This window comes from Ziziphus jujuba, chromosome 10 (genome assembly GCF_031755915.1).
Source record: "Ziziphus jujuba cultivar Dongzao chromosome 10, ASM3175591v1".
Classification (NCBI taxonomy): Eukaryota; Viridiplantae; Streptophyta; class Magnoliopsida; order Rosales; family Rhamnaceae; genus Ziziphus; species Ziziphus jujuba.
In genome coordinates, this window is record NC_083388.1 from 20,049,276 (window position 1) to 20,121,364 (window position 72,089).

Below are 72,089 nucleotides of genomic sequence, written 5' to 3' on the forward strand. Positions count from 1 at the left end.
ACCAAAGAAAAAATAGCTCTAGATATTTTTCATTACAGAAAAACAAAAATCAACACTCTTTGCAACAATAATTCATCTATTTCCATCTAATTCTGCAGTAACCATACAGCCACATGCTAAGCCATATCTTGGCTACCTAATACACCATAACTGAAGTAAAAACATTAGGTTACAAACTGGAAAAATAGTTTCACAAACTAACATCTAACAAACTAAAAAAACATAAAAAAATCCAACTAAATGACAGCAGCAAAAATATCATTCTCAGTTAAGAAACTGAATGATGAATAAAAGATTTTATTATATTTTTGAATGATATTCAAAATGAGTACAACCTATGTATATATACAGCAGATGATTAACAGAAAAATATAAAATGATAATTTGAATTTAAAATACAAAATTCAAAACACCAGATACTATGGTTGATCAAATACTATAGTTAGGATTGTTAGGATCTTTTAGGAGCTGTATCATCCTTATCTGTAACATTCTCAACACTGCTTGACACTTTTGCTGAAAACATTAAGCTTTTCTCTTAATGTTCAACTCTGTCTTTAGGTAAAGCTTTTGTGAAAATATTAGCAAGCTGGACCTCTGAACTGCAATGAACCAGCTTCACTACTCCATTTCTTTCATCTCTCATGGCATGATACATAATTGGAATGTGTTTAATTATGCCATGCTAGACTAGGTTTTTCTGCAGCACAAATTGACAACCAAATAGTTATAGCTTTTTAATAAAACTCTTCTTTAAAACAAAATCAAAAAAAAAAAAAAAAAAATCTTCTATGAAAGGACACTCTATGGTTAAAATCAACTATATATGGATGCAACATTACAGAGATAAGATAATAATAATAATAATAATAACAACATTAATTCTTGGAATGCAAGATATTCAATATCCCTATTATGTGCGTAGTGTGTATATATATATAGTTGATCATTTGATTGATCTTGAAATTATCCATGAGTTGCATAATTAATTTTTTTAATTTAGATTTTACTTATTATTAAAAAAAAATAAAAAAATAAAAAAGATAGACGTTATTTTATTGCAGTGTTTCTATTGGTTTTTATTAGTTGAATAAAAAAAGATTAAAAATAGAAAAGCAAATGATAATTATCTTATTAAGTGGGATGACGGCTGATAATCAGGAATATATCAGCACTCTAACCCTAAACATATTACCATATTCTCTTGTGGCTTGGTATAATTATCATATTAAATTGGATGACGGCTGATAACCAGGAATATATCAATACTACGATATTCTCTTGTGGCCCGGTTCCTAATTGAACGATGAAGTTTCCTGCATTATTCATTATCGTTAATCAAATTGTTATCTTTTACTTTTTCTCAAAAAATATTAAAAACAAATACCATTCTCTTCCAGAGGAATTGTTGGCTGAAATCCTGCTAAGGTTACCTGTGAAATCCCTAGGGCGATTCAAGTGCGTATGCAAATCATGGTGCTCCATCATTAACAGCCCTTATTTCACTGCTCGACATACGTATACCACCAATCTTTATCTCCTCCTCTGTCCCTCCATTGTTCGTTTGGGAGAAATTCACAGGCTTTCTTACGACACACTCAGAGTAGTGGAGAAAACAAAATATCATCCTCAAATTGACCTTGAATTCGGAAAAATTGACATTCTCTCTAGCTGCAATGGTCTCATCTTGTTTTCTGCATTTTTTCAAAACAAGTGGGGTCTATGGAACCCCACAACTGGACAGACTAAGCTTCTTCCATTTTCATCAAGCGATCAAATAACTTGGTGCTCATTTGGGTTTGGGTTTGATACCGAAACTATGGATTACAAGGTGGTCATGGTTTACAAGCAACACAATGACACTAGATTGGTTACCATGTACAGCTTAAAAACTAACACTAGGACTAGTATAGCAACTTTTTCAGATGAGGGTTTAGAGTTGATATATGGTTGGCCTGGTCATTTCAGTAATAATGGAATGATTTCCTGGATAGCAATGTATAATGTGGATGGTAAAGCTAGGGATACCATTCTTTCCATAGACCTGCGCAGTGAGACCATAATAACTACACCCTGTCCTAGTAGTATTACTGTTTTGCATCATAGTCCTTTGGTTTATAAGGAGTCCTTGGCTCTCGTTGATGTCGAAGGTGAAAGAGGCTATGATATATGGGTATTGGGTAAATATGGTGTTGAGGAGTCATGGAAGAAGCTATTTACTGTTCAACATCTTCGAGCAATAGACCGGGTGTTGGGGTTTTGGAAGGATGCAGGTAAGGTTTTTGTTGAAAAGTATGATCTTGAAACGGATCTGCTTTTGCTTGACATTGCTACCCAAGAAACAACAAGTCTTCATATTTCTAAAAAATGTAATACTTTGTTAACCTACAGAGAGAGTCTAGTTTCACTTAATAGCTAGTACACATTAATTATTGATCTGCTTTTGTGCACAACTTACTGCAATTCTTGTAGCTATGGGATTAATTATCTTTTATATATGAATTGGTATCTTTTTTAACTGCAATATTGAAGTTGAATATTAGTTCGTGTCAAAAGGAATTGAAGCTATTATAATATAAAGTTCCTGTTTCAATGATATGAAGGTAATATATTATACATTGAGCCTTGATTTGTTTCATGTAAAGGAAATGGAAACTTAGAAAGTCTTCGTTATGCTATATATTATACATTGAGCCTTGTATTTGTTTCCTGTAAAGGAAATGGAAACTCAAAATAGTCTTCGTTACAATAGCATATTAATAAAAGAGAAAAGGCTGACTACCCAAATCATTAAAGCATTATATTTAGAGAGATCAAATCCCTATCAAATAGTTGCAAAGTTGATCTGTTTGCTAACTGCCAACTAATTTGAGCATTTGCCACATCTCAAAAAATTTGCTGATCCAAACTGCATTCTGCAGATGGCTTTACCAAGTAGCTTAGAAACAACAAATCCCAGTTCAAGAGAAGTGTGACATTCAAGCCCTGTTTTCAGCTTTCTAAAAAGCTTTCCCTCTCCTCTCCAACACCCACAAACAGAACATTTCACAGGGTTAGACCAAAATCAATCAAGAGGTGAAAATGCATGCAGTTCATGATTAATTGATTCTTTCCTAAAAATATCAAAACAGAGAGTGATCGAATTTGCTTTACGATGTTCTTCGTTTGATGTGCCTTTAATTGGAAATTGGGTAATGAGTTTTCATTGAGCTTACTTCTCTGTTGACAACCTATATCTTGTTTTGATTATGATGTGTAATGCTGTGGCTTTTTGGTCCATAATTCAATCTATAAGCCTCATTTTTTCTTTTTTTTCTTTTTTCCCCCTCTTAAATGACCAGATATTCAAACGATACTTTAAAATTGTATAAAAAGTTTTAAAAAACCAATGACCCCAATCATTTTTAACAATTTTTGAAAGCAAAAAATAAGGCCACCTTGTTATAATTAATAGTAAAAATAAAGGATAATTTCACTTAATACCCCTGTAGACAACCTCACAAACCCAACTTATACGATGTATGAAGTGGACACATTAACAGAGTAAAACACTTGAGTAAATCAAAGAAGATTTGCATGATGTTGGGAAAACATTACTATTTAATTTATTTACTTACTTGTGGGGCAGAATTGATTTTCATTCTGGCTATGTAATTAATAAATAACTAACCTTACAACGACATTGATTTGTCATGATATATTGTGTCATATGATCCCAACTCCTTGACTTATATTTTAGTTTTCTCTGTCTCTTCTTGACATAATTTAATTAAAAGCCCAATGCATATGGCCTATAACTGATAATACTAATTAAAAAAAAAAAATCTGACAAAATTAAAATAGAGCCAATCTGCAGAAACTGAAATGGAACAGAAAAATATAAGTCCAAATTTGGTTTATAATAATAGATAGAAATATTTTAAAAATACAGATTTATTTCTAAAATAAACTAAACTAAAAAATAATGAAAATCTGAGAAACTGCTAGAAAATCTTGTATTGGTTTATTTTCAAATACAAGAAGGAAAAGCAGCTTTGAGTTTACAATATTGCTAACTAGGTTCTAGTAGAAAGAGTTGGTTCATTACTGAAACAAAAGGAATCAATGGTAGAAGAATTGGAAGAGGCAGAAGAAGACACATTGGATCTAAAAAAACTTGTTGGAGCAAATTAGGTCTATGATACCATGAAAAAAGTCACAAAGATATAGAATAAGCTCACTTTTCTATAAGTAATTTTAATTTTTAGATTTAAAACGTGAAAAAAAAAAAAATAGATTGAGCCAGTTAATAATCATCATATCTGCACTATACAATTGTCAAAATAAACATTTGTATCCGTATCCACACCTTTCTATAGCGTGGATATCTACACCATAAAAAAAACTATCATATTTAATGTGGATACCATAGGTGATTCCCAGTGATGAGGTAGTCTAGCAATAATACCAAGAACAAATTATTTTTACAACTCTATTTACAACTGAAAAATATATGGCAAATAAGACATCATTTTTAGATGAAAATAAATAAATAAAATAAAAAAATAAATTTAAATAGAAGCAATTGATGTTCATCTTTAAAAAATAAATAAATAAATAAGGCAATTGATAATCATCTTTTTTTTTAATCAATTGATAATTATCTTATTAATTAGGAAAGTGCAACCGGGTGATTGAATCCAAGGACGAAAAGGAATATCATTAATACTCTAATTCTAAACACAACACAATATTATGTATGCTTAACCCCAAGAGATGTAACTCCGTAATATCAATACCATATTTTATTCTCTTTTTGGCACCCAGAGATGAAGCATGATGCATATGATTTCTCTCTTCCTAAGGAATTGCTGGTTGAAATCCTGTTAAAGTTGCCAGCTTTATCCCTTCTCCGATACATGTGTGTTTGCAAGTCATGGTGCTCCACCATTAACAACCTCTTTGCCCAAAACCTCTTGCGAAACCACACCAACAACCATAATGCCGCCAAACCATATCTCCTGTTGGACGTTGGCGCTGACCATAAAACTACTCTCACGCTTTCTTACGACACACTCGAAGCTCTCCGGATACCGTACCCTCCAATCGACCCTCAATTCCGACAAAAAACCAAAATCTTATGTTGTTGCAACGGTATCATCTTGTTTTCTGATCAATTTAAAACCAAGTGGGGCCTATGGAGCCTCACAACTGGACAGACACATCTTCTACCATCTTCCTCATCCCATCGCTTGGACAAGCATTATGGCCAAAGAGATTTTTTATTTCAAAACGTTGGTTTTGGTTTCGATACTAAGACTATGGATTACAAGGTGGTCATAATCTACAAGTTCTTCGATGATCTTCTTGGGTCACTTGTCGTCGAAATCTACAGCTTGAAAACAAACTCTTGGACAAGTATACCAACTCTTTTAGATGAGACAAGAATAGGACTCCCTCCGGAGAAACTTTATCAAATACATGGCAGGTGTGGTGTTTTCAGCAATGGAATGCTTTCTTGGAGAGCAAGCGACACAATGTATGCGAATGATATGGTATATGGTGAAGTTTGGCAAGGGATTATTTCGGTAGACCTGACCAGTGAGACTATAATAACAACACGCTTGCCTAGTAGTATTAGTCATTCTATGTATTCTTTGGTTAATTCTATGGTTTATAAGGAGTTCTTTTCTCTCGCGGCTTATAAATACCATCAAGGTAGTTACCACATATGGGTGTTGGAGGAATATGGTTTGAAGGACTCATGGAAGATGCTATTGAATATTCGACCTCTTGATCATCAATTTGGTCGTGTATTGGGATTTTGGAAGAATGATAAGGTATTGTTTGAAAAATTTAAGGATGCCCCAGGTTTTTTAGGATATAAACCATATGAAAAAGAGCTCTTTCTGCTTGATACTACCACCCGAAAAATGACTAGTCTGAAAATTTCTTTTGTTGATAAGGTGTTTAATTATCGATTCTAGTTCCACTTACTGCCATATATTAATTATTGGACTCTTATATATTTGACCATGTCAGATTTGATACATAACTTTTTGCTTAATTTTCTTGTATGATAATGACTTTCATATTTAGATAATGTTTGATTTGATACCTAAAAGTTTGTGCAAAATCACTCTCTCAACTCTTACATGTCAATTTGCTCTGTCTTCATGACATTTATTAAAAGCCTAATGCATATTGCTTATAATTAATTTAAAAATAAAAATCAAAATCAAAAACTAAATTAGAGCCATTCTGCAATACAGTGAAATTAAGAACAGAAAAATGCAAGTGAAACATTTGTCCAAGTAGTATACTGGTACAAAAACAATTAACTTGATTGTACCATAAACTTCACATGTGAAGAATCAAATATTAGGAAGAAAGGCTAAAAGCCTATAGACAAAAGCAATAAGAACTTGTTACTTATAACACATGAAACATTAAAAAAAAAATTAAATTGAGCCGTTTAATAAGTACCATGTTAACATGGAAGCCATGGGTGATTCGCCGGTGATGACTAGTAGTATAACAATAATGCCAAGAAGACATGTTTTACGTACCAACTCTTTTGACAACTAAAATATATATGCCAAATAAAAACAACATCATTTTTAGTTGAAGTTATATATACAAACAAAAAGCAATTGATAATTACCTTATTAAGTGGCACGGGGTGATTAAATCCCAGGAGGAAAAGGAATATCATTAATACTCTATACCTTAAGTACATCACAACGTTTTGTATACTTAATTCTCAAGACCTTGTTGTAGCTCCTTATGCATAACACTCTCTACTTGGCTGGTATAGATGGAGTGTCTTCCAAAGGAATTGGTGGGTGAAATCCTGTTAAAGGTTGCCGGCTATATCCCTTCAGCGGTGCAAGTGCGTGTGTAAGTCATGGTGCTCCACCATTAACAGCCCTCGTTTCATTGCCCAACACCTCTTCCAAAACGACACCAACAATAATAACACCAATCTATATCTCCTATGGATGTCAGCTCTGATCACAAAACTACTTGCACGCTTTCTTACGACACACTCAAAGCTGTCCGGACACCACCGTACCTCCACTCGACCCTAAATTCTGACAAATTGAAATTAAAATCACATGTTGTTGAAACGGCCTGATCTTGTTTTCTGATTAATTTAAAAACAAGTGTGGTCCATGGAACCTCGCAACTGGACAGACACATCTTCTACCATCTTCCTCATCCCATCTCTTGGATAAGCATTATGGCCAAAGAAATCTTTAATTTCTAAATGCTGGTTTTGGTTTTGATACCAAAACTATGGATTAAAAGGTGATCATAATCTACAAGTTGACAGACAGTCTAATTCCAGGGTCCCAGCTTGTCGTTGAAATCTACAGCTTAAAAACAACCTCTTGGCCAAGTAGACAAACTTTTTTAGATGAGACAAGAGTAGGAAATCCTTCAAGGAAATTTTATCATATATATGGTGGGAGACATGGTATTTTCAGCAACGGAATGCTTTCTTGGGAAGCAAGTGAATCAATATGTAGGAATGGGATGAAATATGGTGAAGCTTGGGAAGGGGGCATTTCGGTAGAACTGAGCAGTGAGACTATAATAAAGACATTCTTGCCTAGTAGTATTAGTCCTCGAATGTATGCTATGGTTTATCCTTTGGCTTATGAGAAGCCCTTTGCTCTAGTTTGTTATGCCTACTATGAAGAAGGTTAAAATATATGGGTATTGGGTGACTATGGTGTCAAGGAGTCATGGAATAAGCTATTCACTATTGGACCTCTTCGCTACATTGGTCCAGTATTGGGATTTTAGGAGGATGATAATGTGTTGTTTGAAGATTCTATGGATGTCCCAAAAAGACCATATGAAAAAGTGCTGTTTTTGTTTGATACTGCCAACCGATAAAGAACTGGTCTACAAATTTCCTTTGTTGACAAAGGTGTATAATTGTTGATTCTAGTTCCCACTTGCTATAGCACATATTAATTATTCATTCTAATATAGTGGATTATATCTTTGATATATAACTTTCTGCTTTTTTAGTAGCCACAACTTTTATATTTGTATTGAAAAGCTGGCTTGACATATATACCTAAACGTTTTAGCCAAATCACTCATAATTTTCTCAGTCTACATGACATCCATTTAATTAAAAGCATAATGCATATTACCTATAATTAATAAAATAAAAAATAAAAAAATAAATCCCTGAAAAAACTAAATTAGAGCCGTTACGCAAAACAGTGAAAGAACAGAAAATTGAAAGTGTAAATTTGGTCAAGTATTGTGTTACAATAATTAACTTGATTATGAATGGGAGGTAAAAGTAACAACAATCAGTGACTTCAGTACCATAAAGTGCAAAATATATGTAGCTCAAATAACATTAAAATAAAAATAATAATAATAATAAAGTTTTTTGGATTGCAAGAGCTTCAATTTTATATATATATATATATATATATATATCCCCTATTATGTACAGAGCAATGTTTGATGCACTGCTGGCTACTGGATGATGGGCATCTTGCTCATACATTATAGCCCACAAATTTGTTGAACCAAATGCAGTCGCTGAAGTTTGTTGAAACAACCAACCGACTTAATTCATTAGGAGGCCTCTGTCTTTGGGCCCCTAAACTCAGGCTTCTGGCTTTGGGTTTGTAACTTTGTTATTTGTGCCTCGGCCTCATAATTTTATTTTAATAAAATTTTTGTATGATATAAAATAATTATATATTACAATATATTATTTATTTATTTATGTTTGTAACATACAGTAATTGTAATTTTTTTAAAATTTAGTAGTGTCTCTATAGAAGGAATTAGTTCTAGTTTCTACCTATTCTTTCAGAACAAAAAATTATACGTTGTTTCATATGTGGTAAATATGTGTGGTATTCATCGATGTTGTTTCCTTTTCCTTTTTCTTTATTTTTTTATGGCAAAATCGATGTTGTAATTTAATTAATTTTTTAGTTCATAAAAGCCAAAAATAAAAAATAAAATGTATGTCAATACTCTAAATCTAAGCACATTAAAACGTATATATATATATATATATAAAGAGAGAGAGAGAGAGAGATGGATATATATATATATATATATATATGTAACTTTGGGTAAGGTAGTGAGGTTCTTGTAACTATACCTTTCAGCAATAATAGAATGCTTTCTTAGGTATGCTTTGCTACATAGCAAGATATAATGTGGATGGTGATAAAGCTAGGGATACCATTCTTTCCGTTGACCTTGACAAGTGACACCATAATAACCACACTGTGTCCTTGTATTATTGCTTCTCAGTATACTACTTCACCTTTGGTTTATAAGGGGTCATTTGCTCTCGTTAATGATGTTCTCCCTCATTTTGATACATGGGTATTGGGTGAATATGGTGTTAAGGAGTCATGGAACATGCTAGCTATGATCACTATTGGACCTGTTCAAAGAATTGGTCAAGTATTGGGGCTTTGGAAGGATTCAGGTAAGGTGTTTGTTGAAAAACTTTTACATGATAAATTTGAAAACGAGCCGCGCAATATCAAGCAAAAGAGCTCTTTTGCTAAACATTGCTACCCGACAAACAAGAAGTCTTCAAATTTATGGCAAATGTTAAAACATTGTTTACCGATAGGGAGAGTCTAGTCCCACTGGCTAGCACACATTAATTATATCTTTTCTACTTAAACTTTCCGCTTTTCTAGCAGTTATAGGAGTATCTTTTATGAATCAGTACATTTTTTCAGTGCAATATCGATGTCAAACACTAGTTCGTTCTCAAATGGAATTAAAGCATTATAATATATAGTTCCTGCTTGCTATGTAATGGTATTTATAATGTTTCATAATATATGAAGGTTAATTTGTTACATATAAAGGCACTGGAAACTTAAAAAAGGCTAACCACCCAAAAGATTAAAGAATTAGAGAGATTTCGTTCCTGTTTGTTGTTTGCTGAGCGATGGCCATTTGCCACACCTCAAATGGTTTGCTGATCCAAATTAACTGCATTTTGTAGATGGGTTTTCCAAGTATAGCTTAGAAACAACCAACAATCCCTAGTCCAAAATAAGTGTGACATTCAAGCCCACTAGTCCAACTTTCTAAAACCTTTCGCTCTCCTCTCCAACACCAACAAACATAACATTATACAGGATTAGGCTAGAATCAATTAAGAGGTGGATAATGCAGTTCATGATTAATTCTTACCAAAAACAAAAACCAAAAAAACAAAAAAAAAGATCAGACTACAGAGTGACTGGCTGTTCTTGTTTGATGGGCCTTTTCAAGATTTTTGGTTAATTGAGAATTGACCAGTGGGTTTTCATCGAGCTTACTTTGCTTTTGACAGCCTATTTCTTGTTTTTGACTATGATGTGTAATGCTGTGTCATTTTCTCTGTGTCTTATAGTTTATTAATACCTGCTGCCTTTTTGGTCCATGTTTCAGTCGATGGACAAGACTCAAAAAATATCCCACTTTTAAACCACATACTCCGTGACTGAAGATTGTTTCATCAAAACGATTTGGCCATATTATACTTTACATTTAGTCATTGAGCCACTTTATCTTCTAGTAGTCTGGTTCTGCCTATCTATTTATAACCAATTAAAGCGTTTCTCTTCTATGTTTTTTTCCCTCTTTAAAATGACTAGACATAATTCAAGCACTTCTATAGTATTGTAAAGAAAAGGCATACAATCAACCACCCCAATCATTTAGAAAAAATTTTGAAAGCAAAAATACACCTTTTTATTATCAATATAAAAAGAGAAGAAAATTGCTTTGATCTAAATAAATAAATAAATAAAGAGCCAAGGTTGGCTAGGAAGTGATGAAGCAGTTGAAGGGGTCGTTTTCTGAGCCACCAAGGAAGCACGTGTGGCAAATAATAAAAAGGGTCCCAAAACCCAACAAATGTTTTGGTGTTTGAGAGTCAACTTCTATGTTGTTACAAGACAAGGAATCATACATACATGTAGAGACTGGAGAAAGAGGTGTACATGTGCTCAAAGGTTGTGCCACGACTTCAATTTTTTTCCATTTTATCTTTATTTATTTATTTTTTTTAACAAATAAAGAAATTTTTTTATGATAAATACATATATTATATAAATATATTCCAACCACACCATATCGACAACACAAAAGTTGGGTAACTTAGAAAAGGGCTGGCTTGACACACATTTTGTCCTGTTGTCTTGGGCCCAACTCAAATGCCACCAATGTTGTTGGGGCCTCCTAAAGAGGTAGTTGTTGGACTTTGACAACTCAAAAGTGATTTTGCCTCTCTTTTGTCGTTTACTGCCTCATTTAATGCCGTTTTTGACATATCAGGTCTCTTAAGGAAATCTCATCAAAGGGGCTACAATTGGGGTGGATCAAATTTACTCCTCCTGCCCATTTGCATAAAAAGTGTAAACCCAATCCAATACTATTCAACAAAAAGTGTCTTTAACTCAAATTTTCTGTTTATCATCAACAAAAACAGCGTGAAGAAAAAAATATATATATTGCAGGCTAGCATTTGGAACAAAGAAAATGGAGGGGTACGGTCTTGGGTTGAGTTTGAAAATTATATCCTCTGAAATTTTCTATTGAATAAAGACCATGGAATGTGCTGCAAACAAAAATCTCCATTTTTGATGTGTTATTCATAGTTGGTGGATCATTTGTCTTGTGTGTGAAAAATGTCTTGCTAGTGGCTGCACCAAAAGGAGGCACACCATTGTCGGTGTTGGTAACGTGCATGTATAACTCGTTGATATATATCAATATTTTTTTTTCTCTTAAATTGAGAACTAATCTTATGTTTAGGATTTGGATTTGGTTAAGAAATTATTATTATTATTATTATTATTATTATTATTATTTGGATAACTTGGTTTAGGAAATTAAACTAGTAAAAGAAAATGAGATTCTCGTGTATTTCATGTGACATTTAACAAAAAAAATAAAAAAGTACATTTTCTAATGTTTTTTATACCATATGCAGAAACAGTAGAACGACAGGTTACAAAAAGTACAAAAACAGTTTTTAACCAAACAAATGGAACAAAATGTAATATTTTACTATTTGGTTATTGTTTTTTTCTTGTTAAGGATATGCTTATTATTATTATTATTATTATTATTATTATTATTATTATTATTATTATTTTATTATTTTTTTTGTTCAGTTCCGAGCATGGAAATTGATCTAGTCCTCTCCTCCATGTTTTTATTTTTACAAAGCAAAATATATGAATTATTCTTTGGTTTTAAACGAGATATATATAGCCCAGATGCTCTGCTCTAAAAATGACCTGACTTCACATGGAAAAAGCAAGCAACAGTTGAGCAGAAAACAACAAAAGAAAGAACAGTGCAGAAGGATATATAAACGGCTGGTTTTCAATTTGTTGTCTAATTATGATATGTAGCTTGGTTGGGAGTGTTTTTAATTTGCCACATCTCCTATGTGTCAGAATCAGGTACCACCCAGAAAACGACACATGGCGTGCCAAGTTGCAACGCCATACATGTCAGAATTTAATAGAAAGAAATAAATAAATATATAAATAAATAAAAGTGAAAGCATAGCTTCTCATGTTTGTGTCACCTCAAATTTTTTTTTTTTGGGGGTGAGAAAATGGAAAAAAAGGCCTTTTGTAAATTATTAGGGTTAAATGTCGGCAGCCACACATGCAATGTGCAACACCCATCATGGTGGTGGTTGCTAAGTGCTTTTGATTAATTTGAATTATTACTTACTTACATTGAACACTATTAAAATGAGATGGATTCAATTCTGAGCTAATTAAATCATAGTGAATTAAGCAACAAGGTTAATTTATGCAGCTAAATTTGATTCATTTTTTGGTGTTCTAGAATTGAAGATGGTGGTGGCATAGTTTTAAAGCAAGTTTCAAATTACAAGAAGACAAAGGCTAGAAATCAGAAAATTACTAAAGCTTAGAAAGACAATAGATTGTACAGCCTCTTGTTTGCCTGTGAATTGGAGAACATGTTAATTAATCATAAATTTGAGCATGGACCCTAACTTCTGCACCTAAATCTCAGTCATTTATGAAGTTAGGAAATAGAGATGGACTTTTCTTTTCTTTTTCTTTTTTCTTTTTTTCGCTGCAGAAAGAATAGATTAATTTAGTACTGTTCATTCATTGTACTCCGGAAAATCATTATCTTACCTCAGACTAATAAAGATTGTTAGGTGGGGTAGTCAAAAACAAAGAGACAAAATGGATTTTATAACACTGCTAAACATGGGTCTTTGTGTGCCTTATTATGGTGATTTTAGGGCCTATGATATCTTCCATGCGAGGCATTATTACTTCACCCATTGAATAGCCATTATTCATATACCCTGAAACAAAAAACTGCTTAAAAACAGAGTTCAAAGATTAGGTGCCCTGTTTGGAATAATGATGATGGTATAACTCAAACAAATCTATGGCCCCATTTAGTTGATTGTCTTCTGGGTGTTTCTCAATTTTTATGATAAACAAAAGGTTCAAGTTTTAATAAAGGCAAATTCTAGGACAAAACCCACTTTGGCGATAGACTAAAAATTGGACAACATGTTTTTGACCAGTAGTTTCTGTCTGTAAAACAATAGTGTCCAAGTGACTCAGTTTAGGTTGCTTTCCCTCTTTGTCTTGTCCTTTTTCATCTATGAACAATTACCTGAATTGTGGAAGGATATGATTTATACAACATTGTAAAAAAGAGGGTTGCACAGACTTATTTTAAAAGCTTTTTTTCCTCCTTTATAGTATTTGCCATAAGTACATAAAAAATTTATGGGTGCAATCTGGTAATTTAAATATGAAAAAGAAATTAAATAGAAAGAGGGGAAAAAAAGAAAAGAAAAGAAAAGAAAAAGATAGCTCCTTAAAGGAAAGCACATGGATGCACGTGAATGTGGGAATGTTTATAGAAATCAAATGAAAGCACACAAATAATGTGATTATTAGACATAGAATAAACTTCCAAAAACAATAAAATATAAAATAAAAAGCCAAAAATATGTGTGGTCCTTGATTCAACCAAGTTGACCAATTTGGCTCCAAGAACCCTTACGATAGGGATGCCACTCAGCATCTGCCGCATCACCATCCACAAATTGACAGCTGGCAATCCTGGTCAGCACACGTGTAAATCCTTAATTAGGACAAAGAAATACCCAAAAGTGACTTATTTTTCCTCCCCCACAGAAAAAAACACAAACACGAAGGGACAGTAGTGGTGGGGATGTGACTGAAACCAAAAATAAAAAATAAAAAATAAAAAATAAAAATAAAAATAAAAAGAAGAAAAAACAACCTTGTCTTAGACCATAATGTTTGTTCTTTAGAACAATGAGGCTGCAATTGTTGAAGGAGAGCATATCCCCCCCTCGTCCCCCACCTCAATTCTCAAAATGGCATGTGAAAGTTTCTTACAATTCACATGCTTGCCCTTTGTAAAGAGGTAAGAGGTGGGGTTTTTGGTGGTCAGTGCACTTGAAATTTGTAGGGTCACCAAGGCACATGATTTTAGGCTGTTTTCTTACAAACCCCACACCTTGGCTTATATATAGCTAAATTTTTTAGACTGTGGACCTGACTTTTCTTCTTCTTTTTTTCATCTTTCTTTTGCCATTTTCCAACCTCACCAATATCCAAAACAAAACTGCCACACCAACAGCACTCTCTCCTATATCACTTTCATTTCTTTTTTTTTTTTTTTTTTTTTTTTTTTCATCCGCTAATTTTGTAACATTACCAGAATGACCCAAAACCAATATGTAAGTTAGAACAGATCATGTTCATTGGTTTATTATTGTTGTCCATATTAATACCGCTTATTCTTGTTTGGTGCTTCCTAATATTACCAAAATTCCCCATGTGGGTGTTTTGGCAGAATTTGGATTATAAATGACATTGCTATTGAAACACAGTTATCCAGAGTTGGACACTCAAGGATGGTGATTTTGGCTTTTTTGTGCAGAAGAGATTGCATAGTAATTATAATTACTAGGAGATTTTATTATAATAATTAAAACATTTTTATTTTTTTCCCTGTTGTATGGGAAAAGATGAACATAGACTGTGACATCTATCGTCTCCTCATTGATCCTAAACAAAAGAGGCATTATTGAACCCCAAACAGTTATAAAGCAAATGATCGTTCAACTTCAATCCCTCATTTCTATAACATTCTCAGGAAACATTCCCAAATAAAATTTCTGCCTCAATTTCTATTATTATTATTTTTTATTATTTTTTTCGGGGGCAATTGAATTAGCAGCTAAGAAATCATAAACCCTTTGTTTTTTAAATTTTCATTCAACAAAAACGAAACTTAAAAAAAGAAAAAAAAAGGTGAAAAGAGAAGCCCACAACTCATAATCATTGGTTAATATTCGTTATTAATTATTATCAATGTGGCTGTTGCTTAACGCCAAGTTAATGATGGATTCCAATCTTAAAACACTTTCCCAAAAGAGAAATCCTCAAAATCATTGCTTGCCTTAATTATGCTTCTTTTTTTTCATATGTGTATATATATATATATATATATATCTATCATCCCCTGTACTTCACTTGAATCATACTATTTTTTCTTTTTCTTTTTTCCCCCAAAGTGAGAAATACACAAGTATCAAACCGAAATTAGTTATTCAAATAATGTTTTATTGCAGCTGCGTGAAACTTATGGATTATATAAAAATATATACATATATATATATATATATATATATATATATATATTTATGCAAATTATTGTATAAATCCATCATTAAAAAAAAAATCCAAATTTAAAATTATATTATATATTATATCAAAAAAATAACAGAGCCCGATACTTTCTGCAAGATTCTTGTTGATGGAAGATGGATCAGAACAGGTGGCATCTTCGATTCAATCAATTTAAATTAATTATATTTGGAGAATAAAAAACGAAATAAATAAATAAATAATAGGGATAGTGGAGCTGAAAAGAAGGAAAAAGGCGTGTATACAAATAAAATACATGAGTCTTAAAAAAAAAAAAAAAAAAATTAAAAACTTCATAAATAAAAATAAAAATATTTTCAAAAAAATAAAAATAATAAAGAGCCACCTGGCACAACGAAGCCCAGCTCCGGCGGTAGATTTTTTTTTTCTTTTTCTTTTTTTTTTTTTTTTTTTTGGGTGGTCAGCTCGAGGAGGAGGAGGAGGAGGAGTTTATTAGAGTGGAGTTTGGCGTGCCGGCGAGAAGCTCGGTGAGAGCGGTCATGGCGCGCACCTGCATCTCCAAAGCAGCTATGTAATCGCTGGCTTCTTCTAGAAGGTTCGGGAAAGAAAGTTTCCGGCAACCGGGAACCAACCGGCCGAGAACTTGGACTTTCTTCTGCATGGGCGGTAACTTCCTCACCTCCGTCTTCGGTAACCTGTTAGGCCTTGACACCTTGGCCTTCCTATGTTTCCTTTTATGGAGGTTTCTATTCAACCTGAGTCGACTGGCCAGAATCGCTCGGCTCCATCGGGTTGTACCTTTGGCCGCCAAGGCGAGAACTCGGTCGGCGGTGTCCCTCACGCGTCTAGTGCCGGAGAACTTCTCCGCTGGCGAAGAATTCGTACGAGCTTGGCGGAGAGCTTGGACAAGCTTGGAGGAGTAGATCAGCTGCTCGGTGTCGGATCTCCATCTGGCAGTTCGGGTTTCGGAATTAAGAGATGGACGTTGCTCCGTTGAGAGACCTTCGATTTTCCTTCTCTTTTTGCGGTTGGAATCTATGGAGGCATCTAGATTGGATTCCAAGTTTGAAATAAACGACGCCATGGAAAACAAAAGAAAGAAAGTTCTCTCTCTCTCTCTCTCTTTCTGGTAAATTTACAACCTCTTTGATCGAGTATTCTACTATAAACCTGCAAATAAATATGAATAATACGATTAGAAAACTAACATGAAAAAAAAAATTAAAAAAAAAAAAAAGAAGAAGAAGAAGATCAAAGAAAGTGAAAAGTTGGACTAAAGGTTTACCTTTGGAGCGATGGAGACGATGCGCACAAGCTGTTTGTGAAAAATTCTGAATGAGAATTTTGGATGAGGTGGAGGTGTTTGTTTTATTGCAGAAGAGAAAGAGAGCAGGGAAGAGAGAAGAAAAGATAGCAAGCAATTGGTTTGGGTGGGAATGAAAGGCGTGGTGTTTGGAGGAGACTTTATATAAATATTAAATAAAAATAAATAAAAAATATTAATATAAGGAGTTTTATAGAAATTATGGGATAATTAAAAAAAAAAAAATATATATATATATATATATATATATATATAAAAAGACCAAGTCACGGGGAACCACGCGTCCTTACCTTAATCACATTTATTGCCATTTTGTCCCCCCCTGCTTTTAAGTTTTATCCATCCTTTCTCTTCCTTCTTTTATTTTTATTTATTTACTTATTTATTTATTATTTCTATACTAATATGTAATTTATCATGTTAATATTTTAATTTTACTTTCATTTCAGTACTAATTCTGTCTATTTACTCAGAAGGTATAACTAAATAAATAAATAAATAAAAACAGCTATGTTACAAATGTAATATGTTTGATTTTGCATGACAGTTTATATGCTTTCCAAGTAAAATGTTAATTAATTTAAAAGCTTTTTCTTTTTTCATAATCATTAGAATCAACAAAAATTATAGAACAAAAATTAATTCGAATGTCTTTAAAAAAAAATTAAAAAAATAATTCAAATGAATTAATAGGGTAGTATTAATTCCAAAAATGGGGAGATAATGTGACATTTTGAGAAGGAATTTGCATAGCATTGAGGATTTGATGGAAAATGCAAAGCATTGAAGATGGAGATATCTATTACATTCTACATGATAAAAAATTTAAACCTTGATTGATTGGACAATCTTCCTAGGAGTGGACAACTTGTTCATTTATCTCCTTTTTATTTATTTATTTATTTATTTTTGTTATGTAGCTAGTTTGTATTTTGTCTTAATCTTTTTCAATGCAACCTACTTTTATATTATAAATGCATTAATGAGGCAGTTCGTTTGCGTGTGATTCTCAAATTTGGAAATTCATACCAGGAAGACTAACCAATATCTACCCACAAGAAAAATTAACAATGTTTTTTTTTTTTAATTCAAAAAAAATGTATATATTTGTTAAAAGAGAGTGCAATCTTGTGGATTAAGCGGTTTGATTTCATATAGCCCAATTTAAACCAAAAAGAAAATGAAATACTTACATTTATAAGATATATAAAATATTAATTAGGTCAATAAAAGCAGCTAAACTTTCATTTGGGTGCATCATAATTATTTATTTGAAGAGGCTAAAGAAATGTTCGGTGACTTAATTTTCTTTGAGATGTACGTCAACTGAGCAGGTGAAACATTTCCTCTGTCTTCTGCCACAAGATAAACAATAATAATAATAAACATTTCAAACGTGCCACAATATAGGGAAGTGAAACATTTACTCAATTTTTAGCTTTTTACCAAACATGCAGGTTAAAACAATAAATAGTAAAACATCACCCATCGAAACATTGAATCTTTAAGGATATGGTTCAATGAATTATAAATTTTTTATTTCATTTTATTTTATTTTTAATAAAGAAGCATTAAAAAGCTAAAATTGAAAGAAAAAAAAAATATATATATATATATATATATATATAAAATGTCATGTGTCTCACTGTCTTGTATTGCAAGGCCAGTATGTCATATTATATACCTACAATCTCACTTTTTTTTTTAAAAAAATTTTTTCCCCTTATCTTAGAGGTTTAGGGATTGTGGCCAATAATAAAGCACACTATTCTTCTCTTTTTATTTTTTTTAAATTTTTATTAATAATAAGGATTCAAAATGTTTAAACCATTCTTTATCAACTTTAATAGGGTTGATGCTGTGGAAGAGTAAGATTGGATAACATAATAAGTGGTGGCAAGAATTGATTGGTTAGGCAGTGGGTCCAATGGAATTTTGTAGTTTAGCGAAGCAATGATTAGTGGGTGATGCACCTAATAGAAATTTAAAGGGAAGGGCATGCATGTGGTTGTTTTCATGGCACTTTCTCTCATACAGAGAGAGAGAGAGAGAGATAGAGAGAGAGAGAGAGAGAGAGAGACAGAGAGAGGGGGGGGTCCTCTGTATTTTGTTTTCTTTATCAGAAGAGCCTTTGCTTTGGACTCCATCACCACCTTTTATCAAATGTGGCTAGGCTTCATACACATTGCATACCACGCCATTTATAGGTTTCTATCTATCATTTCTTACCCCCCCGAGCCTCGTTCTCGTGAATGGGATAAATAATTCAGCAAATCTGTCCTACATAGATTTCGTTTGCTCAGATCTACTGATATTAATTTTTTCATGATCTAACAGTAACTTCCTTAATTCTCATAACCATGCATAGCATTTATAAATATATATATACAGTTCAAATAAGCATATATTTAACTTTGAAAATTGAAAATAAGTGGGTTTCATCCTTTTAGAATTATTGAATTGTATGTTATATAAAATCCTTTAATTTAATAATTTTACATGATTCAACCAATTTATTTTTAACTTAAAAATTATATATATCCTCACTTTTAATACCATTATAAATTATTATACATATATTGGTTTTGTGGTTCTAAATTAGTGGAATAAAAGTTTATTTAAAAGAAGGCTGGTATGTGACAGTAGAAAGACTAAAACATTTGATTACATAATCTACAGTACTAGTCACAGGCCAAAAATGAAGATGGTCCTGATTTGATAAAATTGGGAAACTAATAATTGAAGGAACAGATCTACGAATGACATGCCAGAGTGTTTGCCTCCTTGCGTGAGACACGATTCAATGTTACCAAGTAAGATTCAAGGTCAGAATTTTAATTAAATAATACAAAATCATCCAGTACAAACCCCAAAGGCAAGGCTATAGTCTTTCACCCTCCCAAAAAGAAAAAAATATCTTTAGGGTCCAAACAATTGCAATTTGCATTATGGATTTGCTTATTTAAGATAATGACATGTCAAACTACGACTTTTTCAACAGTTATGTGTCAAAGTCAATAGTAGATTTTACACTGGCCGTGAAGTAATCCACATTTCTTTGTTGGTTCTAAATACTATTTCTTTTAATATTATATTAAAATATAAAAATATTACCCATAGAATAGAATTTACCTTTCTAAGTTTAGGATAATAATTGTAGCCTTGATATGAGTACTCAGAAATTTGGCTTCTCTGATTCACCAAACAAATAACCCTGTTGCATTCTTCCCAAATATTCTTTCTTATCCATTTCATTAACTACTCTCTAAAGAGAAGCCAATGGGGATTCAATTAGTGTTCCCACCAAAATAAAACATATATTAAAACATGAATTTGGAACCCCAAGATCTCACCAAAGAAAGGATTAACTTAAAACATGTGACTATATAAAGACAAAAAATCTTGATTACTTGTGCTAATTTGCTCCCTAACATGGGTTTCCAATTTTTAAGTATTAACATGTTCCTTTTTAACTATTATATTTGTCAACTAATCAACACTACTTTATGAATGCATGAATCAGACAAGCAAACTGTCTATTTGTTTCACATGTCACGGAGTAGGTTCTTTAAATTGTTAGGTTATTGACTCTCTAATGTGATATAGCACTGCTTGCAGACCTGAACCGAACTGAACCGGGCAATTATATACAACAAGAACCATGAACCGACCATGGTTCCAAAGTTCTACAAAGACCAAGCCACAAAATGACCAACAGATAAGGAACAAGTCAGAGCAGAACGCCACTTGCATAATGCAATGCATAAAATATTCAGACAACAATGCTGTTAGCAGATAAGCACGAGATTTGGTAGAACAAACGCGATTAGCGTTGCTATCTTCCAATATTATAATGCGTTTTCATTAAACAAATATATTCCTCTCATATAATATGATGTTTAGAGATCGTTTTCATATGATATATACATTTTTGTTAGGTATATAGGGAGCTAATACGCTGGTCTGCTTGATCGTATATATATATATATATAATTTTAATAACAATTACAAATAACTTACTACAGTGTAATCATTTTCTAATGAAAACAAGTGTGCACGAGTGCGTGCCTTGGTGAGCAATCTATCCCTTGCTTATACCATGAACAATGATGATAATGATTAATGCAAGCTTAATGATAAAAGCAATAGAAAGTAATATAAAAATTAAACATGCAGTCAAGGTTAGCACCTGGAAAGCAGTCAAAGGAGTGGCCAATAGCAAACAAAATGATTTGGGAATTTGACAAATCATTCAGTTGAAAAGCAATATCCATCTGGGTGTTGGATAACCTGCGGAGGCCTTGTTTATTCCAAAGAATAAGACTTACCTCGTAACAGTTTACAATTTGGTTTTATGGACAGATTTGATACTAACCCTATATACCATTAACTGCTTGGTAATTTGATTCTGGTAATGGTTTTTGACCTGCCAGACTGTGGGCCAATATTGCGTCCCAAAATCAGTGTACTAATTTCCTCTTCTTGTACAAGTTATATTGGATTCTTTGAATTTGTCAACATAAATTGAGAGGTAATTGAATTACTAAAGCTTCCCAGGAAATAAACCAAAATATTTGTTTCCAAAGACAACATAATATTCAATGGCTGTGTGTTTCCGACAACGTTATTCTTATTCCTCAAGGCCCACAAAAAATTTAAGATATTCAATTCCACAACATCAACAGGAGGGAAAAGAAGAAGTTCAGAAACAATGGTTTAGTTCCTCTAAAAGCTCTCAAATTTATTGAGCTTTAATAAAGAAAGGACTGATATTTTCATATTTTTCTCGTTGTAACCAACTGCTATTTAATTTCGTATAATATTTGCAAAATAAAAAAGTAAAAAGAAATAGCAAGAGATCTTACTATATACACTTGGTGTAAACGTTGTCATGAGGAAACTGGTAGTTGTAAGCTGATCGTTGAAGTCCTTGGCTTTACTAGATATGCAAGATTGATATCTGCTGGAGTTGATTCTGCAACTTCCTCTCGGAATGGTACTTCAAATAACAATGATTGATATAAACAGACCTCATCTTCCTTACAATAGTAGACCTGCAAAAACAATTCAAGTTGATATTATATACAAGTTAATTCACAATCTGAAAGCTTGTATCCTGGACGATCCAATTTATTAGAACAACAGCCAAAACAGTCATTGATTTAATTTTTCTTTTCTTGCAATTTTAGTTTTGGATGAGAGTTTCAAATTGCGAAAAGTTGAGCCATACCTTGCAATTTATTCTCCCCATTGAAGCTGAGGGGGAAGTTCTCCTAAAATGAACTACTGCAGATCCTTCTGGACTAAGATATCCATCCAAGGGATCAATGACTACTGCTTCTTCAGGCTCAGTCTCAACGCTAAATTTACTTCGAGCTTCCTGCATAGAATACATGGGTAATTAATAGGATTATACTGCCTGCATAGCTATATATGATCACGGTTAGGATAAAATAAACTATAGGAAAGGGATGAGGAACCTTTGAAAAATGATACTCTTCAGGTAATGATATTTTGATAGACAGGTTGCCCTCACTTGATGAGCTACCCTCAACAGTAATGGTTTGTGTGTCCGATGATAATCGCTTCCTAAGGCGTTTCATTGATCTTGACTTTTGTACAGGAGGCTGAACACCTTTCAGCTCTAGTGTAAGAAGTTCAGCTTCCTTCTTGTTTAAGTCTAGATATCTGATTACACTGTTGTTTGTATCAGCTATGAAAAGTCGGCCTGTAAAATAACGGCATAGACTGTCAAAATTAGGTTGTTGATAATTCAATAGGACAAAAAAAAAGCTCAGTTCATTTTTTTTTTTTTTTTTTTCTCATGGAAGAGATAAAATTAATTCATGTCATAGAAAAGTTTCTCCCATTGTAATATGCATCCAGAAAAACAAGCGTTGCACTTTTCAAAATTCTAATTTAATTTCAGTAATGCATCCCAATTAATGGCTGCTGAAAATTCTAGTGGCAAAAGTAGAAAAAGAAAGCATTACCATTTTCTGATTCAATGATTCCAGATGGCTCGGAAAGCTGCAAAAACATCATAGATGTATTAAGAGTGCATGTTAAGCTTCTGGTGAAGAGCAAATATACACTTATTCATCTTTAAAGAAAATGAAGCAGAAGGTTCAATTTCTAGTCTTTTTTATTTTAAAATTTTCATAGATTGTAAACGGGGGAAAAAAAATAAAAAGAAAAAAAAAAGAAAGATAAATTTTAACCCTATGTAATATGGTTGTATTTGGGCCCTTTTTTTTGTTAAAAAAGAGAATACGTGTTGAATTCTATAAAGGACAGGGCAAGATCTGATATATTTATATGGAAATTCTGGAAGCATAATTCACTATAAATGATGTTTCAGTTCTGCACCATCTCTATAAAACAAAAATTTCCATCAAAATCATTTTCCAACCTGAGCTGTTAGAGCTTTTCCATCCTTGAAACCCGCTCTCCCTATCCCTGCTAGTGTACTAACTTTCCTACTAGCTGGATCTAGCTTCTTGATCTGAAGTTTTAAAGGTAAAGAGAATGATTAAACAGGTAAACCTTACTGAGCCTAATAATAACAACAATAGTAGAAACATCATAGGAGGGACAGAATTAGCCAACAATCACTAACAGCTACTTCATATTCCCCTGGTGAAATTTGCTAAAACATTCAATCAATGTCTTTGAATGTAAATGCATTATATTAAAGGTGTTTCATTATCCATCTACCTTGTGGTTGTAACTATCTGCTATATATACTTCGCCATATTTTGTACATAAGACTCCCAATGGATGTTGAAGAAGTACTTCAGAGCCTATTCCATCATGGTCTCCAAACTGAAAAGAATTGATGTCTTATAAATATAGACATATATAAAGCAAAAATTTTTAATTGCAAAGGGGCAGTCCTTACATAATGGAAATGGTTTCTAAGATCAAACTAAAATTACCTTAAACAAATTGTCTGAGAAAACTGGATCACCACCAGCAAGCAATCTTGATCCTCCTGTTTTCAAATCAAGTGCTCGAATGGAGCTACTCTCACTATCAGCAACATAAATCTCCGTATTATCTACAAATTAACAATAATGGACAAAATCCATGTAAAACAACTGAACAATAATTAGTACTTGAAATTAATTCACCATGTCAAAGAATCACCACAGATTACCAGGAGACAATGAAATTCCAGAAGGTTGTGCAAATGATGTGGTAGTAGGGCTATCTCAATGGGGAAAGAAAAAAAAATATAAACATATTATATATCAGAATTTTGGAAATCATACTAGAAGAAACCAGACAAAAATTAATAGCATGAAAGACTTTCAATACTCTGTTGAGCATTTTCACAACATAATACCTTGTTCCATTCAAGTTTCTTTCATAACCATCACCACTAAATGCTCTGGTAATTCCATCTAATGTACTGTGCTCCCAGATTTGATGTTGACCAGCCATTGCAATGTAAACTTTCTCATTAAATGGCTCAAAGCAGACATCCCATGGAGAGTTCAGAAGCTGAAAGAAGAAGACTAGCAATTTCAAAAAATAAAAGAAGTTGATCATCCAAAAAAATTGGAAATAAGTGAATTATAATATGTTTATTAGAAGAAACTTGCCATACCTGATAACTTTAAAGGAAAAAAGGTTAACAAAATAAACACATCCAACTTGGTGAAGCACATAGCATATGGTAAAAAATGAAGGAAACATCTAGTTTGTGAACTACTGTGAATGATAATTTTAAATATATATAACTTGTAGCTTTCTGTCTTGCCTGAACACTTCCTTTTTCTCCTCCTTTGTAGTCAGAGCCTTTCGTTCCATTTCCAGCAAGAGTACACACTGTCTCATTAACAAAATCAATCTCCCTACATTAATGGAAACTATATTAGTGCAAATTGCAAAAGGACCTTGAACTTATAACAGTAATGTCATATCCAAATTCTAATGACCCTATTTACAACTCTGGTTTAGATAAATCCATAAGTCATTACTTTTATATGTCAAGCTTAAAAAAAAAAAAAATTAAGCAGCAACAAAATAATAATCCTTAAAAAGACATGTAGTGGTGTTTTAGAAAGCAATTTATTTATTTATTTTTTTCATTATTGTTATATTTTTTTTCAGCATAAGGTAGAAAGCTTATGTAAGCTTAAAATTTCAAGTTCATGCTTTGCATTTCTTTTCTTGGTATGCTTTTTTGCTTTTCTTTGGTATATCTATTGAACAACTCCTCAGAAATACACCATTCTCAGTGATGATTTTTTAAAGATTTTATAAAATGGAAAAATGATAATATAAAAAGCTTTGAATGGTTAAGCTTTCACTTTAATACAAAGGGTCAAAACAAAAGCAGCTAAAGTTGACATGAGGAGACAGTAAATGATTTTGAGAAAAAACATTGTGAAAATAAGGTCTCCTTACATGCATTGTTTTAACTATCTATTTTGCTATGAAACAAATGAGGTACCTTAAAGCATGGTTCTCAGTATCAGCAACATAAAGGAGATTCTTCTTTCTATTATAAGCTAGGCCCTGGAAATGCATATATAACCCCAAAATTATTGTGGAAACCTCCAATATTAAACATGCAAATCATGAGAGAAACAAACTTTATAATAGATGCGATTGGTAGATTTCTCCTATCCCATAAACAAGTAGCTGAACAAAGGAATTTTGTTCTTTTTATTATCACGTAGTTATCTCCTGTCTCAAACACCTATATAGTTGGTTCTGAGAAAATTTAATCTGTAAAGCTTAGAACAGATATATGTTCTACTGGGTCTCTGATATGGGAAATCTCTCTGATATGGGAAATCTTCTTTTGGTCTCAACCAAGACAACTATTTGAAGTCTATGCTTTTTCTGTAATTATAGATGGGGTTGAGCCAAAGTTACAAAGTAATTTGGATTTGGTGGATTATTCTGGTTGTTGTCGGAGGAAAATCAAACTGCTAGTCCTGTTTACGAGTGATTAATTGAGAACTAAGAAAGAGAGAACAAGAAAATGAGAACTGGAGCAGAACAGAGAGAACGATTGGGTAAGAGATTTTTTCTTTTCTACAACAATAATAATAATAATAAACAAATAAATAAATAAATAAACAAATTCTGAGCCATGGATGTAATCCAACGGCCAAGATAAATTGGTCCGCATAATAAGATTATCTGGATGTATGCAGGGGAGAACCATTGTATATGCATGATTTTTTACCTGAGGCCGATTAAAGGTAGCTTCATCAAAATTCCCATCACGTAAACCTTCTTCTCCTGTGCTTCCAATTTGGACAATGAAATTCCCATCTAGATCAGTCACCACCTGATGCCCATATGACCACATTCATAAAACTATATATTTAAGAGTTTCACATCACTTTCTGCAGTGTCTCAAAGCAGCACGACAAAAAATTTGCATGCACGGTGAATGAAGAAGAGAGAGAGAGAGAGAGAGAGAGAGAGAGAACCTACTATGCGATTATGGTTACTGTCTGAAATGAAGAGCCTGTTGTTAAGGACATCAATTGCCAGTTTTCCAGGAAACTTCAATGGAGATGTGAATAAGCGAGGATCATTATCTTTCTCTAAACTTAATGGGATTGGAGAATTGTTCAACATCTTCTTTCCTCCATAATATACAAGAGCTGCCTCCACTAAATTGTCAAGATCCTTCAACCATCGTAAAAACAAGGTCAGTGTAATATTATTCTTAGGCCTTCATTTTTTTAACTTAAGGTGGTTGTTTCCATTTGTCAGAGAAATCCAAGCTACAGTTTCTCACTCCAACACCGACTGTTTTAACACATTTCTAGGAAAAGTTAGGGCTAGTTTCAGTACCTTTCTACGACCTTCGCCGGCTAACTGTGCAAGCAGCTTACCATTAGGCCCAACAATAGCAAATGTTGGCCATGAATTCACACCTAGTTCCCTCCATAGTTGCATATCTCCATCATTGACAACCTAATTTGACAAAAATGGCATAAAGGAAAAAAAAGAAAAAAAAGAAATCCAAATGATATAGTTGTCATCAACTGTATTGAATGAAAGGAAAAAAGCTGACTTGATCCAGAGAATATATGGAAAAAGGCAAAAATTCAATCCAATTCAAGAATCAAGTAGCAAATAGGAAAAACATGTCCGGATATTCCACAGGCCCTGACTATATTTTTCAGGTGCATAGCTCTTACAGGTCCCATGTTACTTCACAAGCTGAATGAGTAACAGATTTCAAATTTACTAAAGAAAACAAACTACTGCAGCTCTAGAATACCCCAAACACAATTGAAGATTCCATTTTTGCTTATATCAGGTCTTTGAATTGAAAAGCTTACCGGGTGATTAATGCCATAGCGTAACACTGCATTGCGAATGGCTTCTAAATCTTTCTCATTATCAAACTTTGCAGAATGTACTCCCACCACAGTGAACTGCATATGCAAGAGATAACGTTCAAATCTCATACCGATGGGCCCATACTTTACAATTTTTCTAATCAACGCTTGAATTAGCCACGCAACCATTAAATGTATGGAAAAAGTACATGGTAAATCTCATTACACAACGAAAAATATAATTAATAGAAAGGTTGAATCATACTTCATAAACAACTATTAATCCCGAAAGCTTAATTTTGGATTGATGGTAACTTAATGCTCATAATAGAATATCAATTAATATGGTAAAAGCAAATGTCTTTATCATCAGTAATTTGAGATTGCTTAAAATTAAAGATATCTGAAATGAAGAAAAAGAACTTTACCGGCATATCTTTATACTTTTTCTCTAAAAACTCTAGATCTGGCAGCACATGCATACAGTTTATACAACAGTAGGTCCAAAAATCCAGCAAAACCACTTTTCCTTTCAAATCCTGCCAAAACATTTAATTAAGAAAAAGAACATATTGTGGTTTCGCCAAATAGATGTTTCAATCAGATAGAATTTACCTTACGAAACTTAAGGGGAGCCGTATTCAACCAGTCAAGTTTTGGTGGAAATTCTGGCACAGTAGGAGCAGTTCCCCTTGCACAGATAACGAAAATTCATTTAGAACAGATTACACAAATTTTCAAAGAAGTAATAACAACTAGAAATAAAGACAGAAACATGGAAGACAAAAATGAGTAAAGCAATAATGTAAATTACACATAAAAGCTGAGATGGAGAACCCTTCCTACCTTGTTTCTAAGTCAGATATATAGTTCACAAATTGTCGGATTCTTGCATTTCTTGATCCCCCTAGAACCAATAAAAGGCAGTAAGTTTTATGAATGTGTTTATGATCTTAGTAAACCAATAGGAGTAGAAAAAGAAAAGACAAAAAGGTTAACCAAAAAAGTGAAAACAAAAACGTGGCATAGGAAAAGAACATACAGAAATATAGGTTTATGGCATTATTACCTTCATTCTGTCCAAAAGATGGCTGGTTCACTCCAAACAATAGATTCCAAATAGCTTTAGGGGAAGCATATTGCATTGCCTGTGCAGGCATGGCAGTTGAATATATGCATCATGACACAAGAATGGCCAAAAAGAATATCAAAGATGCTGAAACTAAATATAAAATGAAACTGCATTTGTTGTCAAATATTCTTCTTGTCTAAGCCAGTTATACCTTCCAGTTTGAGATGGTGAAGAGAAGACAAGAAAAAGCAATTCCCAAACTGCCATATCTCAATATATTTCGCCGAGAACCCTGCAACCTGTCCATAAATTATTTCTACAGCCTCAAGTAAGATTGTCCAGAACAGTCTTTTTAAATAATTGGAAATTGGAACACAACATGGTAAATTTTTCATAGTAATAGATGAAACTGTCCATCTTTAAGATTGTCACTATGTGAAGTTATCTATGTAACGTTGCTGTAGTCAACTCCAACATTCCAGAAAACTGTTCGCCAAAAATTGCAAAGAGTGCATCTTACATCATTATGAGAGGGGCTTAAAAAACTTCACCAATAGGAACAAAGCTTTTTGGACAATCTAGCCTGCATAACCTAAATGTAGGCAGTCTACAGTAATACTAACTACATGCAGTTACCCAAAAATTTGCATACAAAGAAATGTTCTCATAGCAATTCAGTTTCTTAATTTCAGTTACAAAGCCAAGGTATTGCTATTCATAAGGTATAATTGGTTATAAATTATAATCTTGGTATGCTTTCTACTTTACAAAAAATGGGAACAGTGAGGGCAGGGTGGCATATACAATTATAACTAAAGGTCCATGGGTCAACAGGTTATAGGAAGCATGTGCTGATAGATGGTAACATGAATTCATTACATAGAATAGCGAGTAAGAGGTTATAGAAGACTTAGTTGCATTCTCAATAAAAATATCACCTTAATAAGATGTAGTACTTCTGAGAAGATTCAATTGGAATGTTACAAACTAACAAATATATGGCAGCTGTCTTACCCTCCAATTGGGAAGACCCCATCATTTGCAGCACCTACATTCTGGACTAACAAACTATCTGTACTTTGTTTGAGCGCTGCTGATGAATTTTGGGATAGAATCTTGGGTCCCTGCATCTTCACATCTGCAATGCCATGTCTTCATAAGACCTCATGTGCCAAAAAATATGTAATTTTACTTATTACCCTGTAACAAATTGCTTAGAAAATATTATTATAACTATTAAATGGATGCTTCTAACCCCACCATTTTATGCAGAGAACATGAAAACTACAAAATCATCAATTTATTAAAGTCAAAGGTTCACTTAGCAGCAGAGAAAGATGTCCAATACATAGGATGCCCATCACAAGAAAATAGGTCTTACATATATAGTCCTTAAAATATGGCACAAGTGTAGCTTCACCATTCTACATTATTAATGGTACAAAATGACATTTGCAGCATGTTCTCAGGACTACATACTATAGCCATCAGAGCCACCGCTGAGAATATCGTTAAGGGAAATATTTCCTATGTCATTCCGAATAAGTGATGGATCAGCAGTCCTTAAAGTCTCTTCTGATAAGGTAGTCTTGACAGCTATACATCTGCAAGAAGCAGAAACAGATTAGCATTTACCACATATGCGTATACCTAATTTACCAGGAATAGAAAAAAACTTTTATGCCACTGCACAGAAATGGTTGATGTTAAAAACAGATTAGTTGTTTTGTCTTGATATACAGAGTTGGGTTCAATTCTTAACCACTTAAACTTTCAGAATTAATGATAACTTAACATGGTAAAAAAGCACTAGTGTGCCACCTGTTTCGTGTCCCACAGTCAACAATACATGTAAAATATCCAATATTAACATTTTTACCTCATTCCCGCAGCTTTGGCAGCTTGCACCCCAGCTAGTGCATCTTCAATGACAATACACTGGACATATGTACGTTAAATTTATTTTAATAAGGTCAATAAATGGTCCTGGAAAAATATAAATTCACAATTGTGCTGTAGCTTGCTCTCAAAATATTTCAACTTCAAAGGACATACTGATAGACTGTGCTTGTAATGAAAAAGGAAGGGGATAAGAATTATTAAATAGATAAAATAATGTGTCTCCCAAAAACTCAAAATTAGAAATTCCTTGCCAACACTCACTTCGTTAGATGGTTTTGATGGAATTTATTCAAATGGAAAGAAAAGTAGATAACAATATCCAAACAATATGAATGATTAGTCTCTGGTAAAAACTAATAGAACCAGCCCCTTGCAAATTTTTTTTAAGACATTCACTATAGTGCTCTTAATTCTTGCCAAAATTTGCCAGTGATCAGTGCCATTTTCCACTCTCTCATTAATCAACAATAGTCTCTCAACAAGAAATAGAAAGCTATGGAGAATATGATACGCACCTCACTGACGGGCACATTCAAGATCTTTGATGCAGCTAAGAAAATGTCAGGAGCAGGTTTCAATTTTTCAAAAGCATCTGCTGACACAATAGCGTCAAACCTGATAAAAGAGGCTGGCAAAAGTGAATTAAGAATTGCTATTGCTATGCTACAAATATCATTCAAGACGTCAAGGAAAGTGCCAATCACCATATTTACATTTTCAAGTAGCTGTAATTTTCCATAAACAATTACATTTTTCCTTCTGAGATATTGCCAAATGTTATACTTTCATGCATCTCACTCCACTTCTATCCAAACAGGATTCAACTTGAAGTGAGATCTGAATAATTGTGCAGCAGTTCATCATATTTATCTTTAAGATTTCACAGAATGATGTGGTTGGAAACTGCATACGGTTGAAACTTTGATACTTCATCATATTGATACATGTTGTAAGGCATCTTGGCATGTTCATGACCATTGCGACCAAATGTAATAGTCATAAACATATAAATTGGAGATGCAATTATAATACAACTAATAAAGTTGAGAAGCACAGCATTACTAGTTTGGCTTACAGTGACAACGGCAAAGAAGCAGCAGCTAGATTTGCATCAACCTTGATACGATCAGCACTAGAGGCAACAGCAACTTTTAGGCCTTTGTTTTTGCACTGTCCAATAAAATGTCATGATAATATCATATTACTAAATGCTATAACAGTATCATCATCTTTATGGTTTATGGCCTTATGTACCTGAGTAATGAGTTCAAGGGCACCTGGGAATCCAATTCCAGAATTTGGTTTTGCATACTACAGGAAGTGCAAAATTTAGCGTTAGGTGCCAAAAAATATTGTCATAGGAACATGTCTCACTTCATTTATCGCGTAGTTTTCAATAACCTTATCCAAGTATATCTCGAAGAACCTCTTCTTTGCTGCCTCAGGATCGAATCCCTCCACGCCCTTAACAGAAGCAACGCCTCCTAAGAAGTTCGCTTCACCTAGTACATTGATGCAAAAGGGACAAAGGGTAAAAGGACAGAATTTTCATATTAAAAGTGCACACCTAATAAATTAAAGCATTTGGTTATTGGCATATTAATTACTTACACTAGAAAAAGTATATATATATATATATATATATATTAGGGCGGATAGCCCAAATTCCAAATCAGTTGTTTCTTACAATGCCCATTCATACTACTTATATGAGAGAAAAATAAATGTCATTTGAAACTTCCTACTTCAATAACACAATTCTTAAAAACAGCATAGGGTAATTTTAAAAGTAACTTGAAAATTCACTACCGCACCTCTCATTGTTTCACTTAGACTTAAGTAAATTCTATATTTGCTTAAAATTAAATAGATAACACTAAACAAGTAGTCCATCAATAACTTGGAGAAGGCCAAGCTAATGGTTCAAAGTTCAAGGTGATTCACCAGTTCCCATGAAAGGTACAAAGTCCTCCACCGTAACTTCGACCCCTAACTCTGCAAAAACATCGACAGCGGCTCTCCTAGAAGGCTCTTCACTATCGCAGAGCACTCCATCCATGTCAAAAAGCACAGCAGATACCTTCCCCCACTCACTCCCTGAAGATTTATCAACATTTTTCTCCTCAACTTTCAAAGAAGCTTTCACTACCATTTTCCGAGAAAAGACATAGCTTTTGGATCTCCATTGGAAGAGATGGCTCGGAGCTGAAATGGGTTTTGGTCCTTTTGATTTGGAATGGAAGGAGAAGAGCTTCACGGGCTGTGAGAGGGAAGGAGGAGGCGAGAGTAATTTCATGGCCATGAAGATGAGTGAAACTGATACTGTTGTGAGTGGCGGGGAGAGAGGGGCCTTGTTATACTCTATCAACAATGAGACGAAATTGACCCTTCATGCTTGTCAAATTTCCATGCAAGTGACCATTGGTTTCTTTGTCATTTTGGAATTGATTTGTACAGTAGAGGAATTTTATGGGTACTTTTGAAGGAAAATGAATTTGTATTTTAGTGGTGGAGAAACTGCTATGTTGGGCAATGCGTTTGAATAATTACTTAATTGTGGAATTTTGTTGCTGGGGCATTGGGCTGCTGGAGGTGCTGGATGGCTGTCCATTCTATGACCCAAATCACAATCTAAGAACCCAAGCTGTTCATTTTTAACAAAGCCCAAAAACCCCGTTTCAAAATTTCAACCATTAATTAGTTTTGGTACCTTGTTATTTAGGAACTCTAAAAATATGATTCTATTTTATTTATTGATAAGTATTAAAAGCACTATTTTATTATTATTCTTTTCTTAAGTTGAAGTTTACAGGAGATGGATCCATAATGGTTTTAAATGAAGATAGGTCTATAATGGTTCATATACTTTAATATCCTTTTTTTATGTGTGGATCTCAAGGGAGGTATCTATATTAGAATCTCAAATATGAAACTATGAGGTAGTTAATAGGAATAACATTTGACATCCGATTTATCGCTATGGTTTTCTTGAATTAATGAATGACATAATAACTATGTCATGCACCTCTCAGTTTTCTATTAACTTGAAATCGAGAATGAGTGAAACTTTGTGAAGAGCTTGCACTCCCTTGTTGAACCTTATAATGGCAAAATACTCAAAACCTACAAGGCATACCACCATTAAAACCTTTCCTCCCCATTATTGAAAAACAGAACCCGCTCATTTTTACTCTTATCGGCAATTTCTACTTTGCAGGCTGGCCACTTTGGAGAACATGAGCAAGCCAACCGCCTTCTCAATAGAGGCCAAGCATATTGCGATGCCTCCACTTCATTTCTGGCATTTCATAGTGTTCATATTCAAAGTTCGCCTTCTCACCATCATGATTAAACACGAACTTATCTTCTATTAATTATCTTCCTTGAATTCAATTCTCATTATCTCCATTGAACAGAGTTGGAAAACTAAGATAAGGTACGAAAAGAAAACAAGCTTTGCAATTAATTCGTTTGATCTTATAGTTGCCATTTGTAGAATTTTATTATTGTTTGTTTTAGCTACAGGTTAGGCTAATCATGAAGACAGTAGTTGTTTCTACTTGCTCTTTTCATGGCATTATCATGCATTCAAAGTGATGCCAAAACGTTCTTATTGGAGCAAGTGAAGAAAGAAAAGAGTGGGGTTGTGAATAATGCAGCAAATATTAGGCCAAAATATGAATCCGGGAATGCAGTAAGTAAATCGACAATGGTAACAAGCAAAGCAAATGGTGAGAATTCGAGCAACACTTCTGCTGACAAGAACAACGGCAAAGATGAGTAGAATTAAAGTTACGGAAATTATGGCAATCCTTCAGAATCAGACTTATCAACAGAATCTCACCATAGTTACACAAACGATTGCCCACCTAATAAAAACTTGCTGAGCACTTGTTCTATTGAGATAGATGGTTTGTATATATATATATATATATATATCGGATTGAAGAAAGGAGAAAATAAGAAATAAAATAAAGTATCAGAAATGAATGCATTAGGCAGTAGTACTATGATGTCGATTCCTGGATGCATAGCCAATATATTGGAGTTGAGTTTGTGTAATAGTATTGGAGATTATAAGGTGTATTATGTAAGTTGTGGGTTGGATGGCCTTTTGGCCCATTATAGTTGTTAACAATATCAGGTTAGGTCTTTAATTGTCAAGGTTAGGGCTGATGAGTTAGTATGAGTAATAGCACAAAACGATCACTTGAAAGAGAATTGAAGCACTTTTAAATAGTTAAAGTTGGTTTAGTGAATTGTGAGTTTTTTGGTACATTAGACTAAGTCCTCTCCAGTCTCCACTTGAACACCACACTGCCAATTAAAGCAGTAAAAAACTAATAATCTCAATAAATTGAAACACCTGCTTCATGAAAAGCTCTAGTTGTGTCTGTATGAGTGAAGAGAAAAAGAACTCAAGAAGTTAAGTTTTTATTTACTTTTGCTATAGTGGAAACTGCACATTGAATTAGTAATACTCTAGGATGAGAGAATTATGAGTTGATAAACAGCAAGATCTGAACAAGTACCAGAGTCAAAATTGCAACTTCCATTAGGATCACTTATACAAGACTACCTAATATCATGAGCTCTGTTTCATGTTTCATTGCCTTAGATCCGAAGTTCTATTACTGCCTACTGTTATACATGCTCTCCTTGTACTGACAATTTTTACATTTATAGTGTAAGAAAACTTTACCAGAAATCATTACATGAACATCTTCCATTTCTAAAACAATGATACCTCGCACGGTCTCTCACAATTATCTCCCGGTTGTATATTTGTGAAATGAGCTTGGTGGCAGAGTGGCAATCTTCACAGACCCTCAAGTTTTTCACAATTCGGATGGTGGTTCCTGGCTTTGTGTTAAGAAGCCCAAAAGCGATTGCAAGCTTTTCACTGTGGTACTGAATTGCAGTTTCTTTCTCCTCCTCTTCAATATCAAACAAAACTTGGGAGGTATTTGGTGAATAACCTTCCATCTGCAGTTTCTCTATGATTGTTTCCAACTTCAAATAGATCTCCTTCATCTGTGGATGTGATCCATCACCCATTTTGAATTCGTGAACTGTTCCATCTAAATCAATCATGCTGACTCCAGGAATTGTCTTTATCCCCCTTTCCTTCATCAATTTTCTTAACTCTGCAATATCATCCCATCTTCCCGCCTTCGCATAGATATTAGATAACAATGCATAACGGCCACTATTCTGGGGTTCTAGCTCAAGCAAAGTCCGTCCCACTTTTTCTCCCAGTTCAATATTTCCATGAATCCTGCAAGCACCTAAAAGTGCCCCCAAAACGGCTGCATTAGGTTTCATTGGCATTAAACTTATAAGCCCCTCTGCCTCTGCTAACAATCCTGCCCTCCCTAAGAGATCAACAGCACACCCGTAATGCTCCACCTCTGGCTCAACACCAAACACTTTCTTCATAGAGCTCAAAATCTTGAGTCCATTTTTGACAAAACCTGCATGAGCACAAGCATTTAGGACATTCACAAATGTAATTCCATTTGGTGTCAACTTATTCCTCTTCATCTTGGAGAAAAGCTCAATGGCGTCCTCTGCTCTCCCATGCATAGCAAGCCCACCAATCATAGCATTCCAAGTAAAAGTTTCTTTGTCACTTATATTCTCAAAAACCTGCCATGCCATGTCTAGCCGCCCACATTTGGCATACATATCCAACAAAGCAGTCCCTAATACGGCATCCAACTTCATAGAGTTCTTTTTAACATAAGCATGAATCCACCTCCCTTGATCAAGTGCACCCAAGTTGGCACAGGCAGCTAGCACACTAGACAGTAAAAATTTTCTTGGCCTAATTTTCTCTCTTTGCATATGATGGAAAATTTCCAAGGCCTCCTTGAAATACCCTCGTTTTACATAACCATCAATAATAGCACTCCAAGATATTTCATCCCTTTCATTCATCTCATCAAACACCTTCCTTGCATCCTCAATCATCCCACACTTAGCATAGCCACTTATCATCACATTCCAAGACCCAATTTTTCTACTTGGCATATGCTCAAACAACTCTTTAGCTGCTTCCACATCACCAAACTTAAAATACCCATCAATCATGGCATTCCAACAAACAACATCTGATTCCCCTGCCTCATCTAGCATCCGCCGAGCCTCCTCCAGGAGTCCAAAAGATGCATACATTTGAATTCCAGCACTCTTAATATGCCCATCTCCACTAAACCCATGTTTCACAACATGACCATGTACTTGGACACCTTCCTCTGCTGCTTGTTCTAGCGTGCAGGCCTTGAATAATGGAGGGTAAGTGAAATTATTAGGCCTGGCATTCATGGCCACCATTTGAGAATAAAAAAATATCGCCATAAATGGCTCGTTGTTCTCTAAACACCCTTTAATCAGTATATTCCATACAAAAACATTCGGGTTTGATACAAAATTGAAGACCTTCAGAGCAAAACCGAGGTTGCCGAATTGAGGATTTGTATAGCACTTGAGTAAGGTACCTGCTACATAATGGTCCTGGAAATGACCTGACCTTAGAATAACAGCATGGGCTTGCTTGAGATGTGGAAGGGAAGTGGTGCATTTTGTGTTCAAGAGGTCTAAGACTGTTTTCTGAGAGAGTTTGGAACTGGGCTTGGTCTCTGTGGAGAATTCTTTTGGTTTGAGATGATGAGGAAGATTTGTTGTGGTGGTGGTTGTTGTGCTCATCTTTCCTCTCCTCTTGCCATTCAGTTTTGGCCACGGGACATTTTGCAGAGTACATATGAAAGCGACAAAATATTTTGGTATTGTTTATTGTTGGCTAGCTTGCGGTCTTATATCAAAATAAGCCATTTGAAAAAATAATATAAAATAAAAGTACCAAATTCAATCCATTTTGATGGCAAGAAATGGTAATAATGAAAGCTTCCATGTTCCACGAGTAATCACGCAATTTTTTTTTTTTTAACCAAAAAAAAAGTACCTGACAAAATAATACCTCTCAAAATTAACTTTAAAAAGCCCACTTCGATACAAAAATTATCAAAATGTTGTCTTTTAAAAATTAAAAAACATTGTTCATTCCTTATGTGCTATAAGAGCTATTTTTTCATATCAAAATTACTATTAAGTTTTTATTTTTATTTTTTGATTTTATTAAAAATTAAAATTTAAAATTATATTTAAAAATTAAAGCAATGGTATAAGAGTACGATCTAAAGAGCTATGTTATAAACTTATAAACTGCTTGCTTAATCATATATATGTAACATGTAAAAATTAAAAAAAAAAAAAGAAAAGAAAAGAAAAGAAAATGTTAAACAAATAAAAAAAAAAAAGATGATCTTCATTATTATTTTGGTTACTGTTAGCCAAGATAACAAAAGCCCAAACAGAAATACAAACAATTAATAAAAGGCAAAGGCCAATATAAGAGCACCAGATTTCTCGGCCCAATACTCTAAGCAACCTCGGGAGACTATCCAGAAGAAACTGAGGAACTATCTGGAAGAAACTATGTACATAATTTTCTACGTGTATTTCTTATCCATATATATCCTTAGGCAACTTCCAGGAAGTTTCCCTTTATATATTTTATTATTTTATCAATTAACGGTCGGATACTAGGAGCTGATGTAATATGAATTATGTAATATAAATATATATATATCTTAAAAGGAATGAACAGTGAAGATAGAGACATCCATTCCTTCATTGCGGCGGAAAATATCTTTCTTCATTTGCAAGGTCATTTTCGAGGTTTTAGTTGAGAAGAAGTTTTCGTATATTTTGTAAGTTCCTTTCTTTTCAAACTCCTTTTTTTTTTTTTTGGGTTGGCTCGATTTTGTTGATAAGCACTTCCATTACTCTTATTACTTTTTGATTTGCATGTGTCTGTTAATGAAAGAGTTTGGCTTATCAAATTCACTGTTTTATATATGTATTTCGGCAAAATTGCTTTCTCTTTATTACTTATAATATACAGCTGTCTGAGCTAAGCTAGGTGTCAAGCTATAATGGGTTGTTAGAATTCAAGAGAAGGCTGCCCAATTGTTTAACGATGTAGAGAAGTGAGAGAATAAGAAGAAAAAACAGTGTGTTACAGAGAGGGGCTGAAAAATCTGGACACATAAGTGGGATATTTTCTCTAAGGGATTTTGAGAGGCTGTGAGGTTGGTGAGTGACTTGTAAGTACCTGGTAAGCGGAAATTTAAGACTCTTTGATAGAATATTAGATAATGGTGTCCAACCGGATTAGGTATAGCTGTGCATTATCCTATTAGCTATACTATTTATCTTTATCTACAGTGATATATTAGCTCACAAGAGTTTGTATCTATATGGTAACTTGTACAAGCTTTAGATAAGTCTCCCATCTCTTGTATATATTTCTGGAACTTGCACGTGAAATACAAGTCAATTACCTTTGGTTATTTCATTTATTTTTAATATTTTACATGATATCAGAGCCTTTCTAAAGCTCCAACGAGTTATTTCTTTTGATCCAATGGCCAACAACTCATCTTCCATTATGTCCTCTGTTGTCATTCCTGCTCGTGCTATTCCCAATTTTACAGATGTTAGCCTACCAAATTATAACTTTCATTTTCGTTTGGAACAACATAATTATCTTATTTGGAGATCACAGATGCTACCTGCCATCATCGGAGGTAACATGGAATCGTTCATTGATGGAAGCTTGCTTCCTCCACCAAGTACTATTATGGTCTCTTCCACCAGCAATGGACAAAGTGTGCAGACTCCGGCACCAAATCCTGACTTTTACAAATGGAGAAGACTAGACCAAGCCCTTCTTGGCTGGATACTATCTTCCATCTCGCCAGAAATTCACACACAGCTAACTAAGGCTTCAACAGCACTAATGTCGCTAACATCTCATCAACTTTGGTGTTCAATTGAACGTCTCTTTAGCAGCCAATCACGAGCAAAAATAATGCAATTGAAAGTCCAATTTCAAACAACCAAGAAAGAATCAATGTCCATGACAGAATACTTCACCAAACTAAAAAGCATAGCAAACTCGTTAATTATGGCTGGTTTTCATGTTTCTGATGAGGATTTTATTATGCAGTTATTAGCAGGATTGCCATTGGAGTATGATGCAATTGTAGCAAATATTAACTCCAACCGTATACCTCTTGATATTGAAGAGGTTTAGTCTCTCTTGGTGAATCAGGAAGTGCGCATTCTTCAAGCCAATTCTCCTGAGATTATGTTAGCTCAGGTTGCTGACAAACAGGGAAGAAAATTTGTTTCTGGCCGAAGCATTAATTATGGGAGAGCTACAGATACTACTCGTGGCTATGACTATAATACAAATATTGGGTCTTCAAGTATGAGAGGTAATAATCCTTCATGGGGTAGCGGCAGAGGACGTGGAAGAGGAGGTCAATATAATAATAATAATAGAATTTTTTGTCAAATATGCAAACTCCCAGGATATGGTGCAGATAGATGTTGGCATCGGTATGATGAAAGTTTTACTGCCCAAAATAATAACAAGGCTTTCTATGCCTCTCAATTCCTTGCAACCTACCCATTCCATGGTCACCCGTGGTAAGGTAGGCATCTTCAAACCAAAATATTATTCAGCAACTCTTCAACCTGCCTCATCGACTGTTGAGCCACCATCTGTTGAGTCTGCCCTCTTATGTCCTCAATGGAAGCATGCAATGGAACTTGAGTTTCAGACTTTACAAGACAAAAGAACCTGGATTCTAGTCCCCCTCACCCTATTCAAAGGTTAGTTGGTAATAAATGGGTCTTTAAACTAAAACGCAATCCTGATGGAACCATCCTTCATCATAAAGCCTGTTTAGTGGCCAAGGGGTTTCATCAAAAGCCGGGTCTTGATTTTTTCTGAGACCTATAGTCCTGTTATTAAACCTTCCACTGTCCGTGTTATTCTCTCCATTGCTGTTTCCCGGGATTGGCCAATACGTCAACTTGACGTTAATAATGCCTTCTTGAACGGTGTTTTAACGGAGGATGTCTACATGCCACAACCCATAGGGTTCATTGATCTGGTCACCCTCTTGCTGTTTGCAAACTTCAACGATCTCTGTATGGTCTTCGCCAAGCTCCACGTGCCTGGTATGATCGGTTAAAACATACTTTGACTACTTGGGGTTTCCACAATTCCAAGCTGGATTCTTCCCTTTTCTATTTCCACAACACTTTGGATGTGGTCTGGGTACTTGTCTACGTTGATGACATCCTTGTTACTGGTAATAATATTTTACTTCTTGATAAGTTCATCAAAAAGTTGCATGACACCTACTCCCTCAAGGATCTCGGCCCGTTGAATTTTTTTTTGGGTATCCAAGTTCATCGGAGCAAGCATGGTTTACATCTTTCCCAACATAGTTATATCAATGATTTGCTTAGTCGGGTCCCGATGATGAATTGTAAGGTCAGTCCATCCCCTGCTAGTACTTCTACTCAACTGGTTGCCTCAATTGGTACTGCTTTTTCTGACTTTTTTTTTATATCGGAGTACAATTGGTGCCTTACAATATTTACCGTTACAAGGCCTGAAATCTCCTTCATTGTTAACAAACTTAGCCAATTCATGCATGCTCCTACGGATGTCCACTGGTCTGCCTGTAAGAGAATCCTCCGGTATCTACAAGGCACAAAACATATGGGATTATGGATTTGACCCTCTGCTGGTCTTTCTCTCACTGGTTTTGCTGATGCCGATTGGGCGTCCAATCTTGATGATCGCAAATCAATTAGTGGCTATTGTATCTTTCTTGGCACTACAATTGTCTCTTGGTCTTCCCAGAAGCAGAATGTCGTCGCTCGCTCTAGCACAGAATCAGAGTATCGCGCTCTTGCTCGTGCTGCAGCTGAAATTTCATGGCTCCAACAATTATTGAAGAAGTTATAAATATCATCCTCCGCTACCCCTGTTCTTTGGTGCGACAATATGGGTGCCGGGTCCTTAGCTGCTAATCCCGTATTCCATAGTCGCATGAAGCATATTGAAATAGATGTCCATTTCGTTCGAGATCAAGTAAAACGACAGCAATTGGACGTGTGTTATATTCCTACTCTTGAGCAAATTGCTGACATCTTCACCAAGGTCCTGTCCATTGCTCGGTTCCACCTTCTCCGAGACAAGCTCAATGTTGTCTCTCCCCCATTTCGCTTGAGGGGGGATGATAGAATATTAGATAATGGTGTCCAATCGGGTTAGGTGTAGTTGTGCATTATCCTATTAGCTGTACTATTTATCTTTATCTACAGTGATATATTAGCTCACAAGAGTTTGTATCTATCTGGTAACTTGTACAGGCTTTAGATAAGTCTCCCATCTCTTGTATATATTTCTGGAACTTGCACGTGAAATACAAGTCAATCACCTTTGGTTATTTCATTTATTTTTAATATTTTACACTCTTCAACAGTGATTGTAGGAGTGGTTTTACATTCTGAACCACTTTAAAAACTGTTTTTTTATGGTTCTTTCCTTCTATCTTTGTTTATGAGGATGAGCTAGCTAGTTGTGTTTTGAAAGGTTGTTTCATTTTTGTCCATGAGAATGCGATTATTAGTGTGTTTGATTTCAGGGGCTCTAAAATCAATATAAAGCCATGTCTAAATCCGACGCCAAGGAGGACACGACGAATGAAATCCCAGCAGACATGACGAGTAAAATCCTAGCAAGGCTTCCGGTGGTTGCTCTGCTGCGATTCAAGTGCGTCAGTCAAGCATGGTTAGCCCTTATCACTAGCACTTCCTTCGTTGCCAAACACCTCAAGGCAAGCAGCTCAAATAGAACCCCAAATCTGCTCGTCAGAAATAAAAACAACTACCATATTCTTTATCCTGGAGCATTCGAAAAACTGCGAGTTGTTTTGTACACCATACCCCATATTTAGTCTGTTAGGTGGCCAAGCATAGTGGGTTCTTGTGATGGTCTTGTTTGCAATTATGAAGATGGCGTTGGGATCATTTGGAATCCTGCAACTAGGGAGACAAAAGTCATGCCACCTTGCTCTGTACAAGGAAGTGAAACTCAGGCAGTAGGGTTTGGTTTTGATTGCATTGAAAATGATTAGAAGGTCTGTGTCATTCACCTATTTAAGACTGATGATGCCGGTCTTTATAATGATACTGAGGGTGAGCTTGAGAAAGAGAGTGAGGCTGAGGCCCAGGCTGTGGCTGAGATTGAGGCTAGTGATACTGAGGGTGAGGTTGAGACTGGGAGTGAAGCTGAGGCTGAGATGAGGCTGGTGATACTGAGGGTGAGCTTGAGAATGAGAGTGAGGCTGAGGCCCAGGCTGTGGCTGAGATTGAGGCTAGTGATACTGAGGGTGAGGTTGAGACTGGGAGTGAAGCTGAGGCTGAGATGAGGCTAGTGATACTGAGGGTGAGGTTGAGATTGGGAGTGAAGCTGAGGCTGAGATTGAGGCTGGTGATACTGAGGGTGAGGTTGAGACTGGGAGTGAAGCTGAGGCTGAGGCTGAGACTGAAACTCAAGCGAATGATAATGCTAATGCTGATGCTGATGCTGCTGATGATATTGACGATGATCCTGCTGCTGATAAGAATTATGATTCTAATTCTGATTCTGACGTTAAGTGGTTAAAGATTGAGGTCTATAGCCTCAGATTGGATTCTTGGAAATTGGTTACTGGATATAAAATGAAGAAGAAGAGATTGTTCTATATAGCGGATAAAGTTGGCATGCACAACAATGGAGTTATTTCATGGGTAGCATATGGTCAAAGAAATGATCCGAAGTGGAAATATAGTGATTCTGTGTAGCACTGAAAGAGGAAATGATTTCATTTGATATCAACAAGGAGGTGATCACAAGGACACACTTGCCGACTGATATTGCTATTCATAAGGATCTTGAAATTAATAATTATGTGGGGGTTAAAGATGGAGACCTTGCGGTTCTTAATGCTGTTAAGCCCGAAGACGATGAGGATGAAATTAGTTTGTTTGTATTGTTTAGTCTTTGGAAGTTGCCTGAAATCGGTAACAAAGACTCATGGGAACATTCTTTGGCAATAACCAGACCATTGGAATGGTTTTCACCTACATGGGTAATTTGGAATGGCTGTTTGGTGTTCTGGAATTATAAAAATATGCAAGATGAGCAAAATCATCAAACTCTGAGCTTCTTTGATATTGGTCTAACTGAAACTCTCTGCCTCTTGATATTTCATTAGAAATTGAACTTTGCAAAGCAGATGCAGAATTGGAAATCGCATCCACGTTTTACTTCCTTATATTCCTACTTATTGGATTTTGGCTTGTATTAATTCATACTTAACTACCTTATATTAGTAAGTATTCCTTATATTCATACTTTTCTGTCTTTAGAATATTATATTAAATCAGCCTTTATTTTGTAAACATCGACATGTTGAAACCAATAAAGCCACCCATTTTTTTAAAATTATTTAATATATGGACGTTTATAAACGTCCCTTCCCTTGCCGCTAAAAAATTGAAGAACAACAAACAAGATTGGTGGTCCACGTGATTCAGTCATTAAAAAACCAAGTAAAAACACTAGAAAACTTTTCAATCTTTTCAATGCAGTGATTCAGTCATTAAAAAACGAAGTAACAACACTAGAAACCTTTTCGATCTTCGCAATGCACGTTAGCACCATTAATTTCTGTTTCCGTAATGCATGGTCCTTTGTAGGATTATTAGTTTAAGAGCATATATGTGTATGTGCGTGTATGTGAATATAACATCAAAATAATATATGAACATATCAGAAAATATATGAAGATACTCATTCCATTTACCCAAAAAAAAAAAAATTAAGATAATACATTAAAAATATAACATCAAAATAAAAATCAAACATACAATAAACGTTTTTCTATCAGTAAACATATAACAAAAATTAAAAAAAATAAAAAAAATTTTGACTCATATGGTTCGGTACAAGTAAAGGAGTGAGAAATAATGGTAAGCATCTTAAAAAAAAATTTAATCTATTTCTTTCTAGTCTATTTACATTTGCCTATTCTTAGTTAATTCTAAGGTATGCATTGGTCGGTTTCAGTCGGTTTTGTCGTTTTTTTATATTGAAAAAATTTTAGTTGATCGGTTGGTTAATGGACCAAAAATCATTTTTCAGCATTGAAAACCCATTGATTTTCATTTAGTTCGATGATTTTGGACTGTTATATTATGGGCCTTAAATTAGGATTTTTTCAGCAGTTTTGTAGTAGGCTAGAACTTCTTCATGCCTTAATGAAGCCAATTTTAAAACTGCAATCAGATAGAAGACTTAACAAATCATACAAGAGCCGCATTCTGGGTAGAATTCAATCATTTCAGATGCTTTGTTAATAAGATTCCCAATGATTATTATTATTCTTCATTGTAAAACAACTATGAGTTTTATTCCACTTAAAAAAAAAAAAAAAAAAAAAGAAAGGTGGAAGTGTTTTTTTTATTTTTATTTTTATTTTTATTTTTTTTTATAAAATAGTGTTATACTTAAAAAAGAAAAACCACAAAGTCTAAAGCCAACATACAAGAACTGGTCTTTCCAAATCTAAAATTTCTCATAATTCATAACAACTCTTTCAGATGCTTCGCCCCAAAAAAAATCTTAATTCCAATTACTTTTTTAATGTAAAACAAATTAATAGAAAAAATCACAAAAATCTAAATCATTCATATTAAAGATGACTCATTTTAAAATAATTTGCCCAATTCTGAAGAATTTTGATAAAAGAATGAGACAAGCAAGCATCAACAAATTTTTCAAGAAAGTTAGATGAGAAGACTGAGAGAGAGAGAGATGGAGAGAGAGGGAAAGAGAAAATGGTGATGTGAGAGTTCTTGCAGATCTTAAAGGAGATAATGGAGTAGAGCTGGAAGACACTTTCGATGTGGTTTGGGTTGTACACGTTAGTGATTGAGGGTTTAGAACTGCACGTTTGCCTGAAGAAATCACTATACTTGCCGCGATAGAGAGGGAGACAAGACCACAAGATGTATTATAATTGGTCTAAACAATGTTATCGATTTTATTAAAATTGTAAAAATATATATTGAAACGAAATATAAATTATAAGATAATTTAAAAATTTTGAATCGGAATAATATACTGTAAAATGTAACATATCGAGTCGAATCGCAAATATTATTCAATAATTTGTATTATTTATAAGATTAATATATTTAATATTGAATTAAATCTATTCATACAAATAATAATAACAATATAATAAATTATAATAATATCAATATATCATTCATCAATTTAAATATAATTAATTATTAATTCTAAATTTAACATCTAAATTTTAAAATAGTAGCTACATTCATAAAATAAATTTGTAATAAATATTATTTTTTGAAAATAAAAAAATAGAAAAATCTAATTAATTATAAGTAATAAATTATAAATAATGTTAATATTCATATTCAAAGGAATTGGTATCATCATCATTCATCATATCATCTTTACTTTCTATGTGATGGTCTTGTGTTTCCTCATCATCACTATTATTTTCTTCAATATTAACTATTTGTTTTCTCTTGTCTTTATTGATAAGATCTTTTAGATCTACAAATAAGTAAATATATATGTTATTATGTTAGTGAATATTTTCCAAAAAATAATATGCAATTATCTTTTTTCTTTTTTTGCTATTTTCTTCTTTTTCAAGTTGAAACAATGCATTGGCATTCATCCAAGTTGTATTATCAGGCAAGATTGAATTTTCTTTTTCAATAATCTACTCATTATCAGATTCTAAGTCTGATAAGCAAATAAGATCATAGGATTCACCGTCTAACACTCTCTTTTTATGTTTTGCTTCTAATAGAATATTGTATAAAAACAAATGCACTTAATATTTATTGTTCTAAATGATTTCTTCTCTTTGAGTGCACCTATTTAAAAAACAATAATAATATTTAAACTACATCATATATAATATTTATTAATATTTAAAAAATAAAATACTATATTTGATCAAACGTACTTTAATTTTTTTCACATCTAGTGGCATTACAAGTCAAAGTAAGAATTCTAATGGCAAGATTTTGAAGTTTTTTACAATTTTCACCAAATGACTCTCATCATGAAGCTATAAAATTGAGAACAAATAAATTTAATATGTAATTTAATTTATATAATCTAAATTTAATATTTTAGCTGGTTGCTTTTTATTTCTCATTTGAATAGCCATATCCATACCAAATATATTTTCTGCATTTTGAAATTGCTCCAGCTGTTTATCAATTGTATCCTTAAGTTTGGTTTTGGATACATTCTTTGTATTGTCTCATAAAGGCCAACTTTTACTTTATAATTCACATCAAATTTATGAGAATATTGAAATCTATACTTTAATTTGAATATGGTAATTAACTAAAGTAGAAGAATAATTAAATATAATTAATTAAGTTATAAACTAGACTAATATATAAAAAAAAAAATCACTAAATAATAAATAAAATAAAGTTGTACCGTACCTTGAATTAAAAAAATAGACTACTGCATGAAAGGGTCTATAAAGACGTAATACCCATCTTTCATCAATAATATACCAAATAAACTCATAATGCTGTTGAACTTTGTTGAAATTAACTTTAATTTGTTCTTTTGCAACGTCCATTGCTTTATAGATATAACCCATGGCAGGTTTTAAATCTCCATCAACAAGTCTCAATACTTTTACTAATAGAAGTAAACATTTCAAATAATAATTAAATGATGTCCAAATTTTTTTCTCACCAAGAACAATATTCGTAACCATTGCACCATTTGATTTTTTAGAATAATTGCTTCTCTGCCATTCTTCATAACCAAACATTGCTTTCAGTCCAATTTTATTCTTTTCCAAACTTTTCAAAGTCAAATAACAAGTAACAAAATGAGTCAAAGCAGCTCTAATTAATTTTCTTCCTTTTGTATGGTTTCTTATTAGATTCAAAACCCAAGAGTACCTATAGATATACATTGTAACCTTTCTTGCCTTAAATATTATATCACTATGTATGGATAAGTTTCAATATCAGTTAGAATCAAATCTAGAAAATGTGTTGCACAAGGAGATCAAAATATATATATATATATATATATTTTTTTTAGCAATGAAAAATTCTCTAGCTTTTACATATACTACAGCACTATCTATCACTAATTGCACTATATTATTTTCACCAATTTCATTTATTACGGATCGATAAGCTCAAATAAACTTTGGGCAGTTTTAAATATACCTGATGTATCAATCTTTTCAGAAACATGGTCCCTTGTGGATATTAACTAAAAAATTAGTAATAGATATATTTTTTCCATTTGTCCAAGCATATGATATAAGTGTGCATCTTTTTTATTTTTTTATTTTTTATTTTTTTCGTTCAGCTCCATATTTTTCTAATTGTACCTTGTTAATTGTTTCTATTTCTTTTTTTACATATTTAATTTTGATTCCATAATAAGATGGAGGTTTCAAATTTGGACCAAATGAAAATATTGAATCCAACATAGCTGTAAAATAAGAACTTTTTATTAAATTAAAAGAGAGAGCATTTACATAAAAAAAAAAAAAATCTACAAATATCTTAACAAACACTATCTCTATCTTCTTTTTTTCAACAAAGTATTTAAGGTGATAGTTGTTGATTTTTTACCACCTTTAATGAAAGCATCCATCATCAATTTTTTTTTTACCATGTTTCTCTTCCACATATCAAAAAAGTCATCTCCATCTTCTTTTTTGTTTTTTTATTTTTATTTTTATTTTTGTTCTCTTGTTTCTATTTATTGATTGCTTGAAAAAATCATAAATATCGTTAGAAATTTTCATGCATGGGACAACATCTTTTCATGATTTTTGATTTAAAAAATACCTTTCAATAATAATTTCTACAATCTATACACTTCAATCTTCATTTATCATCCTTTCCTTCCTCTACTTTTTCACAATGATCCTAAATTGGATAACTGTTTTTTACTTTATTTTTATTTACCATGTTTCCTCAAGCAAAGAGAAAAAAAAAAAAAAAAGATAAAATATATTTGCCTACCGAAATATTGAAGGAGACAAAATCTGATAATGGTGTCATCACTTTATTGCTACTTAGATGGAATAGGTTTACATTGTTAAATTATTGTTATATATATATAGTTACATTACACACCACTTCTTATTTTGTTATTTATTTAAAATATTAAAAAGATATATATTTTTTTTCTTTTTTGAATTTGTACGTGGACCTTGGAGATAATATATCACAAATTTACAATATCACATCTTAATAAATAATAAAAAAATAAAAACTTTTATTCACTTGCACGTGGGTGTCCATCTTATCACTTTAATGTTTCATCTCTTTAACCAATGAAAATTAAAAAGAAAATAAATAAAATAATAATAAATCTTCTTCGTTATCATCTTCAACTCTCTGTCTTTTTCTTGTCTTCTTCTCTTGCATCGTCTTCTTTTCTAATCTCTATTTTCATCATCAATCATTATTTTTTTTTTCTTTTCCATCTTTTCCGCTTATTCAGATCATCTATCATCATAACCTGTTACAAATATAATATGTGAATAGTATATGAATATATGTAAATACATATAGATAATTTAATATAAAATAAATAAAATTAAATATAAAATAATTAAAATATTATAAAATCTGTAAATCTTTAAAATTGATTTATTTTCTAGAAAGGTAGATCGAAATCTGTATGATACCACAGTATCCTTAAAATATTTTACGCCCATCGATGCAGAAGTTTTGTAGCGAATATCTTTCGGATACAATGGCTGCAAAAGCTTTCAGATTTAGCACCTCTGAAGCTTTTCTCTCTCGTTCAACTCCAAAAAAAATCCTTTTTTTTTTCTTATTTTCTGTAAAAAACTGTAAAAACGTTATCAAAGAACGTGTAAGTAACCAACTCTAAACAACAAAAAATTGTAAACCCTTCAAACTCTCAACTACCACGTTCAAAAATCTTTTTATTTTATTCAAAAATAATGTTTTTTCAAAACAAAAACAAATAAAAGCTTAAAACCTTTTGAGGCCCAAATCATTCACATATACATGGGCCCAAACTCTAACATAATCTTCTTCTCCACTTCTCAAATAGATTTTTTTTCTAAATTATTTTGCAATTAGTGATTAAAATCAATTGAAGAACGAGAAGTTTGAAATCGGTGAATCAGCAATTTGATTGAATCGTGAGATTCAACTACAAATCGATTCAATCAAATAATTTGTATCGTTTAATATCTATCACGATACGAATCGAACGATTCGTATTTTGAATCGTCCATTTTTAACAACATTGGATCTAAGAAGAGATCAGAGAAGAAAGATTGAGTTGAGAAATTATGGATGATAGATCGAGAGTTATGCGATTGATATCTAACTGAAAGGGATGAGACAAATACCAAAAACCACTTAATAGACATGCATATTTGGTCGGTTTTGGTGACCAAAGGTTTTTGAACCATGAAAACCACCATTGGCTGAATCTCCTACATCGGCACTAGTTAATCGACTGTTCAAGCATTGGTTATTGACAACTGTCCGTTAGGCAAATTAGTTAGGGCGGTTTTTGCGGTTGTGTCAATTTTCTGCACAGCCCTTGTAAATTCCTCTTACCTTTCTAATTCAACATGTCACACTTTATCTTGAACACCCGTTGTCCATTAACCATTATTTCCTTTTTATCAATTAAACCAAAACCATTTTATTCTAATATTGCAATCACTTCCTAAAATTCTGTTAGTGGTATTAGAGTCTAGTTCTTTCATAAATTGGGTATAGTTACTTTGATACACTATAGTTGATAACATTTTCCACTTAACTATTCCTATTCTAATCTTCCATGGCGAAAACTAGAATGTTTGGCCTGTTAAAATGATCACTTATTTCAAATCTCAAAAATTATGGTATATTGTCAGTGTAAGATACGGTATTCCTCATTATCATATTAAATACTATTCAAATTTAAAAGCTCAAAGAGAATCAACAAAACAAATCTGTACATTCTTTGCTTTGCAGCAAGCCATGGAGAATGAAAATTTTCCAAGAATTATATACACAACAATTGCTAAGGAGGGATAAGATAAGTTGTAGGAGGAGTTTAAAGGCAAATATAAGGTATGTGCCATAAGACGAAAGACGTTAAGGAGAAACTTTGAAAATTTAAAAATCTAAGGCAATGAAATTGCCAAATATTACTATACAAGAATAAAATAAATAGTTAATCAAATGGGAGCCTATGGGGAAAATATGTCTGAGAAAAAAGTAGTGAACAAATATTTGATAAGTTGCACAAAAAAATATAATGCAATTATTATCAGTAATAACAATATAATTAATGGGTTCCTAGAAGCATTTGAAAATAGATTGAGTAGATGAACCGAAAATCATTTAAAGAATGCCTTTTGGTTTAAAATAAACATGTAGTCCCAAAAATCTATGGATAGTTTAAAGAAGTTTCAAGAAAATTCTAGAAATAAGGAAAATAAAGATAAAAAAAAAAGTAAATATCTTTTTTGTGGTATTTGCAAAGAAAGTAATTTGGTAAAATACTATTGGTTTAAAAAAAAATCAGAGTGTAAAATCTACAGTAAATCTGGACACATAGTAAAAGATAATCACTCAATGAAGACTCATCAAGAAAACTTCATTGATAATAAGGATATAGAAAATCATCTTTTCTATATCACACCAAGAGAAGATAAAAAAATTCATGGTAATTAGATAGAGGTTGTAGTAAACCACATGCCAAAAGGCGAAAATATTTTCTGTAGCTTAAATAAAACTCAAACAGGATAGGCAATGGAGAATACATAAAGGCTACTGAAAAAGACATAGTTACTATAAAGACAAAAAAGGGTATATGATATATAAATAATATACTGTTAGACCGTTCAATAAATCAAAACCTATTTAGCGTAGGGCAAATGATGGAAAAGTGATACTCTCTTTGCTTTGAGGGAGATTCTTGTACAATCTATTACAAGACAAATAAAATGATGGCGATAGTTAAAATCAAGATGAGAGGAATAGATATTTTCTAATAGAATGAAGATATGCCAATGAAATAGCTATGAATGCACAAGCAGACAACTAGTGGATTTGGTTGAAGAACATGATGCATGATTTACTAACCATAAAGGAAATTAACAGTACCTGTGAAGCATGTCTCTTAAAAAAAAACAAGAAAAATAACATTGATAATCATTTCCAACAGGTAAAGCATGAAGAGTAAAGAAGCTGATAGAGCTAATCCACTCCGATTGTTGCGGATTGATGCGAACCTCGTCACTAGACCAAAACATTTGCTTCATCCTTTTTATTGACAACTACACTCGAATGACTTGGGTTTAATTTCTTCGGAAAAAAAAAATTATAAGTACTCGAGGTTTTCAAAAAGTTTAAAAATTTAGTCGAAAAACAAAGTGGCTATTAAATAAGAACTATTCGGAGCAATTGTGGAAAAGAATACAGTTCCAAGGAATTCAACAAATTCTACTAATATGTACGTGTGGAGCACCAACTTATTGTCGGATATGCTTCTGAACAAAATGGAGTATTAAAAAAAAAAAAAAAAAAAAAGATCATCATGGAGATGGCCCAAACTATGCAATGGCCTTCCTAAAACCTTCTGGGCAAAGGCAATCTATATAGTTGTGTATTTACTCAATAGATGTCCAACAAAAGCAATACGAGATAAGATGCCTATTACAGCCTGAAGTGGATGAAAATCATTTGCAAAACATCTCAAAGCCTTTGGCTGCATTTTAAAAGAGAAACAAATCGGATGAGAAAAAATGAATCTTTTTTAGATACAGTGCTTAATCAAAAGGGTATTGGATTTACAGAATGAAGACAGAAAAGATTACTATTAATCAGACAGAATTTGACGGTGGTCTTTTGTACAATTGGAAAGCAGAAGAAAAAGTTGAAAGAAAGACTGTAGGTGCCAGCAATATAACAATAAAGAGAGGAGGAGATTGATCAAATTCAAGTATCTCCATATTAAATTCAAGAGGCTCCAACTTGCAAACTCGCATGACAATTCATTGCCAGAATCAATACAAGGAGAACTCGACCAGTGGTAGAAATCTATGAATCATGCAACTTAGCTATAGTAGAGCTTGGAAGTTTCAAAGCAAGAAGTTTAGGTTAAAGTTATGGAAGAAATAAAAATGATCGAGAATAACGAAACATGGGAGTTGATTAGAAGGGGTAGGGGTACTATCAATATATTTGAGAAATGTTTATTTTGGGGACCTGGATTAGAGATAAAGATTGGTGATATTGTTGGTGTCGTTTTGCTGGAGAAAGTGTTGGAATTTGAAATTAGGGCTATTGATGATGGACCACCATGACATACACATGCACTTGAATCGCACAAGGGAAATGACCGAAACCTTAACAGGATTTCACTAACCAATTCCACTAGAAGAAGAAACTGATCATCATCATGCTTCTTCATCTCTCTATTCTCTATTCTTTGCTGGCCAAGAAAAGATAATGCCGTTAAGTTGCGATAATGCGTTTAGGGTTAGAGTATTGATATTCCTAACTATCACACATCCATCACCAATAAGATAATTATGATCAATTGCTTATTATTATTATTATTATATTAATTTAAATTTCTTTTTAGAAACCTTTCTTAGTTTTCTTTTTTTTTTTTTTTTGAGAAAGAAAATTTTCTTAACTAAAAAGTTGTCTAATTTATGAATGTTAAAATTGAGAGAAAAATTGATTTCTGAGATTTAGTTTTCTAGTATTTAATTTTCTGATAATTAATTTTTCTCTTGATCTATTTGGTGAGGAATAGGAAAATTGGAATTTATAAATAATTAAATTTAATATTGTATAATAAATTAAGGACAAAATATATATTTTAAAAAAAATTTAAAATTATTTTCTTTGAAATTTTTAAAATGATACTTATATATAGATGGAAAAATTTTTTCCACATATTTTTTTATATTGGTGGGAATATAATTTCTTGAATCCATACTTTTTCACTTTATAATAAATATCAAAATAAAAAAAAATTATCACTTTCCAAAAAAAATTAGATTCTCATTAATTTTACTTTCATCCAAACATACCGTAAGAATAAACAACATACTTTAATAAATAGTACTTCTTAAAACAACATATATTTTTGTTCCGTAAGAATAGCCAAATGTCCTAAAACTATAATTTATTCACTAATTAAAGTCATTACTCATTACTTAATTATAAATATAAAAAAATTAATATTAATTATTGTATATATGTTACGAATATAAATGAATAAAATAATTATAAATTAATTTACTGCTTCCCTTTAATTCCAGTACGTGAGCAAATCATGGTCCTCTCTTATAAGTAGCCCCCTTCCATTGACAAACAATACCTCCAGGTATATATGCGACGCCATCAACTGTCCTATATAATCTGCTTGTCAATACCAAAACCTAGGTTTTATAAGTGGCTTGATATAGTGGTCTTACAGCTTAATTTCCTGGAGCACTTCAATGCTATGTAATTATGTTGCAGAAGTAGTTCGATTATGTTACTTTTAATTGGTTGTCAATCAATGCGATGAATTTCTATATTTAAGCTTTAGGTAGGAAGTGCATTTAATGACTTCAGACATATACAATTCATGTTTATTTATATAAGAAACTTTAACATAATGCAGTTTATATATGCGTTTACATAATATAACATGTTACGCTGCCTAAATAAGAAATTGATTAAAAAGTTAAGCATTATGGAATTCAGAAAGTAAATATACTACTATTTCCAGCATATTTATATAGTTATCCTGGGTACCGTAACAGTTTTCATAGCATAGCTATTTTAGAGTTGACGCAAAAACTTCCCACTTGAACAAACACGTTACCATCCTCCCAAGTTTCAATATTCGATCAATTTTTTTGAAGAGGTCCAATTGAATAGCATATATCTTCCTTGACATCATATTCACTCAAAACCCATATTTTGAAACTCTATTTTATTTCTTTGGTTTATCTCACCCAATAACCAAAGTTTAATAATTGTTGCTAAAACATATGGCAACAAAAATAAATTGTCGCTAAAAAAAAAAATTACAACAACAAAAAAATGCCGTGGAAAATAATAAAACCAATAATAACCGTATTTTTGTTTTTCAAAAATTTTTTTATTTTATTTTATCTCTCCAATGACATCATCATGCTGATGTCAGGGCCACAAACGGGCTAGCCAGAGCTCAGGCCCGTCTACCTACAGTCCATCACCTGGGCTAGCCTGGTATACGGCTGAACTCCCAGCTCAGACGCTCAAGCTCAATTTACAAGGACCCAGCCCGCCAGACAAGCGCCCAGGCCGAGCACCTCTTTGAGCCTATCTTACCTACGAGCACGGCACCCAAACTTACAGGGAGCGCTTCTTCCTTCTTCAGTCCTTTTTTTTTTTTTTTTTTTTTTTTTTTTTTTTTTTTTTAAATAAGAAAATTTAGGGAAAAACTTTGCTAGTTCACGGGTTTTAGACCAATAAAACAGTGAAAAAATCCAGGTTCTGGTAAAATTGAAATTTAACCAATAATAATAAAAAAAAAACACTAAATTCAATCAAGTCCAGGCCGCAAAAGAAATACAAAACAAAGATTTGTGAACATAGGTTTACAAACCTAGGTCTATATTTTCCATAAACAAATTTCTGAAATCAATCGGCCTCAATTGGAGTTCACACAGTTTGAAACCAAACAATATATATATAGATACACATATATATATATATATATATATATATATATATATATATATATATATATATATATATATATATATTGTATAAAAACAAGCTTCGTTCACCCTAAAACCAAATTTTTGGCAAAATAAAATTGAAGACCAAGATGATCAACTAAAAAATAGATTAAACAAATAATGATGCAACAAATGTTAGCCCAAAAAAAAAAATATATAAAACCATGATGCTCAGGATAACATGAATTGAGTCCAATACCTGTACGCCTTACGAAATTAAGTATATCTTAAAATTGTTAGAAAAGTCATGTACAAATATAATACATAAAATTAAGTAAGGATAGCGGCATTACAAATAAAATATAAATTTACAAAAAGGTTAGAACTCTAATATACAAAATATATTATATAAAAAAATGGTCTAGACAATAATATAGCCAACTTAAATATTAATAAAAAATATTAAAATAAAAAACAATAACAACAAAAATCTGGACGTGAGATTAAACTTTGAGTCTGAGGCCTGTGTTTAACAAAGTTTCCTTATTTGTCCCTCCTTGAATGCTAGTGAATACGATATATTTATTTTTTAGGATATGGCAGACTAACAAAAGATTCAAATATTATACTTTTAAGTTTCTCTAAGCGAATTTAAAGTTGTTTGAACTCCACTAGAGATTCCTCAATTCTTCTAAAAATATTTTAGAAGTATATGAGAAAAAAGTTTAAAAACTTCGTCTTTTGCTCTCCTTTTGTTGTGCCTCAAGTCCACTTTTACATTGAAAGGGGTTAGGCTATTTATACGCTTTAACCGAGCATAGGATGAAATTCGGTATTTAGTATGGTTTTTAAACTATTTAACAGCATTCATCATTAAATTTACATAATTTAATTGATCGTTGCAAATATTGTATCGTTTGGTTTTCAAACTTATAAAATCAATAAAAAAACTTATATTATTGAATTCACCCTTTTCTTTGTACAAATCCATTTCAGGGACTAGTAGAATTTGTTGGATGTCTTTTTTCTTTTTTTCTTTTTGTGTGGTAATTTCATGCATGGCTTGTTGGCTGGATAATTTTTTCCATCCTAATTTAAAGCCGCCATGTGGAGGAGATATATGGTCTCCTTTGTGTCTGATTATGACAATAATGATTTAGGGGTTATTTGGAAGCCTACAGTTAGGGAGGGTTTGTTTGATATAGTTTATGTAAAAAGAGTTTTAGATTACAGAGCTTCTTACAATAGAATTTATGTAAGAAAAGCTTTAATTGAAAGCTAAAGAGTATTTGGTAGAGCTTACAGAAAATGAGCTTTTATTAAAAAGAATATATATTTAATGCTTTTTTGAACTTCCTGTACAAGATGATCAAAGTAGAGTTTTTTCAAAAAAGTTTAAAATTTTGGCTTCTTCATCTTTGCTTAAAAAATCTTTTGCTTCTTTTCTTTTTCTTTTGTTTTTTGGTTAATGAGGACTGATTACTAACTTAAAATTACACATATGTTTTTTTAAGCAAAGCAGATTATGACAATTAATAAATGTATTTTGTTATAAGATAAACCATACCAAACAGAGTCTAAAGACAAAGATCTTGTCACCTTCCTTATTACAGAAAAGTGAGATTAAAGCAGCTGGATTTGGTTTTGATGCCAACCAAACAATATGAAGGCAAGGAATTCTTCATTTCACTTATTAGTTCATGTAATGCATGATAGTTTCCTCATTAATTAAGCATCACTTGGGTTTTGTCCTTTGGAATGTCTTCCACTTGAATGCTAGAAATACCATAACATATAGTATACTTGACACTATGTGGTTACCAAACAAAAATGAACCATACATCATATTAGCTTTTCCTTTGGAATTAACTATTATTCGACTTTAAGATCCATTGCCCTATATTAAAAAGACGAAGATATTCCTATAGATTAGCTTCTAGAAAAGCAGTAACCTATGCATATAAAAGCTTTTAAGTGGAAGACTCTCTTTATAGGTGAAAACCTCTGCATAAGTTCCTTAAAAAATTTGAAGGCTTGCTATGTAGTTTGGGAGGCACCTCTTTTTGAGTTCGCTGTGTTATGTTGTTTAATTTCCTGGACTATATACCTCAATGTTAGTGATATGTTTTAGCATGGTGATTCGTGAAGTAATTTGATTATGTTACGTTTAATTGGCGTTGCCATTCAATGCAATGTGAGTTTCTATAATTAAGGAATTTAGCTAGGGAGTTCATTTAAAAAATGCATGTCACATTTAAAGGTAACATTTAGCTAGAATTTGTTACATTTAAAAGATACATATTTAATGAAAAGTTAAAATTTAAATAGAGTAGACATAATGCAATTATAGATGTTTATATAATAAACGAAGTACACTTTAATTTAGAGATCGTTTATGCACTTCAAAGTAAAGGACCAAGAGGAGAACTATACGTATATATATATACATATATAGTTTATGCGCATGCAGTATGTATATGCGTTAACTTAAGCATGCTTCCATGAACAGGACTGACTGTTTTAATCTGACTAGTGCCCTTTGGCATCGTAAACAAAAACCTTAAGTTAATGTCAAATACACAATCCAGGAAGTTATCTATATATGTTAGCCAATAAATTTGCTGCATCAATAAATATCAGCTTGAATATTAGGGACATGAATAATATTTCCAGCTAAAATGCTAGTGTGATAAATGCGAATGTCTCCCTTCTTTTAAACATTATTCCCCTCCATGTAATGAGGTTTCAAAGTAGTCATCTTTAGAGTGTACGTTTGCATTTAATTTAGTGGATTAGAATTCTGGATCTTTGTCAATGGAAATCTGGTAACTATGACAATGTGAGTTTTTTCTTCTTGTTGTTTTATAAGATGTATGTGTTTATTTAGCTTCTGAAGCTATAATGCTTTAAATTTTAACCACTTTCTTATTTAGGCAACAAAACAAGATATAATTTTTGGCAACATATTAAGTGAAGAGTTGCTCAAATTTGGATATCAATCTCTTGCAATCTAAGAATTTTTTATTTTTTATTTTTCCATGTCTCTGATGCTTTAATGTTTTGGATCGTCAGCTTTTTTTCCTTTAATTTGCTATCATAATAAAAGACATTTTAAGTTGCTTGTGATTCCCTGATCACAAAAAACATACACAAATTGAGAATAACAGCAATGTATTACACAAATTGAGAATAACAGCAATGTATTATTATTCCTCTCTGGAAATTAATATACAAAAAAATATTTTCTTAACCACTCTTAAACACTCTCTTAACCTTCTCTAAAATTTTAAGATACTTCTCAGGAGAGCCTGAACACTTATTTATAGGCTTATATATTTCCTATTTTATAAACTAATAATTTGTTCACCGAGTAAATTTAATCAAGTAAAACCTGTGGAAGATTGGGCTTGGAAAAGGCTGGACTTTACAAGGTTTCCGAATACCATAACATAGAAAACATGAATGAAATATACATACATTGTAATCACATTAAGAGGGAGTTTAAACTTCATATTGAATATAAAAAAAAAAAAAAAAATACCATAACATAGAAAAACATGCACGATATAAACATTGCAATAGCTTTTCCTTTGAAGCAAATTATTGTTGACTTAATTTCCATTGTCCCATATGAAAGAAACCGTTATTTAAAAAATGTACATACAAAAATACTACTAAGATACTCCTATAGCTACTAGAAAAGAAGCAGGTCAATAAATAACGTGTCCTAACTTTTAAGTGAAACTAAAGTCTCCCTATAGGTAAACATCTTTGTATAAGTTCCTTTAAAAATTTGAAGACGCTGGGTAGGATTCAGAACGTCAAACAAAAGCAGCCTTTTTACATATGTAGCTTTATGGGTTTGAGGCGAAAACTTCGTCCCACAATATGTTTGAACAAGCACCTTACCATCTTCCCAAAATCCCAATACTTGACTAATTCTTCTTGGAAGAGTTCCAATAGTGAATAGCTTCTTCCATGACTCCTTAACACCATATTCACCCAATACCCATATTTCAAAAGTCCTATTTTCTGACCGGCTAACGACAGGATAATTGACCAGAGCCAAGGACTCCTTATAAAGGAAAGGATAATTAGACCTATTGTCAGGATAACGATGAAGATGAGGACGACTAATACTACTAGGCAGGAGCGTAGTTATTATGGTCTCTCTGCTCAGGTCTAGCGAAATAATCTTATCATAAACATCCCCATCCTCCTTATGCATTGCTTTCCAGGAAAGCATTCCATTAACGCCATTGCTGAAAACAGCACGCCCATCATAATAAGCATATGTCTGAAAATCCTTGCGTGAATGAGTTGCTATTGTTGTCCAAGAGTTTGTTTTTAAGCTGTACATCTCAACCACAACCACCACCTCATCAATGCCTTTGTACTTGTGATTGTGAATGAAAACCACCTTGTAATCCATAGTTTTCGTGTCAAACCCGAACCCCAAATTTTGAAAGGTAATTTTCTTCTTCAACTTCTTCAAGGCTTGGGCTCGGGATTGGGCTCGATATTGGGCTAGGGATTGAGCTTGGGATGAGGAAAGTGGGAGAAGCTTGCTCTCTCCTGTGGTGGGGTTCCATAGGAACAAGATGAAATTGGGTTTTTTAAAATAAGAAAAAAGGAAGAGACCATTGCAAGTATATTCAATGTGAAAATATCGTCCCGATCTAGGGTGCTTTAATGATGGATCAGGGTAGAGTGTCTGCACAGCTTCAAAGGTGTCGTACGAAAACCTCAGAACAGTTTTTCTCATTAAAGGGTCAGTGACAGAGTTAATGGGGGTATCCAAGATGAGATAAAGATTGCTGGTATTATCATCCTTGGTATGGTTTTGGTGTTGGAAGTTGAAACAGGTGCTACTAATGATGGAGCACCATAACTTACATACGCACTTGCATCGCCCTAGGGATTTCACCGGCAGCCTTAACAGGATTTTATTCACCAATTCCACTGGCAGGTACAGATTTCTATTCTCCATTCTCTCTTCTCTATTCTCTATTCTCTGCCGCCCATACGAAGTTACAATCTCTCACAGCTCCGCTCCAGGTTTCGTGTATATATATATATATATATATATATATTTATATATATATATATAGAGAGAGAGAGAGATAGAGTACGCTCTTACGTGTTTTTAGGGTTAAGTATTGATATAATTATCGATTTCTTCTTTTTTTTTTTTAATTTTATTTTTTAGCTATTTTTTTTAATTTTATATTTTAGCTAAATTTTTTTCTTAAAAAAAAAGAGCTAAAAATTAATAAAAAACAATCTCAATAAATAGCATTGATCAGAGTTCCAATCCACTCATTATTGATATTGAAAAAAAAAAAAAAAAAAACTGTAACTAATTCTTTCTATAGAGCCGCTACTTAATTGAAAAAATTATTGTATGTTACAAACATAATGAATAAACAATCAATTATACTAATATATAATGAATAAACAATCAATTATAATAATATTAATATATATACATATACATACATACATACATACACACACACACATATATATATATATATATATATATATTTATATCACATTCAAAAAGGTGAGGATTGTCCTTGTCCTTGCTCCACTAAAATTGTTGTGGAAGTGGATTTCAAACTCGCGAGGGTGGTTCGATAAAAATTAATAAAAAAGGGTAAATTTTTTCAATTGAAAATGAAAAAAAAAAAAAAGGTACAAAATTTTAAAAATTGAAAAATTTAACTAGTGTTTTCAATTTGCTAACAAGATAAGGAAACACATTTTTTTAATTCATTAATGAAAAAATTAGTAAATTTTCTTAATTTCAAACTTTTTATTAGTAAATTTCAAAATTAGTTTAAAAATTAGACTCATATAAAATCAATTCTACAACATTAAATTTGAGGGTGTAATGTGCAATTGGGCTAAGATATAGAATACTAAAGTACAATTAATAATATATACATATATATCTATATCTATATCTATATGACCGAGTGTGGGGAATAGGTGGAATAGAGTGTATGGATAGGTTTGGCTCATTTGTAAACCCATCAAAAATACACATTGAGTTCTTGAATTTAACCAAGTCTAAGTGAAATTTAATATATTGTAATTTTCAAAATTTTTTATCTTATTTTTTAATTAAAATGAAAATTTTCTTAACAATTTTTCACATAAATTTTTCTTTATTTTACAAAGTCAATCTTTAAAAAATAATTTTAACCTAACTTTTATTCTTTTAAAAAAACAAAAAAAAGTCCAAACTTTATTTATTTATATATTTTTATGGAACAACCAATCTTTTATTTTAAAAAATCAACAAATAAAAAATTAGTTTGACTTTTATTTGAAGAGCAAAACTCACTCTTTATTATCAATATTATATTATATTATATTAAAATGTAAATTAAGATCATTTGGTTTAGTGAAATTGCATTTTGGACCTTTAAATTCTAAATATTGCAATTTAAGCTAATAAAAATTTTTGGCCAACGGTAGGTTAAGATGTAGTCTAAATTATATGGTATTAATTAAATGCAAATTTATGAAATTGAAGACCTAAATAATGAACTAAAGTCAAAAGATAATGAAACTATTGCAAGAGTAGGCTATATAAAAGACGTTTGTTTTGTGCATGCCATAGAAAATGGTTTTTACCTCTTGATATGTATGCCATAAATTATTAATTAGTAATATTTTTTTATTGTGCATTTAGGGTGCATGAAATAAAAATTACAGGTTACAGTGACCTTTCCTTGATCCACCAAATTAGGTTTCTTTCTTTGGATTTTACGCTGGCATTACATTGTACCTGATGTAAAATTTTCACCTTGAAAAAAAGATAGCATTTCTTCTTACTCTCTGACACTTCGTCCACACTTTGAAAAATTTATTCAAATGCTCATGCCCATCTCATCCACCACAAAAACCACTCTCCAAGTGCCAAAAGTTTACTCTTCGCCAGGACACCCACCTAGGTATACCGTGTGATTTTTTCACTGCTATTTGAAAAAATATAAAAAATTTGAAAAAAAAAATAGCAATAACAACAACAACAACAACAACTGCCATGTTTAGTGAAGAACCATTTTATTGCTTTATCCGTTTTTTCTACTTCCTTTCTTTAATGAGATAACCATTTTACTAATTCTGAATTACATGTCTTTCTTTTGCTAATCTATAATCTTTTTTTTTCCCCCCCAAAAAATCTATTGCCCAATTATCTCTAGAATTATAATTGATATCTTCAAATATCAAATTCTTCCTTCCCTTCACCTAGTATTGATTGTGCTAATTTAAATGTCTCTAACCTAATTTCTACTTGCATTTTTTTTTTTTTTTTTTTAACACTTAGCTCATGTTAGAGGCATCGATATCTTCTTTTATTGTTTAAAAATGTTAAGAAAATTTAGAAATACAAGACAGCTATAACCATTTTCTAAATGCATAGTGAAAAAAAAAAAAAGGACAAAAGGGATAATTTTATATTTAGTCATAATATTTGTCGAGTATGAATCAGTATTGAGAAGGAAAATGGTGACCCAAGGGATTGGGCCACTTTGCTGCCCTTTTGAAAGATGGCCCACAAATTGCCAACATTAAACACCGCATACTGGGTCTAGGATACTCTGGCAATACCCACCCCATTAAGCTTTCCAAGTTCTAACCCAATGTACATGCTTCGCTTCTGTATTTTTCCTACCAGTTGCTTTCATCACACATGTTGCTTTATTGGCTTGTTTCAATCACTAGAAAAAAATAAAATAAAAAGGTTTCAGTCCCTGTGCGAACATGACAATTGGCTTAATTTTAATGATTTTGTATACTCTTACTGTTTGTGCCTTCAACATTCAATCATCTATTGCAGAGAAGAGGGGCAGGGGAGGGAAGGGATAGGGAGCACAAGGGTGCAGAATGCAGCACCTACTAATGGTCCACCCTTTAATTTTCTTCAGAATCCTAAATGTCAAAATGCCAAAAGACTTCTTGTACTCCTTCCTTCTAGGTAGCTCAATCGCTTTATAAGCCTAAGATTTAACCGATAAATAAGTGGAGAAATAGTGACATTGAGTTGGGAATGGGTGAGCAGAAGATTCGGAAAGAAAGTTGGACAAGATTAGATTAGATGTTGTTGAATCATACAGTATAAGTTTGAAAGAGAGGAAATAACAATAGATAATATGCCAGAGGCACAAAAAGGCTGGACCTCATTTATTTTCAGTATCATCCTCCAACTATATCTAGCATTGTGCCTCAAGATATTTGCTGGTTCTGTCCATGAGGGTTTCATTTGACCAAATTAAGTAAAACTCAAGCAAGCAGATTATGATTACTTCTAAGTGATGGATTTTCCAAGCTAAATTCTACTATCTTTTTGCTGTTTTCTCAATTCCAAAAACGAACAAACAAACAAACAAGAATAACAGCTTACATACAAAATCAAAAGGCCTCCTAAAAATTCACATGTTCCAGAATCCATCTTCTGAGACTGACCATGTATATATATATATATATATATATGCACACACACATATATATACAGAAAATTTCATCTATTACCACCACCACCTGAAGATGTTGAGCTCATTTTACAGCATTATCTCATTCAAGTTCAAGATGGAGTAGACTTTCAGAGTCTGGTGAGTTTTTCATCATTTCAAGGGCATAATCAATTGCTGATTGATCAGGAACAAGAGACCTATCACATTCTGCAGGTTGCAAAAGCACATGGTAGTCATCGTCCAGTAATTGCTTGTCCTCCAACTGACTGTTTTTAGTGTCCTGCTCCTTGTAAGCATTCTTTTTCTTGGAAAACCTCTCCTTTTCCTTTTTGCTTTCCTCAATGTATTTCTGCATAAAGAAACGTTTTTCATAGAGCTTTTAAATTATGCAATCACCATAAACGTTTTATGTTATATTCCTGAACATAAACACAGAAATTGAAATATCTTTATACAAATTCGAGTATGGCACGAAACAAAAAAAAAAAACCATGAATCCGGAGATAAGCACTACCTGTTTGTCACTCTCAGGGAGGCACTTCCATGCATCAATTGCAATGCTTAGGAAACTTTGGCCTTTCTGCCTTTCTACTCGACTATTTCTCAGCCGGTCACATTCTTTTTTGATGAATATCTGATATGCATTCCGTGATTTCAATGGAACACTAGGCTTTTTCAATTGATCTTTCATTCTTGATTGCATATGTGGGGATGGTTTTTTTTCCAAATTCCCACCTGCAAAATTTTGAACACTAAAATTTTTCAACATAATTTAAAAGTTGGGTAGCAGTATAACTAATCAAATGCAAAGGAATTTAATGAATAAGAAAGAAAGTAATCTCAAGGAAAACACAACCAAATTATAGGAATAATGTAGCTTCTATACCTGAAACATCAGCTCCATAAATTTGCTCAAACTGGTAAAGGAAAAATTCATAAAGCCTTTGAAGTTGATGAGCATAATTGACATTGATTCTTTCAAGTTTCAAGGCCCTAGCAACTTCCTCCCATCTCTTATCTTTGGTAACCTGGAAACACATCAAAAACCAATACTGCTTTCTTAAAATCTTCAAAACCCCTCTTCTTTATGGTTTGACTTTTGCGAGGAAAGGATAAACTTTTTTCAGTTGCAGGTTTGTCCAAAATGATTTTCAATGTTAGAACTTGAAACTTCAATAGTATAATTATGACAAACATAAGGAAGATGTACAGAAAAATAAAAGAAACCAAGCAAAATAAATTGACAAATTAAAATTTGATCAGTAAATGATTAAATGAATATACATTATAAAATCCTCCTCTACCAGTAACTTCTTTGTAAAAGAAGTGCAAATCCAGTTCTGTTTGTCGGACATTAAAACTGCCATTGAAATCGATACAAAAATTATCAGAAAAAACCCAAAAAAAAAAAAAAAAAAAGGAAAAGAAAAATTAAGCAAATAAGTTAAAGCAATTATACACCAAAAAATATATGCTATTTGTCACCGTGACCATCACCAATAGAACTCATATGCACACATGACATTTTAATTTAATTTTCTAATTACAAAAAAAGTTACTTTCTCATACTAGATTTTTTTTTAAAAAAAAATTTTAAAAAGTCAAAAGAAAATTAAATCCAACCAGTTAATACTTGCCATGTTAGTATGCATCTCACTTGTGATGAGCATCATCAGAGATAAATAGCAAAATTTTTATACACCCAATGCATAGGGCCAAAGTAGAATCTAAAAAACTAAATTAACAATTTGCTTACACATATATAACATGTATAATTATCCCAAACATATTCATTAGCTAAAATATTGAAAATGGAGTCAAACTATTAGACAGAAAAATAAATTAGCTTTAAGCCAGACTAAATTTTTGCACCATCAACAAGCTCTAGCTTTTTCAAGCAGATCACAAACAACGATTACATATTAATTACAAAATTCTCTGCTTTTGACCACCAAAAAACAAAAAAAAAACAAACAGTATTTCAAACAACAATATATTCTAATAAAAAAGAAAGAGAAGAAAACAAAATGTCAAAACAATAAAAGCCAAACGACTAGTCTAACAAATTACTGACACAAGATTAAGGCCGTATGAGTCGTAGAAATGAGAGAGTTTCTGATAGAAAAACTCAGAGTTGTCAACTAGGTGCTTCGGATCAGACCCAGAAGACGATGGATTATGGCTATCAAGGCATTGAAAATTAACATCACTCTGCATTTGGTCCATATTTTGGTCTTTTGCTTCTTCGTCCACATATATATATGAAGGGTTTAAAATAATTAAGCTCATCAAGTTACTTCTTGCATATCTGCTCTACTGCTGGAAATGCGTGGTAGGGGGTTTGACATGCACTTGGCCCACGTGGAGTATTAAAACTGAGCCATTTGAAATAAATAAACAAATAAAACTAGAACTAAGCCATTTGATGTAAAGAAAAGGTAATAATGAAAGGCTGTAAGCTTCAAATATTGCTCCAGTATTTTTTTTTTTTTTTGGGGGTTAAAAATTACCTGACAAGATATTTACCTCCCAAAATTAATTTTAAAAAGATTGAGCATAAAATTTAAATTCTTAGGCCCTTTTTTTTTTTTTGGTAATTGGATGCTTGGGCTCCTGTATACTAATATGGGCATCAAACGCTGTCTTTTTTTATTTTTTTCGCAATAAGAAAAATGTTGCCTTTAGCATAAATAGAAATGCACATTCCATATTCCTTAAGTGGTAGGACAATAAAGTCTAAGAGTTACAAAAATAAATAAATAAATTTTTACTTCAAATTTTTTTTTTTTTAAAAAAACCAATGAAATTTCTTTAAACCTCAAAGTAATTCTAATTAACGAAATATACTATTTATAAGAATTTGTGATCAATGGAATTTATATATTATATGATAATTTAAATAATAGTTTAGAAAGATTCACTTTTTAAAATTAAAAACTTAAAATAAACAATTAATATATAGTTAAATGATACCAATTGTTAATTATCATATTAACAATGATCTTACTAATGATTATTGATCATAAATAATAAAATTCTTAATTAATTGGTAAGGAAGAATATATTAAGAATTAGTTAGATTGACTGATTATGGAAAAAAAAAATCTTTTGAAAACAAGGTTTTTATAATGATTAAGGAAATTATTTTGTTATACTTTTCTAATTACTAAAATTTCAAAGTTCCCCCTTTATTTTTCCGTTTATTCATTCTATTTGTTTCGTTAAAGAAAATCCTCTTTCTATGTGTCTTAGCAGCATCTTTTACCCATCTTATTTATCCACACGCCGTAATTAAACTGTGGTGGCCCATATGGTATCATAATGGTACTAAAATATCCTGTAATTTTAGTTTTTCCTATGAAACAAACTATTATTCTACTCAATTACCAAAACAAAAAAAGTGCATCATGTGTTATGCTTAAACGATTATTCCAAGAGTTTGTTCATACTTCATATATCTCAGAGACCTTCATGACCCCCTTGTAATCCATAGCTTTGGTATCAATACTGTTAAGGGGTAAAATTTGTCCGTCCACTTTCTTTTTTGGTTTTTCCTTTTATAAGGAATGAATTCATATGAAACTTACCTCCTTTCTGTACCCTAGTGGGCCCAACAGGGACACATTTGTTATCATCTACCCTGATGCACCTAGGTGGGTCCGTTGGGAAGACATTTTTTATGTACTGTTATGCCCCTAGTGAACCCGTTGGGAATTCCTTTGCTCCTATTTTCTTCATCCCTCATCTACCTTTTTGATCCTTATCGTCACATTATATATATTATTTAATAATTATTTTCTATATTGAATGACGTGGACTATGTGGTCTTCCTCCATGTAGTTGGCTAATTTTCCATATACTACCAACAAATACCACCAAACCCATGAGTTTGATAGGAAAAATATGCTTCCGCGTACAGGATGAAAGTTGGGTCTAATTAATGGAGTCTGCATCCTAAGAGGTTATCTTTCTTGGCCGATCAATTTGCTGTATAAATAATATCATTTTGAATATTAGAGACATGGATAATTATATTCCATTTATATTTCCTAAGATATATGGCTATCTCTTTTGCGTGGATCCCTAGGAGGTCAAACCAGTTAGCACACTTGACCTCGCATTGGGGCTTAGTTAGTGACAATTTTGAACTCTTTGAACCTCTATTAAGATCAGAAGCTTTTGTCCATGCTATGAATCAAGACAGTGGCAGTTAGGCTACAGCTTGTCTCTCTGGCAATTTGGTATTGTATTTTGTATCCTTGTTTGCCTGTTTTCGTTTAATATAACTACCCCTTTTGATCCCAAAAAAAAAAAAAAAAAAAAGAAGGGTACATATGAGATTCAGTATCGTGATGTTATATAGTAGAGGTGAGTTTAGAGTTGACAATGCCAGTCTCTCTCTCTCTTTCTTTCTTTTTTTTGAATAAAAAAGGAAAAGTTTGAAGAAATAAAATAACGTTGTTGGAGTAAAGATCTTTGAGAAATCAGCGTGTTATGGGGCTTGATGTACAATTATTCTTGTTTTGCGTGATTCAAATGAAGTGTTGTGGTTCTCTGACCACCATAGAGAAGAAATGTGAGAAGAAAATAAAAAGAATTCTATTACACTCTTGGAAATAGAATACAAAACACAAACTTCTTTTTTTGGGATTCTTACATGGAATCTTTCTCTTCACTGTCAAACTCTCTCTGGAATTTGTTCACTCTTTTCTCAAGCTCTCTTTAGAATTTTAAAAGCTCTCAACACTCCACACTTGGGATGATATTGAGATTGCTCGGCTTGGCTTGGAGATGCAACGGGATGGAGTCTATTTATAAGTTCATTAGGTCAGTGCATTTCCATCATTTTCAACAGCTTCTGACAGTTACCCACAGTTGCAGCAACAAGTTGGTTTTTCGATGTTAAATGCAGCAACCATTGTCAAAAATGGTGGCTGAGCGGTCTTTCACACTATCGATGCAGTGGTGCGGCTGGACTTCACAATTCTCCTTCTCCAACTGCATTTAAAAACTGATGGTCATCTGTCATCCATTCCGGCTATGCCTCTGCATAGCTTCAGCTTCTCTTGAGCAACAACTTTTGTTAGTGTATTTGCTGGATTCACTTTTGTATGGATCTTCATTAGTTTCAGCAACTGTTGTTCTATTACTTCACGTATCTAAGAATAGCATGTAACACCTCGTCCCTAAGTACGTTGGAATTTTCTCATGTTGACCAAGGTTGATTGGGTTTGACCATCGTTGATTGAGAAGGATCAAACTTTGACTTTTTGACTCGGCAAGAATTCTAGGTTGATTGAGGCACCATTATGAAGTACACATTGACACGAGTCCGTAAACTAGTAGCACGTCAAAAATGCAGCTACGGTTTGAAAGTTATGAGTAAAACAAGTTGATGTCCGAACTGTCTGAGGGTACCCGAGTTGACTTTTTATTTTTATGAAATTGATTTTTGACTCATATATGGTTGTGAAGTACTCATCGATATAAGTTTATAAACTAGCGGCACTCCCAATTCGGACATGTGGTTTTAAAGTTATGGACCTGCAAAATTTTTCAAATATTGTATTATTTTAATATTATTTTTAAACATATGAACAGTATATGCCACATGTAACTTAGTTAATGGTGCCGTGTGTCACAATGAGAAAATGCCACCTGTCAGCCACAAGTAAATGTTATATTATATTATTTTTGTTATTATTTTATATATTATATTATTATGATAAAATTTTATTATTTTAATATTATTTATTTATTTATTTTTAATTCTTTTTTTCTTTATTTTTCTTTCTTTTCCCACATGGGAAAACCCACGGGGGCCTCCTTCTTTCTTCTTCTTCTTTTTTCTTCCTCTCCTTCCTTCCCCTTGGCCGAACCTCTCTGTCACTACCTATTTAAATTTTTCCAGACACCATTAAGAGACACGCATCGGCACCGGTGAATCCCAGTTGCCTGTGAGCTCGGCCAACAAATTTGGCAGCCAATCGGCTAGTGACACGCCTAGATCGGGTCTCCATTATCGGTGACAGTAAATTTGGTTTTTCCGACGATTCGATCATCACCCGGCCAAATTGATACTCCTTTCTAATATTTTCGGATCCTTTGAGCTCAATTTTGAGGTCCATTCAGCTCAATTCCTTGTTGTTTGAGAGATATGAGATGTTGAACTTTGACCGAAAATTTCTGTCCATTTTTCGATCATCGCCGGTCGATTTGAGCCCAACAGAAGTTGGTAACATATTTCTCACCTCTTTAGCTTTCTATTGGTATCTCATTTGCAAATTATGGTAAAGTATTTTGAAAGATGCCATTTTTGAATAAAATATTATTATTTTAATAGGATAGTTTGAAAAATGTCTATTTAATATTTAAATAATTATTATTTATATTGTAGATGTCAAATTGTGCTGAATTGAATAAATGTGGTTTGAACCATGTTTAGTATGAATTGATTTGTAGGTTGAGGAATTAATTATATTAAATTACTAGGATAATATATATATATGTGTGTGTGTGTGTTTAATTATTTAATTATTTATGAAATTGAATTGTTGTGGAAGAGATTAATTTTATAAGATTATGGTTTAATATTTACTAAATCTATTGTTGATTTAAATGTTGAGATTTTAATATGTAAATAATGCATTATGTGATTTAACTTCCATATGAATTTTTATGCATCTTTTATTATTAATTTGGGGTAAATCAATTTTATGGATTTGAAGGAAATATTTAATTAAAAGACATTTAAAATGTATTTATGTGTTTAATAATTATGTATGCTAGGACTTGGTATTCTGGTGATAGGAATTGAAATATTTAATCTGATGTATTTGATGATGGATTATAAGAGAGCATGAAATTTTATCAAACTGGTAAAGGTGTACGATTTGATTATATTTTATCAAAATTCTGTAGTTTATAATATTATAAAATATTTTTATCGGTTTTCGATGCACCATATACGTACCGGTGTTCTGTAGTTGTGGATGTGATTAGTGTGCAGGTGGATGCGGATGTGATTAGCGTGCAGGTTGTAATATCTCCCATGAGTTGCCATCGGACCGAGGGCAGGCAAGTTTGATATTGGCCAGAGCCGCCCCCCTCCATGGCCGGGATGACGGTTTAAGCAGCAGCGCGGTGGGACGCTACGCAACCGTATGCCGGTTTCTCTCTTTAATCTCCCCGTCAGACGGTGCTTTGGGAAGCTAGACATCGTAGGACACCACTGGTATATAATATGTGCATCAAGTATCTTATATATATATATATATATATATTATATTTGTATGGATCACACCGTACTGGGATAGCGATCCGATGTGGTCCATGAAGAGCTAGCCTTGTAACTATATTGCCTACGAGTTCAGGGGATTGGACGGCCAATCTAGGCAACCATCCCGGACTATATTGGTAGCAGGGTGCCGGCGATAGCTGGAAGCATGGATTGCCAAGCATGTTGGAGGGTATCGTTTGTACCCCTGATACGAGTACATATTTCATAATATATTTGGAATTTAAAATATTATTTGACCTCGTACTATCCTATCTATTCATAACCTGATTTTCTAACATTATACTTAATTGTTTTTATTGTCATTATTATTATTAATATTATTCTCGTTATTAATAGTACAATTATTATTTATCAGAATTATGTTTACAATTATTTTCATTATTACTAATATTATCATCATCATCATTATCATGATTCTGATTATTATTATTTTTATTATTGTCGTTATTTATTTTTATTTTATTATTATTATTGTGATTTTCATACTGTAGCGTTGAACAAGTATCACAACCAACGGGTGAGAAATATGGCCATCGGGCAAGTATGATAGTCCTTGGGCAAGTGACAGCCATCGGGGGACTATGACAGCCCTTGGACAGGTGTGGTTATATGATAGCCTTTGGGCATGTGGGATGACTGTTGATAGTCTGGGACAAGTTATATTAATATCATTATTAGCATTAAATGGTTAGTATTATTATTATTGTTGATATAGTGGTTAATTTATCTTTCTTTCTATATTACACATTGGTATATTTTTAAAATGATGTGAAATGTATTTGAGATTTGCAGCACTAAGTGCGTGGTGTGGGCGGTCATGAACCTATGATGGTATATTTTGGTTGCTTACTTAGTAAATTATTTCCATTGTATATATATATTTTATATCTAATTTGTTATTGAAATGCTGCTATTTTTGGAATTTATTTGTTGTAAGGTGGGAGGTTATGATAAGGTAGTAGTATATAGGAATACATTTTCGTGCAGGTAAATTTTGGGCATGTTTTACCCTTAGGGGAGATGCTGTCGGATTTTTCATAGGACGGTTCGATAGGGTCTCTCTGGGAACAGGATTTGTCTAGGGTTTCAGAAGGGATTTTGGACAGGTCCTGACATAGCGAATGTCAATGTGCTTTGTACGGGAATAATACATTGATTTCTTGCTCAAATCTATGGCACTTTGGTTATCACAATGTATCTTGTAGTCTTCTTGCTTGATTCCCAGTTATGTGAGAAAACACTTTAACCACAACA

At 32.8% G+C, this 72,089-nt stretch overlaps 6 protein-coding genes and 1 long non-coding RNA gene across 7 annotated transcripts; 3 read left to right on the forward strand and 4 right to left on the reverse strand.

Annotated features, from left to right (window-relative positions):
• Positions 1 to 1,306: 1,306 nt before the first annotated feature.
• Positions 1,307 to 2,419, forward strand: LOC132799687 (F-box/kelch-repeat protein At3g23880-like). The gene has a single exon (XM_060812133.1). It carries the CDS (start codon positions 1,307 to 1,309, stop codon positions 2,417 to 2,419), a length of 1,113 nt encoding a protein of 370 aa, XP_060668116.1.
• Positions 2,420 to 4,808: 2,389 nt separating this feature from the next.
• LOC107411734 (F-box/kelch-repeat protein At3g23880-like) lies at positions 4,809 to 10,044 on the forward strand. Its single transcript, XM_060812134.1, has 5 exons — positions 4,809 to 5,819; positions 6,797 to 6,871; positions 7,696 to 7,776; positions 9,286 to 9,466; positions 10,001 to 10,044. The coding sequence occupies exons 1-5, from the start codon at positions 4,809 to 4,811 to the stop codon at positions 10,042 to 10,044; spliced, it is 1,392 nt and encodes a 463-aa protein (XP_060668117.1).
• A 5,887-nt stretch (positions 10,045 to 15,931) lies between these two features.
• LOC107411753 (transcription factor bHLH149) lies at positions 15,932 to 17,154 on the reverse strand. The gene is made up of 2 exons (XM_016019404.4): positions 16,990 to 17,154; positions 15,932 to 16,874 (listed from the first exon to the last, which is right to left on the reverse strand). Exon 2 carries the CDS (start codon positions 16,786 to 16,788, stop codon positions 16,165 to 16,167), a length of 624 nt encoding a protein of 207 aa, XP_015874890.3. The 5' UTR covers positions 16,789 to 16,874; positions 16,990 to 17,154; the 3' UTR covers positions 15,932 to 16,164.
• Positions 17,155 to 21,601: 4,447 nt separating this feature from the next.
• Positions 21,602 to 32,710, reverse strand: LOC107411782 (protein SUPPRESSOR OF QUENCHING 1, chloroplastic). The gene is made up of 28 exons (XM_016019437.4): positions 32,266 to 32,710; positions 31,723 to 31,823; positions 31,576 to 31,632; positions 31,397 to 31,491; positions 30,837 to 30,936; positions 30,299 to 30,357; positions 29,899 to 30,023; positions 29,434 to 29,557; positions 28,631 to 28,718; positions 28,417 to 28,495; positions 28,194 to 28,254; positions 27,963 to 28,038; positions 27,776 to 27,886; positions 27,348 to 27,443; positions 26,854 to 26,976; positions 26,488 to 26,685; positions 26,234 to 26,338; positions 25,490 to 25,554; positions 24,794 to 24,887; positions 24,377 to 24,534; positions 24,188 to 24,237; positions 23,967 to 24,088; positions 23,746 to 23,853; positions 23,441 to 23,533; positions 23,022 to 23,058; positions 22,509 to 22,756; positions 22,259 to 22,408; positions 21,602 to 22,082 (listed from the first exon to the last, which is right to left on the reverse strand). The coding sequence occupies exons 1-28, from the start codon at positions 32,621 to 32,623 to the stop codon at positions 21,918 to 21,920; spliced, it is 3,246 nt and encodes a 1,081-aa protein (XP_015874923.3). The 5' UTR covers positions 32,624 to 32,710; the 3' UTR covers positions 21,602 to 21,917.
• A 2,145-nt stretch (positions 32,711 to 34,855) lies between these two features.
• LOC107411762 (pentatricopeptide repeat-containing protein At5g06540) lies at positions 34,856 to 37,110 on the reverse strand. The gene has a single exon (XM_016019416.4). It carries the CDS (start codon positions 37,027 to 37,029, stop codon positions 35,020 to 35,022), a length of 2,010 nt encoding a protein of 669 aa, XP_015874902.3. The 5' UTR covers positions 37,030 to 37,110; the 3' UTR covers positions 34,856 to 35,019.
• Positions 37,111 to 42,213: 5,103 nt separating this feature from the next.
• Positions 42,214 to 43,648, forward strand: LOC125420811 (uncharacterized). The gene is made up of 2 exons (XR_009634332.1): positions 42,214 to 42,649; positions 42,706 to 43,648. It is a non-coding gene; the product is annotated as an uncharacterized LOC125420811 (long non-coding RNA).
• Positions 43,649 to 58,637: 14,989 nt separating this feature from the next.
• LOC125421009 (F-box/kelch-repeat protein At3g23880-like) lies at positions 58,638 to 60,050 on the reverse strand. Its single transcript, XM_048468709.2, has one exon. The coding sequence runs from the start codon at positions 60,034 to 60,036 to the stop codon at positions 58,774 to 58,776; it is 1,263 nt and encodes a 420-aa protein (XP_048324666.2). The 5' UTR covers positions 60,037 to 60,050; the 3' UTR covers positions 58,638 to 58,773.
• Positions 60,051 to 72,089: the final 12,039 nt, after the last annotated feature.

What these genes read in the sequence shown, in the direction of transcription:
- LOC132799687 (XM_060812133.1), top strand. Translation starts at nt 1,307, where the DNA reads ATGAAGTTTCCTGCATTATTCATTATCGTTAATCAAATTGTTATCTTT.
- LOC107411734 (XM_060812134.1), top strand. Translation starts at nt 4,809, where the DNA reads ATGAAGCATGATGCATATGATTTCTCTCTTCCTAAGGAATTGCTGGTT. An exon ending in GATTTTGGAAGAATGATAAG is followed by an intron (nt 5,820 to 6,796) that starts GTATTGTTTGAA and finishes TGGCTGGTATAG; the next exon opens with ATGGAGTGTCTTCCAAAGGA. An exon ending in CTCTTCGCTACATTGGTCCA is followed by an intron (nt 7,777 to 9,285) that starts GTATTGGGATTT and finishes ATTGCTTCTCAG; the next exon opens with TATACTACTTCACCTTTGGT.
- LOC107411753 (XM_016019404.4), bottom strand. Translation starts at nt 16,788, where the DNA reads ATGGCGTCGTTTATTTCAAACTTGGAATCCAATCTAGATGCCTCCATA.
- LOC107411782 (XM_016019437.4), bottom strand. Translation starts at nt 32,623, where the DNA reads ATGGCCATGAAATTACTCTCGCCTCCTCCTTCCCTCTCACAGCCCGTG. An exon ending in TGAATGTGCCCGTCAGTGAG is followed by an intron (nt 30,358 to 30,836) that starts GTGCGTATCATA and finishes ACATATGTCCAG; the next exon opens with TGTATTGTCATTGAAGATGC. An exon ending in AAAAGTATAAAGATATGCCG is followed by an intron (nt 27,444 to 27,775) that starts GTAAAGTTCTTT and finishes TTGCATATGCAG; the next exon opens with TTCACTGTGGTGGGAGTACA.
- LOC107411762 (XM_016019416.4), bottom strand. Translation starts at nt 37,029, where the DNA reads ATGAGCACAACAACCACCACCACAACAAATCTTCCTCATCATCTCAAA.
- LOC125421009 (XM_048468709.2), bottom strand. Translation starts at nt 60,036, where the DNA reads ATGGAGAATAGAAATCTGTACCTGCCAGTGGAATTGGTGAATAAAATC.